Here is a 51,771-nt window from a genome sequence, read left to right as displayed (position 1 = left end):
ATCAGATCAAACGTTCTGGCATAAACGTATTTTGATGAACCAACTGCAGGGGCCATTGAGTTACATATATGAAATGATTAGATAATTTCATATACAGGTATTGTACCTACCTTTAGTACTGTGGGCAACCATTTTAAACAGGAAGTGAGTTGGCAATGGGGAAGGGGAAGTTTTTTGACCTACATGGAAAGATTCCCCTTAACTTTGTGATTTTTGTCTATCCAATAAATATAGTTTCCAATAAATAAAAATGTTCTCTACTTCTTCAATTTAAAGTGCAAGGCTCGTCGCCTTCATTTGTCAGCTGTGCTGTGTGTGTGTTGGGGTCAGAATTATTGGCACCCTTGGTAAATATGATAAAACAATGCATTGCTTATCTTTTTGATCTTTCATTTAATTTAATTTTTTTTAATTTTTTTTTAAATCTAACCTGTCACTGAATTAAAACAAAAAAGTTATAGTATATGTGTGAAGTATATTCCTTTTCATATTTACAATTTAGCACACCAGGGTGACTAGGAACATGAAATTATTCGGCCATGAATTCTTGTTTCAAAGGAGCATACGAGGAAACACAAAGGTCAAATTCCCTTAATCATTCATCACGATGGGTAAATCCAAAGAATATAGTTCTGATGTGCAGCAAAAGATTGAAAATAGAAAGTGGCTGTAAGAAAACAGCTGAAGAACACACTCAAGATGGGTTTGGTGCATGCAGGGATAAAAAAGTACCCCATGTGTACGATTAAATATTCTGCTGGATCTTTAATGTTGTGGGCCTATTTTTCTGCTGGAGGTCCTGGACTTCTTGTTCACATACATGGCATAATGGATTATATCAAAAACCAACAGATTAAAAAAAAAAAAAAAATCAAAACATGACTGCCTCTGCTAGAAATCTTATAGTGGGCCATTGTTGCAAACATCAAAATCAACACAAAATGGGTCACTGAGCAAGAAATGAAGGTCCCTCCTATTTTCTGATCAAATAAAGACAGCCTTGGTGAGAATAAGAGACTTCGGTCAAACTTTAGTTTAGGGTCCAATTCTCACTATTAACTAACTATTAACTATGACTTTTGCCTCAATAAACTCTCATTATTGATTAATAATAGTTAGTAAGGTAGTTGTTACATTTAAGTATTGGGTTGGATTAAGGGATGTATGGTCATGCAGAATATGGCATTATTATGTGCTTTATAAGTACTAATAAACAGCCAATATCCTACTAATATGCATGCTAATAAGCGACTAGTTAATAGTTATAATTGGACCCTAAACTTAAGTGTTACAGAGACTTCTTTAAAAAAAACAAAACAAAACACATAATGAGCTATACATTGTGGCAATAAGCACTTCAAACCTTCACCTTAAAAGCATAAAGTAATGTGGCAGCACCTCAAGTCAGGTCTGAATATTTTTTTAAAAAGGGGAAAAAAAACCCAAGGAAGGATTATACTGACTTTATTAGAAATAAAATAGACTTAGTGAAATGTCCTATTCCTAAAGCATGGTAAATTAAAAAACGACACTACCATAAATTTTACCCAAAACATTGAACAGGACTAACTGTATTCAGAAGGCCTATTAATGTCTTAAGCTAATTAAATATGAGTATAATCAGAAGAAAAAAAAATGACATACAAACCAAACATCTAATTAACCCAAACATACATAAACGGCTATAAGGGCAGCATAAAAGTACATTAAAGGTTCTGTCATAAGTCTTTCGCCCCTCATTCAGATTAATGAAACAATTAGCCATGTTGACTCAAGTCCAGAGAGAGGGACGGACAAAACCCATCACCATCCCGAGAGATTAGACTCCATCCATTACAGACTGACAGGACAGCAGTGAGCAAAGCCGCAAACACAACTGCACTCTGTGCGTCCAGCATATTTGTCCCACATATTAAGGGTGAAGACTAGATTGTACAGGAGGCTCTAATATGTTTGTGTGTGCAAGTGTCAACCTATTTACAATAGACCGAAGACTGCAATAAAAGGCACAGATGGTATTGGAAAAAATAAACTCACTTGCTGCAATTCATTGCTGTGAAGCAGAAAGTTTGTGTGTAAGTGTGTGGTAAGATCAAACAATCAGGCTCCTGAAAGATGCTGGAAGTGTCCATTCTCTACAGAAGTTTGTTGGCTCGCTGGTTGGCTTCATCAATGCGAGCTTTATTCATATCAGCCTGGGCAACACAATTAATAATATATTTTTATATAAAAATTAATTAAAAATTTATATATAAAATTAAATATAAAATTATACAATCATATTATATAATAAATAAATAAATACATACATATATAAATAAATAAATATATTCTGAACTACCGTCATTTAGGAGTTCAATAGTGTGGCTTTACCTTATCAGTTATGCGGTCAATGGTCTTGTTCTGTTTTTCGATCTCATTGCCCATGTCCAAGGCCAGATTCTTGAGATTCCCGATGATGCCGCCCACCTGCTCCAGATTCTCCTCCATCTCATCTTCTCGTGCATCATTCGTTACTCTTTTGGGAATGATAACGCATACAGTACATCTTATTATAGTCAAGTCAAGTCAAGTCAAGTATATTTGTATAGCGCTTTTCACAATACAGATTGTATCAAAGCAGCTTAATATACACAGAATAATTCAAAAAGTGACTAATCTAAATTAATTATCAGGAGAATGAATCAGCTGTAAAGATCTTAAAATAAAAAAAAGACATGCGGCATTGAAGAAAGACATTATAGCTTATTCTAGGTCAAGCGCTGCCTGCTTAGACAGGAAGGCAACAAATGACCATTGTTCATTTGTTAGCAACATTTAAGGGTAGGTAAATCTGAAACCGATGCTTCCACAATAACACATTAGCATGCAACAAAATGGAAGCTTATTCAAATGATGGCACAACAGTTTAGCTCTACAAAAATAAAGGTAAATTAGGAGAAAATGTGGCTTTAATGTTGGAATTTTTAATCAGCCCAAATGTCATAAGGACTGACTATTTCAAGGACATAAAACAGGCACATGACAAAAAATAAGCAACAGTATTAACAGTATTAAATACTGTTTTTTTGTTGTTGTTTGTTTTTTACAGTGGGGGGCCATTGAGAAAAAAAAAACAGTATTTAATAATAATCATAATAATATATTATAATACAATATGTTACAATAAAAGCTTTAATAGAATTGTTATTATTAATATTGTTAATAATTGGTATTATCATTATTTTATTATATTTTATTTTACAGAACAGTCAAATTCAAATACTAACATGGTTATGCTTGTCCTGATTTCAGTGGCGTAACTTTGTTTTAAAAAGTGGGTGGGACAGGTGGGGTGGGGGTTGCTAATACAATGCTAAATCAGATATATGTTCAATAACATTACGATGTCCAGCAATCGATTTAAATAGTAGGCTACATGGGGTTTAATTTGTCGTAAATGAGATGTAGCCTAATATATGTTGTCAGTGCCGAGAATCTTCGTGTGAATAAATACATAGATCCGCCTTAAAGGCAGGGTAGGTAGGATTTATTAAAAATTAAAGATTCAAATTTGTTAAAACTTTCTATATATATCAATACATAATTAAAATGTAAGAACTCTGAAAAAAAGAGTATAAAAATCAAGTGACTCTAGACCGTTTAATCTGTATTAAACACAGCTCATTATTTCGATTCGGGACGAATCAAAGGATTGGCTTAGGCGACTGTCACTCTCTCGCAACCATGGCAACCACCCTTTTGCCACACAGCACCTGCCCACTTGCGCGCGACCGTTTGATTTGAGGAGTGCGAGAGGCACGGAACCTGATCACACCTCCGTCCAGTAGATGGCGGTAATGCACTATGTTTGCAAGCTGCCAATAAAATCTATCGAAGAAGAAGAAGAAGGCACTGAACCTAGGAATACCAAAACAATGGCAGAGAAAGAGCAATCTAAATTTACAGTACCGGCATATGCAGTTAGTGAAGGCAAACCAGGCAAAAAAATGCCCCTTCCCCTCTGCTTGTCTCAGGTAAATAATGCGTCCTCTAGCTCAGCGGTCGGAGTCGCGCGTTCATGCGTTTTGGGGGCGTGGCTTTGGAAGAAGCACAGAAATGAGGGGGTGGAGTGAATGGAAATAATGAGATGTCTTTAAAACAGTCGTGAGAGGTCTACAGACACTCGATTTTGATACTTTCTTTTTCAGAGTACTTACATTTTAATTATGTATTGATATGTACATAAAGTTTAAACAAATTTGAAAAATAAAATTTTTAGACCATTTCTACCTACCCTGCCTTTAATGGTCCAGTGGTAGAACTTTCGCCAACCGTGTCAGAGGTTCTGGGTTCTAATCCGCACTCGTACATTTTTTTTTTTTCTCGTATAGTTTTTTTTTCCTCATCAAAACCGATTATGTTCATCAGTGGTTGTATATCAAAGCAGGGACACGTTTGTGTGCATTATGTTTTGTGATTTCACCAGAACGAATAGAGAGTATCCGCAACGGATTTAAGCGCGCGTCCGAGTGAAGACAGTGCGGCGTGTGCGCGAGCCACTTGAGAAAACACTGTATCCGCGCCACTGATCGCAGCGGCAACGAGCACTTTGATCACTTGATTTAAAAAACACATTTCAGCTCTAGATCGTCTCTTATTTAAAAAACGAACGAAATGAATGCTCTGCCAGTTAACTGGAGATGTTTTATTTATTTGTAGAATTGGTACATTCTGAGATGTTTTAAAAAGTGGTGGGGACAATATCGACCCTGGCAAAAAGTGGTGGGGACATGTCCCACCCGTCCCACCCACAAATTATGCCTATGCCTGATTTGTTTGCATTCAAAAGTTAAACCATTATTTTACTTTAGCGGAAAACAGCAGGGAGACCTTAACGCTTCTCTTTGTTGACAACAACAGATTTCTAAACGATTCTCATTACGAATTTGGGAAGATGGTTGGCACAGGTTGCGTTCCCAAATGCAAATTATAAGTGTCTCAAACACTCAGCACTTGCAAAGTAGCATTTACTCTTTTATATTCTCTTTTATTTACAAAATTCACATGGGTCATACTTTTCAAGTGGGAAATTATGGAAAAATCACATCCCTGATATAGCCCAACATATATTCTTGTTTACTTTCTATTAGCCAAGTCTGACACTGGATCAATGTCCATCGTTCTCAGTGTATGTCGCCCTCACCTCTTGACGTAGGGGCCAGAAGCGGCTGCTGATCCACCTGAAACAGCCTGCCCATTGCGAACGGCGTTCGGTTGGCTGGATACCACACCGTCCTCTTTTCCCTGCACGCTGGTGTTGTCACCGCCTGTGCCCCAAGTCCGCTTATATCTCCCATCATTCTCAATGGAAGACACTCTGAAAGACAGGTTTTAATACTCTCATTTACCCCAGAAAGATGAATGCATAATACAACGTAATGCATAATATTTTAAATCCAGCAGCAGGAAGTTGAGTTATAATAGCGAACCTGTCACATGGGCACACACACAGGCCACAGCATTTGGACAGATCAGTCAGGTTCTTCTCAGCCTGCCTCATGTCCTGATTGATCTGATCCATTCCTTGATCAACTCGCCTCAGTTGCTCTGATCAAGACACAATAGAGCACATTTCAATCAATAAACAATGTCTTAATTAGTCAGCATCTCCTAATGGTGCAGTCACTCACCTCCCTGCTCATCCAGCATGGTCATTGTTTTGACCCCCGTCTCCCGGCTCTGAAAATATACGCATGCTTATATCAGGTTATATATAACTCTAATGAGCAAATACGGGTAGTTCTAAGCATTATGTACTTCAGGTAACAGCAAACATGCTTCTGAAGCCTCCAGGTTTCACTGGAGCTCTTACCTCCTCCGCCATCTGTAGCATCCGCCTAGTGCTTTCAAGTGACTGAAAGAAAAAGAAACATATATTCAAAAGGTAATCAAATCATTATTGTAATAAGAAAACAGCAGATATTCTATATTTCAGGTATGCATGCAAACATCAAATAAAACAAAGCACAATGAATAAATGTAAATTTAACACTTTCAGCTCATAAGTCTTTGGCTCATAAAGCCACAATGTGTAGACCTTTATGAGTTTACTTTAATTCGAACACACTGATAAATTCTGAAATATGTATGAAGAAATGTGAAAATCCTAGATAATGCTATGAAGCCATGCAAAGAACACACAACATACACAGTAACACAATAGAGAGGCATACATAAAACATTTCCAGCTTGGCTATTAAAAAATAATTGTATCTTCACATTTATTTTTTTTGATATTTGACAACATTATACACTGATGAGCCAAAACATTATTACCAGTCACAGCCAGGTGAAACAAATATCGTTGATTATCTCCTAACAAAGGCCACATATTTAAGATCTGGGTAGATTAGATGGTGAGCAAACAATCAGTTCTCATAATCAACATGTTGGATGCAGGAGAAATGGGCAGGAATAAAGATCTGACTGACTTTGACAATGACCATATTGTTATGGCAAGGCGACTGGTTCAGAGTATCTCTGAAATGGCAAGGCTTGTGGGTTCCTCCTGGTCAGCAGTGTAGGGCTGGGCGATTTAAATCGTGAGATTGTTATGCGCATCTCGTCAGTAAAGCCAGTTCCTTGATTAGTAGTAAATCGCCATCACCTGCTTTCAGATGGAGCGGCATTTACTACAAAGAGCTGTAGTTAACTGACAAGCTGAGCCATATCGCATTAAAATCGCGGACGTATCGCCAGCGATTATTAATGCAATATGGCTCAGCTTGTCAGTTAACTACAGCTCTTTGCTCTTTAAAACAGTGACAGGGTGTTGGCCACCCAAGGCTCATCAATGCATGAGTTAATGAAGGCTATCCCGTCTTTTCCGAAATGCATCACAACACACAGTGCATCATATTCTGCTGCGTATGGGGCTGCATAGTCACAGACCAATCAGAGTGCCTTACAATGGGAACGCAAGCGTCGGAACTGGACCTTGGAGCAGTGGAAGGTGGTCCCCTGGTCTGATGAGTCCTGTTTTCTTTTACACAAGTGGACGGCCGTGGACTTGTGAGCCGTTTACCTGGGGAAGTGATGGCAGCAGGATGCACTGTGGGACAATGTCAAGCCGCTGGAGGGAGTGTGATGATCTGGGCAATGTTCTGCTGGGAAACCCTGAGTCTGCCCATTCATGTGGAAGTAAATTTGACACATGCCACCTACCTAAACATAGTTGCAGACCAAGTACTCTTCTTAAGATCCTTATCCTCTTTCAGCAGGATAATGCACCCTGCCACACTTCACACATTGTTCAGGAATGGTTTGAGGAGCGTGGTGAAGAGTTCAAGGTGTTACCCTGGCCTCCAAACTCCCCAGATCTCAGGCCAACTGAGTTGTATATACCCAGATATACCACAGGACACCTTCAGGGGTCTTATAAAAGTCCATGCCTCGGTGGGGCGGCACTGTTTTGGCGCATCGCAGAGGACCAATAGCATATAGGCAGGTTATCATAATGTTTTGGCTCATCTGTGTATTTTTCAATATTTATGCATTTGCTTTAAACCTATTTAAAAGTGTGATTTTTTCCCCCCAACCAAATAGCCATTCATTTATGTTTAATGCTAGAACTAAAACAGTAAAAAAAATACTTCTCTCTCTCTCACACAAACTATAGCAATATATAACTAATATTTAGTAATAGTATTAGTAAATATTCAATATATCACCCTAAATTCAGCCATCATTAATCTACTTCTGACCTGGGAAATTACATTGTGAGGGTACTTAAACACTAACGGTAAAATCACAGTTAAAAAAAACAAAAACAAACTGATGTTAGAATAGAAAGGTGGGTAGGGAATGTTTCATGGATTTGTAGTTTACCCCCAGTCACCCATGCTGAGCATGAGCACAGAGGCCGCTTCATGCTATTAGTCTTTATTACAGCACACAGGCTCATGTGAGTCCCTTCAGAGGCAGCAAGAAGGAGAAAGAGAGAAAGAAACAAAGTTGTGGGTAAAGAAAGAAAGAAGTGCGTTTAAGTTATCGAAGATTTAGTAGCACAGAGAGTCACTTATTTGGAAATTCAATGACATTACGATTTTTTTTTTTACAACTGTTAGTGCAAGAAATGTATTATAAGGTTGCGAAATAGAGCAGTATAACAGTGAGTAAGAGAAAACTTTGAGTGCTGTCACAAACAATGAGTCTGTACGTATACAGGAACTTGAAAACATTGCATCTAATAACAAAGAAATGAATCCTTTCATCCTGTTACAGTATATCGCTACTGTAACAGATGATCAGCATACCTCATCTGTAACTTGATTGGCTCTCATTGTGATGTCCTCCACTGACATGTCTGCCATCTTGCTGGTGTCCAAGTTTGGTGCCCCTCCGGTGGCCTTAAGCTCTACGCTCTGGGGTCTGAAGGACAGAAACGAGAGGTCAAGGTTCAGAGGCTATTTTCATACACACACACACAAACAAAGATGCCCAAAGCAAAAGCTTTCCCATGGAAATCTACCACCTTGAATTTGAATTTGAAGGAATTCTATCATCATAATTCAGCCTCATGTTGCTCAAATTATTATTTTTTTTGGGTGAAACTACAAGTCTCTGAAAGTCTTACAAATCAAAATGTCAGTTTTAACTTTTGTATTACATAGAATTATGCAACATGAGGCTAAGTAGATGACAAAATATCGGGTGAAAAGATCAAATATCTATAATGCAAATAAAAAAAAGCATGAAAGTGATTAACAATGTTGTGTGTTGTCAAATGTTTTAAAATGAATAGTAAAGTTAATAAAATATTATCTTAAAAAGGGTTACAATTCAGAGAACACAAACAGTACAGACACGACACATTTTTTCAATGCCCATTACACGCCTTAATGTCAAAAGTGAAAATGCGTATGATGTCTGTGCTGTCGAAAGCACTGTTAACAATGGCGTGAGATGGGTGTGAGAGATATACAAGAGAAGCGTGATGTTTTTCTATGAAGATTTTGTGACCAATGTGGTCAACATAAGACACACCATTTTGCGGTGTGTTTCATTGCAAAGAACCCTGAAGCTTAAACAAAAGAGCAGAAATACACATAAAACATTAATGAATAAACAGACACTGAGGTCAATTATCGACTAACATAAAACTGTCACAGCTTACAGTAAAAATCTCACATGCACTGTAGTAAAACTAAACTGCAGTAAAAAGATGAAAAAAGTGCTTATAGGCCTAAGTGTTTATGGTGTGACAAAGTGTGTAATAGGCCTGTCTTTGTACACAGGAAACAGATTTCTTATGTCTTTCCTTCGTTTCTGCAGCTTTTTCCTGTTTCAAATGCCAGCAAGGTAGAGGAAAAATCCACAAGAACTAACTTTAAAGAAAAGTTCACACTATATCATCTAACCCTGGATCCAGCCATCACAAATCCACTTCTGATCTGGGAAATTACATTCTGAACATGTTCACTAACAGGTAACACAAAAAGAGACAAAATTAAAGCCTCAGTCACCATTCACTTTTGTTATACATAAATAAAAAAGACGCAATGAAAGTTGACAGTGACTGAGGCAAATTCTGCTTCACATCTCCTTTTGTGAAAGTCATTCAGGTTTGGAACAACATGAGGGTGAATAAATGTTGAAAGAATTCTAATTTTCTCTTTCAATGCACTTCTCTGAGTGTTAAAGGGACAGTTTACCCAAAAATTAAATGAAAATTGTCATAATTTACTCTCCCTCATGTTGTACCAAACCTGTATGAGGTTCTTTCTTCTGTTGAACACAAAATTCATTTTTAAGAATGTATGTAACCAAACAGTTGACTTCCATAGTATTTCTTTTTTCCATACTATGGAATTCAATGAGGTCCATCCACTGTTTAGTTACCATATTGTTTAAAATATCTTATTTTGTGTTCAGCAGAAGAAGAAAAAAAAACTTAAACAGGGTTGGAACAACTTGAAGGTGAGTAAGTGACAGAATTTGACTATCCCTTAAACTTCCTTATCCAAGGTTCTTTTCAAAACAGTTAGACAAGTGTTTTTAAGGGGGGCTAACATGACCCAGAGAGTCATAGGCTACTCACTCTCCTCCATTGAACAGTCCAGCCATGAGAAACACCTCCTTAGGAATTGTACATTTCCAGTTTGTCAACAAAAACCGGTTTCTCGAGGGAAGGTCATTACATCATGTCTCTTACACTATTTTCTGTATCAGATACACTAATCATCATCATCTGGACTTGCATTAAGATCAAATTCGGACTAAACTACAACATGCTTCCTCTATATATGATGCTTGGGATCTGACAAATCCTCTACTACACCAACATTCAGGAAACCATACACAGAAACCATTCAAGAAAATCCGATCTTATCAGAGAGTGTAAACAGCGATGTTTAATGCTGCTGATTCCAAGATTTACCTTTTACACCCAACTCCAGAAGGACAGAGCACAATTTTGCCAGGTAACGTTAAATAAATGACCGCGTTTAGAAAGTTAGTAAGTTAACGTTACTTTGAAAGTGGAGAAAGTCCTTGTGATCTTCCCAATTGATCCGGGATCCCAACACCACTATTTACGGTCAGGTTTTATACTTACGGTTTACTCATGGTGTTTCACGATGTTCTTTATCGCTAACTTACTGGTAAAGTGTGTTTGTTTATTTAAGGCAGTAGTTGGTCAGTTGGTCTCGTACTCAGTTCCGCTTTGGGGAAGTAGAAACGCTTTATCATCCTCTTTTTTAAAAATGCTGGACGGAACCTGGAGCACAACGTTTCACTCGCTACTTACTGAGGTTGATTCCTGGGCAGGAGAAGGATAAGACTGAGGATCGATCGGTCTAAGTGTTTAGAAAGTGTTAATTTCCCGTGCTGGTCCAAACTCTTTCCGAAATTCCTTCAGTTCAGACAGATTATGACAGTGGTGCGCATGTGCGGTCATATGACAGGTGACTTAGTGCGCATGCGTCAAAGAGAAGCGAGTATAAATAGAAAAGATAATTATTAATAACAACAGAAAAGATGCTGAGTGGGGTGAAGCGTTTAATAGAGGTAGTTAACATTCTGAAATATCATGTTATAAATAGAAAAAATAAAATTTGGCCATTATTATTATTTAGTTTATGTGCAATAAAAATGTGTTCCTGTGCAAAAGGTGGCTACTTTCGGTACACCATTATTTTTATTTTTTTTAAACAATGAAAAAGACCACTGTAGCACATTTTAGCACATTCTTAAAGCGTCTCTCTGTTCCTGGTTTCTTATACAATATTTGAATAGACTCAGGCAGTTATCCATTTAGTATTGGAACAAAAATGTTTCTCTTGGTCAAATTTGACTTTGTTTTTGAGTAACAGTTGTTTAGTTGAATTACAGGACAGTGCGTGTTGATATCACCGTGATGACGTGTATATCCCGGAAGTGCCTTAATGTAAACTTGCAGCCAGGTCAGCTGTACCAACTTTAGAGCCGTCTAATCTCATCGAGAATGTCTTTCAGACGGGATAATATTTCCTTCTAAAAAGTGGAGTCTTCCTTTATGCGGTAAAAACATACGTATATGTTGTCGAATAATATTTTGTATGCGCTACTACAGTGGTTCCGTGATTAGGCATGTTGTACACGACTAACGCCACACCTTGACTCGGTCGCATATTATTTACATGTTACGTGTTATTGTAAAACAGGATTAGACGCGCTTGCTAATGCGCGTGATAACACGGTTTAATATCATCTGACAATGTTTATGTTATGTTTCTTTACCAGTGTGAAATATTTTGTCGCCTGTTCAACATTCTACTGTAATCGCGGATTAGTTGTTCTCAACCAACCTGGGTCGGTCGAGACGCACTAGGGGGCCTCAGCAAACTTTATATAACATTTTATTATAAGAATCTGACTTAATTACTAAGCTATATACTGGGGAAAAAAATATGTACAACAACATTTCTGTACAGCTGTTGTTTTATAGCAAAACAGTTTATGAAATGTCTGATGTCAGGAAACTAATTGTGGTTCATTGTGTTAATCTATTTACACTCCCCGTTTCTAGTAATTAAATGTTTGCAAGTATATTGGCATACATGGGGGGCCTTTGACCTGAAACCACTTAATTTTTCAGGCTCTTTTGCTCATGTCTTTTACTTTATTCTGTAGATAATTTGGATGACACAATGGAGGAAAAGAGTAAGAAACGTAAAAGCCCAAAACCGTCTTCCAACCAGCCGCCTCCCCCAGTCACTGCTCGAAAAACAACATCCAGCAGATCGTTCGGTGTTGGTGGTATGGTCACGCACAGTCAGAGGTCAAAGTATCGCAGGTGAGCATCATCTGTCATCATTAAAACTGCGTAAATATTAACATTTTCATATTTCTATCGTCATATTTTGCCATCATTTTGTTTTGGGGTGTTAGGGGAGTGAGAGACAAACCAAGGCCTCAGAGTCAGTCGGGTAAGAGCAGCCAGTCGGGCCACATCCAGCACTCGTTTCTCACAGACGTGTCTGATGTTCAGGAGATGGAGAAGGGTCTGCTCAGCCTTCTCAATGACTTCCACTCTGGAAAATTGCAAGCCTTTGGTAAGCTCTTACAGTATGGTAAAAAATAAATTACAGCGTGTTTACAGTCTTGATTGAAGTCTAAATCTTCTCTGAATCAGGCAACGAGTGCTCAATCGATCAGATGGAGCATGTGCGGGAAATGCAGGAAACGCTGGCTCGCCTGCACTTTGACCTTTATGGAGAAGTGGATGAGCTGCCAGAAGACCAGAGGAAGTCTGCTTATGACACTAACATGGATAAACTGTTATCGAATGTAAGCAACATTAGATATGTGGTCCCATTTTATGTTAAGTGTCTTTAACTATACTATGTACTAACATTTAAATTAATCAAATGATACATTGCACTTGTACTTACATTGTACTTGTATTTAAAGAATGCATGCATGCAATCAACATTGAACTGACCTGAGCTGAATAATGAGGTGGTTTACAACAGAATTGAACTCATTTCATAATTGATTTACACAGTTATTAAACTGAACTAAATCTCAAGCTGAAAAATGACACTATTGATTTCTGTAGAGGTGCTTAACAGCAGAATTTAAATTCGTCTCATATTTGATGAAGTTTGCATCATTGAATGCTTTGAAACAATCTGTATTGCCACCCTTAAAACTAACTGTACCCTGAAACCTGTCCCTAACCTTACCCGTAACCCACCTCAATGAGCAAAACATTGTATCTAACTTTTTTTTTAATGTAAGTACATAGTGGTTAAAGACACCTAATATAAAGTGTGACCAAATATTTAGTCATAAACCAGAAATCTATGAGTTCTTTCATGCATTTGTCTAGTCAGTCTAATGAAGTTCACTTTTTGTTTCCCCCTTCAGCTGGAAGAGTTGAGCTCCTCAATGTATCCTTTCATGGTTTCACCAATTATGTTGATGAATCAACTAGATGATATTGTAGTGTTTAGTTAAAATGATATCACCCAAAAATGAAATTTCTTTCATCACTTACCCTCAAGTTGTTCCAAACCTGCTGAAAACAAAAGAAAATATTTGTAAGAATATGGGTAACCAATGCCATATGTTAAAAGTGGGTAAACCATATGGGTAAACTTCCATAATATGAAAAATAAAATTCTGTGAAAGTCAATGGTGCCCCACAACTGTTTGGTTACAAACATTCTCCAAAATATCTTCCCTTGTGTTCAACAAAAGAAAGAAACTCGTACAGTTTTGGAACAACTTGAGGGTGAGTAAATGATGACAGAATTTAATTTTTTAGGTGAATATCCCTTTAAGATTGATCAGGTAACTTTATTACGTAATCTTGAAATTCGTCTGCATACGCATTGTGTAGTAAAACAGCAACATGCTACATCCTTAAAATCAATAGTTCTTTTAAAGGTTTTTCTAACACAAGTCATTTCTTTTATGCCTTAAAAACTGAGTTTGAAATCTTAACTATAATTCCTTAGACAAAAGCTTAACATTGCTGACAGTCAAGATGTCCCCAGAACTTCCAGCATATGAACCACAAAGGCTCTACCATGCAGAATACTGTGGGCATATTTAGCACAACACTGCTATGGAGAAACACCAGTATTACAGTCATATCGGTGACACTGTGGTCTTAAACGTGTAGAATTGGTCAGCTTGGGTTGTTTGCACTCTATAGATGTGATATCACAGAACAAATCCAAACAGTTGTGATGAACTGCCCACTTGTCTTTCTCATCGGATCATTTCACATGTTACCACAAGAAATAAATGTGCATAAGATGATGTTCGATTACATTATGACATCTAATCTTATGTCTTAAATGTTGCCTTGGAGTTGTACAATAGCAGCACCTTTGCATTATCACTAATTCACTTTAACAAGGAACTGATTGGCTCAGTTTGTATTTATTTACGCCCGTCTTAAAGTGATTAATAGAAAGATAATGGCAGGTTATTTTCATGTCAGTTTCCTGAGACTACTAAGACTGCAGAATAAAATTAAAATGGCATTGTATATTTTTGGTTATAGACTATAGTTCTATTTACATATTTTATTTTGATTTAAAACATTGGAAATGTAAAGTGTAACCTACTGGCTGATTGTTGATTAAACTTTTTATTCATGCTTCTATCAATAAAGTTCCAAGTTTTAATGTCAAGTTTTATGACCCACATATGAATTTCGTAGATAAACAACATGTTTATGTAAAAAATAAAATAAAATGTATGTTGAAATAACTGTCTGCGACCGTGAATCCAGGAGCTGCTGAAAGAAACACTATTCGTGTGAAGGAATTTCGCAGAGGCAGAGCTTCATTTGTTATGTGGTCTCTAGGGAAACGAGCTGGGAATGGCGCTGGTTCCTGATGTTGACTAGAGGTTTGTTTAGAACTAATCTGCAATCGATAATAAATGGATATTCGCGCAGAATTTATAATAATTAGCGCATTTGCAAATTAAGCAAATACGTCTCCGTCTGCAATTTTATTTATAAACAGGGAAAGTGATAGTTTTGGACTATTTTAACTACTGTAACTGTAAGAATGACGTCTGTGGAATTTAGAACCTATTATAAGTCAAAAAACGCGGGAATCCGGATTTTGTGAATCCCTGGCAGATGAATGGAAGTGACTACAGACAGCCTCAGTCCGACGGCACAGAAACCAGATTCAGTTCATGGACGCCTGTAACAAATAAAGCATGTAACCAACAGGTCAGGAAAAAAATAAAACTTATGGTAACACTTTACTTTTAGTGTCATTGTTAAATAAGTTACATGCATTTACTATAGTAATAACTATAAAGTATGCTTAATTGCATGCAACTAACCCCAAATCAAACCCTAATCCCAACCCTATAGTAAGTAGGCTATTACTCAAACTCAGTAGGCTTAGGCTACTTAAATGTATAATTATAGTGTAACAAAGACACCTTAAAATGAAGTGTAACTAATGATATATTTTTTACTTTTACATTATTTTAAGATGAGACAACATTTAATCTAACTAAATAAACGTGCAGCTTTTTCAGGAAAGAACAACTCTCATCCTCCATTGGTTTGACCTGTGGACAGACCGTCAAAGAAAAGAATTTATTTGTCGGCTGCTGAGGAGATGCTCCAAAACTCAGCTCAAGTAAATTCTCAGTGCACAATATCTGATATCTCACCACGCACAGGAATTCCACTTTCTCATACAAATTACAATGACTTTGTTTGGTTATGATTTTAGGTTCACCAGTGATTGTTTGGCAGAATCAGTCCCCATCACCCGAATGGACTTTACGGCGGTGCTGCCTCGCTTTCTGTCTCTCTACATCATGTCCTTCCTCAGTCCTCGAGACATCTGCGCCGCAGCACAGGTGTGCTGGCACTGGAGATTCCTGGCAGAGCAGGTAAGAAATGAACTGGTACAAACGTGCATTTCATTTATTAGATACCGAGCTTCTATCACATTTCTCTCTTCACTCAAACATTGTTACTGAGAATGCTGCCAGAAGTGTCAAAGACATGTTTACTCACTCACAGTGTAATCTCTATACGATTCTAGGACTGTCTGTGGTCTCCGAAGTGCATCCGTCTGGGATGGTTTCTTCCCTACAGCCCATCAGATCATGAGTACGGAGCGTGGAAAAGACATTATGTGGCCTGCACTGCCAGTTTAGACATCCTGACTGCACGGGAAGCAGCAGATATCTATGGTACCTTGAATGAGAGTTTGACAGCACCAGAGGAGCAAGAGGATAGATGGAGAGAGCACAAGATAAGACAAACTATCAGAGAGAAGATAGCAGAGCATAAAAGTAAGTACCAGGGATTCCAGCATTGCTTGTAAATGCCCTCATGAAATTATCTGATTGAGGTTAAAGAGTTTTATGTAATGGAAATGATCTGAGGCTAATAATGTCATATTTTCAATAATGGCAGATGTTCTGGTCCTCATATTCCCTTCTGCTTTCTCCACAGAGGCTGCATTGAAGACCAGGAGGGCATGGTTAAACACGAGTAAATTGGGCACATCATCTATCCATAAGCCACTGAGTCTTACTGCTGCTCTTGTTCAGCTTGGGGTGAGACACTGATATAATTATAGCGAAAAAGATTTTATAAACTAGCAAAGTGATGAAAATTAAATCACTGATCATTTTGATCACGATTATGTTAATTTTATCTTCATCTTAGATGCGTTTATGTAACACAATATTAGTCTTGTATTACATGCACAGAAATATACACATTATGGTAATTTCTCATGTTTTTTTCCATAGGAAAAGTGTCGATTGGAAAATTCACTCTGTAGTGTGGAAATAAGAGAACCGTGGCTTGATTTGAGGATGAATAATACTCTTGAGAGCACATGTGCCACCAGTGTAGTGAAAACTATGAGGTCAGTAATAGGATTTAATAGATGGAAATCTCTGCATTATGTTTTTTTTTCATGCATCATATTTAGTACCTTTTTTTTATTTGTCAAACAACAATAATGGAAAACTATTCCTGAAAATGCTGTCACCTTACAGTTCACTGTTCTGCAAACCAGTCAAGTCTTCCTACTGTCCTCTTCCTCATTTCCTGCTTGTGTCATCCAAAGTTCCTGGATATGAAGTAAGACGTTCAGTTACATCTCTGAATGATAGACAGTTGTTTATGAACTGAAGGATCTCCACTTCATATTTCTAGCTGCTTCTGGCCGCGGCGCAAGTGTCTGTGGTGGTTTTGCCATATGACTCACAAGGAATGACCTTGGAGGCTTTGCTCTCTCTGGCGGAAAGGGTGATCCAAGGCAGGATGATGCAAAGTCTCGGCATTCTGGTGGCAGGAAGCACAGATGAGTTGACTCTCACAGATGGTAATTTCCCTGATTAATTCAACATAATTTCATTAACATGGAATATTCGCCTGCTGGAATAGATTTTCTGGAATATTCTCTAACTTAATGATGGCAGATGTTTTTTTATAACCTTAAAACAAAGAGCTACTGTCAAATTCATGCCAAATATTTCAATTGCTGCAATGTAGCTGTAAATGATGAACAAGTGATCACAAGTCAAGTCACCTTTATATATATAGCGCTTTTTACAATACAGATTGTTTCAAAGCAGCTTTAAAGAGAAAACAGGAAAATAATGCAACAAAGTTTGTTTCTAGAAGAAAATAGCATCACAGTCCAGCTTAAGTAAGTTCAGTGATGGTTCATTTTTGTTTAAAAAAAGTTATTAATTAAATATTTCATTTATATAGCCACACACAAACCTCGATGTCATCGTCCAGCTCGGTTCAGTTCTCATATAATGGTGTCAATGCCGGCAGATCAATAATATTGTTGAATATTAAATTTAATGTCCCCAACTAAGCAAGCCAAAGGCGAAAAAAGGCGACAAAACCAACATTATGTTTTGTCATAACACAACAAAACACCCTGCATAACATAGCATTATATATATATATTGTGTTTTATCCCCAGGACTGAGCATTACTGAGAAGACAGTGCTGAAGCCGTGTGTGAGGGAGTTCTGGGAGAAACTGTGTGGCTGGGTGGTTCCTGCTTCAGATGGAGGGAGTCTGAACATCTTTGTTCCGCTGGCAGCTTCTGGTAAAGTTTGTCTGTTTTGTCCCAGTTCAGTACTGGCTTCACACAAGTTGTAGCCATTGAGATGCCATTCCATGTGACATTTACTGTATATGTTTTATTCAGATGTTGTTCTGTATTGCTCGTTCAGTTGCAGGGATGGATCTCATGAGGAAGTTGTCTGTTTTGACTGGTCTGAATGTCAGAGCTCCCACAGGAATCTGCACGGGCTCCTACCAGCACAGTGAGTTTCAGATATGTCTTTAGAGTGGGTTCATTTGTGATCTACTGTATTATACTTTCAGTTGAAAGTTTGGACACATTATTATTGCCACATTTTAGAACAGTACATTCATAAAACCTGTGAAACAACAAATGGAAGTCAAATTATGTTGTGACCAAAAAAGTTTAAATCAAGAATATCTAAGACCTTTAGAGATTAAAGCTCTGCAAGCTCTGTTCATTCAACCAACTTCATGAGGTGCATCATGGGATACTTTTTAATCAATATTGAATGTGTTCCCTGGTATAATGTGTACTTGTTAGCTGCTTTTAATTCCTTATTCAGCCCAACTGAATTACATTACATTCGTTAATTAATCTCAAAATCATGTTTCATTAAATAATTACAATTATTATTCATTATTAATAAAAAATATTATATAAATTATGATGTAATTTATTTTAGATTTTTGTTGTGCATGTTAAGATTATGAAATATATTAATTATTATTTTTAAATCTATATTTAATTATAGCATTGTTTATTATTTAGCATTAATTATAGAATTATTCTATATATTTATACAATATATATATATATAATATATATATATATATATATTATAAAATAATATAGATTTTAATACCAATACTATTACTGATAATAATTACAATAATTATTATATTCAAATGTGTTTTATTTTATATATTTTTTCTTGTTTAATTTGGCTTAAAAATAAAAAGATAACTAGAAACATGAATTCAGTCAAGTATCATCATAGTGTTTTAAAGAAGCGGTCTCAATGTTTCTGTTAGTTCTCAGTGAGTGGTCCGGGTCTGGTGAGTTTCCTCCATTGGTGTATCTGCATGAGACCCTCCTCCTGAGCTGGTGCAGACAGGCTGAATGGATAGAAGAAGCCTGTAAGGAACTACGGAAACAGCTGGGCCCACAGCTGCACTTTATATGTCAAGAGATCAGAGGCCGCATCCTGGGTAAGTCAAAAAATTAAAACACACTTTCGTCATTTACTTCCTGTGTGTGTATTCAAACCGTTTTCTTTGTTTGCGTGGCTATTACAGGTCTATTCCTCTGGGATCACATAAAGATGCCTGTCATTTCCCTTAAATCCGAGGTCATGCAGTGTTTGGTTCGTGGGCTCGTGGCTCTGATGAACGAGACTCCAGTAAGCAACAAAAAAAAACATTCTGTTCCAGTAAATCTCATCTTATCACTGCATTATATTGAATTCACTGATTTACTGTTTTACTGTCATGCTGTAGGATGATCCCTTAGACTTCTTGGGACACTTTCTACTAAGGTCATCAGTCAACAGTGGTGTGAAGAACATCGATCCATTCCCCAGTCCAGAATCTCTAAAGGTTAGTGCTAATCTTTCTATAACTTAAAACATTTGGTTCACCAAATGCCTTAAAAACGTGTCTTTTTTTAGGGTTTGTTAAGTGATGCAGATAGACGCAGTGCCGTGTGCAAAGAGCTTTTGAATAGTGAGAAAACATACGTGAGGCATCTTCAAGCGGTGGCCACGGTGTTCTACACACCTCTCAGAGCGGCACTGGACTCCAATCGAGCCATCATCAGCTCAGTCAATCTCATCACCCTCTTCTGCCCTCTGCTGGACATTTTGGAGGCAAACAAGTAAAATACAGTCCATTCTTCCTCGCAGAACCTGATTTCAACAAGTGCAACATGTTCTTGGATCAACATCTTTGTTAGTCCTGGAACAATATTCCAATCAACCAATCAGATCTGAGGGACAAGTTTAGAGTTTATGTCAAGTTTAGGCTTACAACCAAGGTTAGGTGCTTCTACATCAGTGTTATTCACTTATCATTTCCCTCTGATTTTAGTGATAACTTAGGGGTGGGGATATAGATGGGATTACATTTTCAGACAGGAATGTTGTTTCAGGATCAACAAAATACAGGAACGCGCCTAACTCGGAAAAATCTGGACGTGCTGTTTCCACATACATTTCTCTTTCTCTTTCTGTTTCTATCTCATTCTCTGGCCTTCACAAATGGTCTTGCAGTGTTTTTCTGAAGGAGCTTACTGAGAGATGGGAGGAGTGGGCTCCGCTGCAGTGTGTGGGGGATGTTTGTGTCAAGTTTTGCACCAAGTTAAGAGTCTACACTAACTTTTTCAACAACTATTCTACCATTCTGAGAACTATAGACAAGGTATGTTAATGTTGAATATTCTCTTTAAACATAAAAAAACCTAATAAATGTATACAATGACTTGAATAAACCTCTTAATTTTTTTAATTTCTAAATTAAAATGCATTTTGATAGATTTTTTAATAAAGGGGGGGTATAAATATATGTATAAATATTTGGAAAACTTTTCTGCCAAATCAGTCATGTGGTACAAGCAATGTACGGAAACAAAACAGGAAATTACATCATAGAGATCCCTGCAGACCCTCGTGACTAAGTGTCAATGTTGATAAGGGTCTCTTATATACTTTTACATTGTTACAAAAATATATTTAAAATAAATAATATTCTTTTGACCTTTCTATTCATCAAAGAATCCTGAAAAAATTATTAGGCAGCATATAATATTAGGCAAGGTATTTTCAACATTTGATAATAATAAGAAACATCTCTTGAGCATCAAATCAGCATATTAGAATGATTTCAGTGAATGATCATGTGACACTGAAGACTGGAGTAATGCTGCTGAAAATTCAGCTTTGCTACCACAGGAATAAATTAGTTGTTTTTATTGTAAATATAAAATAACTGTTCTGTAATATTGTATATGTTTTGTAGTGTCGTGAGATGCTTCCTGCATTCCGCACCTTTCTGAAGAGACACGACCGGACCGTTGCTACCAGAATGCTGAGGTACAGTAGAGTTACAGATCTGGTAGTTTTCTGGCCAAATAAAAGTTGTACAAGAGCGACTTAGCAACACTGCTATTGCATGTCCAGTCTCCAGGAGCTGTTTCTCACACCATCCGCACGGGTGGAGGAGTATGTGACTTTGCTTCAGGCATTAACGCTACACACACCACCTGAGCACCCAGACTACACACAGTTATCATCTGCCCTCAACTCGCTGATGACTTACAGAGACTTCATACACAAGGTGTGATAAAAAAAAAAAAAGTGCTCATTGAATAAATATGAACATGTATGTTTTCACCTCAAAGAGGATCTATTATGCTTGTTTACATTTGCAACTTTCTTTAGTGTGTAATATTGCTGTTTGAGTATAAAAAAAGGTTTACAAAGCACAAAGTCTACTCAAAAGGGAGTCTCTATATCAGTAAGCACTGTTTCGGAAGTCCCTGAAACGCCTCGTTTGTAGTCTTGAGTTTTCTTTTATGTACAGCTGTCCATCATGATGTTAAAATCAAACTTCCTGGACATCAGCGTGATAACTATATAAAATGACAGAAACCATCTTCGGAAAAAAATGATTTGAAGTATTGGATTTTTTAATTTGCCTTACATCCCATTTGATTACATAGAGAGTGCGGGGCTTATATACTCCAGCGAGCCACCATAGGGCGATCGACATGTTGTGGCTTAAATTTTCAGGATGTGCAGCACACTTGAGTGTTACTGACAGACTGGGGAGAGAGGTGCCGCAACAATGTAAGATATGTGAAAAAATAATGTTTTTTTTTTTACATTGAAGCATGAAAACATATTCTAGTTGACCCCAAAAACAAAATCAAGACTTTGTAAAAGGGCATAATATGGCCTCTCTAATTTTTAATTGAGAAGAGTCAGAGTCAGAGTCAGACTGGTAACCTGAAGGTTGTGGGTTCGATTCTCAATACCGACAGGAAATGACTGAGGTCTGTGCCCTTGAGCAAGGCACCTAATCCCCAATCGCTCCCTGGGCGCCACAGCAAAATGGCTGCCCACTGCTCCAGGTGTGTGTGTCCATGGTTTGCAGAGTGTATGTGTGTGTGTGTTCACTACTCACTGCTCCTAATGTGTGTGCACTAACCTGGATGGGTTAAATGCAGAGGACAAATTCCGAGCATGGGTATTCTGAGTAAAGTCACTTTGTTTTTAAAACAGTGCTTTGTTTTCCACTCCCAGTTGAAAAAGAGTCTGGATCGAGACTTGAGAATCATGGAGGCACAGAGCACAATTCAAAGCTGCCCAGTAAGTTGCACAGTCATTGCACCAGTCATTTAAGCACAGAGATCAGGTTCTCACAGGCCATTAAAGGTCACGAGGCAAGGTTTCTGTATTTAAAACAACAAAAGTCTGTGATAGACAGCCATACTCAATTGCAGTGCACTGTATGCTCATACACACAGTATAACACTATTTTTGTACTTTATTTAGAATTTGTTGGAGGGGAGCAGATACTTGATAACCACACAGGATGTGGCATTACTGAGCTGCCTTAATGGAGACATTGCTTCCTCTCTCAGGTAGTACCTGACCTGAGATCAAATGACAGAAACAAAAGCCTCTCTGTCTACTTGAAGCCAACTTCAACGTCTACTTTTTTTTGTTCTTTTTTTTTTTGTAAATGAATAGTAACAGCATAGTTTCAAATCAAACTCAATATATTGGAGTCTGTAATAAAGAAATATTCTTTTTATCAAGGGAACGGATTTCCTCAAGTAAACCCTACTGACCTGTGATGTATTTATTCTCATTTTTTCTCAGGATGTATGAGCATGTGAGTGACCTGGGAATGTTTCTGTTCAATGATGCTCTCGTGCTCACAGAGAGGAGTGTGTCAAACGTGCCGTTTTGTCTGGCAAAGAACACGACTCACACCTTTCTCGCCTCTGTGGCTCTGCACTGTCTAAATCTCACGGAAATCACAGATACAAAGTGTATGTGCTATTATTAGTACTGTAATGCAGTGTTCAGGAGGTTAACGCAGGAAGTTATAACACAACACACATATATATATCACTTTAAATTATAATATTATATTATAACATATATTTAAGTGTACACTTTTTAACTTCTTCATTATCTTTTCAGATGTCCGAAACGCTTTTCAGCTGGAGAGCCCAAAGCGGCAGTGGATCTGTGCTACAGATAGAGAAGAGGACAAGATCAGGCTGCTGTGTGCTTTACGCAGTGCTATGAGTGCTGCTATAACACGTAACTAAAGATGAACATCACATTTACTCCTGCAAGCTAAATGATGAAACTATGATGGACATATTTAATTCCTAACTTGCTATTTTTTCATTTGTTTTATTACCGAGCAAATTGAATTGGTATGATTACTACATCTGATTATAATTGATTACAGTATGAATGAATGTATAAATATAAAAATCTGTATTTTTATGCATACTGGATGTCCTTGACCTTGTGATTTTGAATGTATAATTTTTACTTTATTGCTGGAACAATGCAGAAAAATGGGATAATCATACACAGGGCTAAATAATCATTTTCATTATAATTTAAAATATTCTTCATATTTTACATGCACACTTATGTCGGGTATAAAAGCATTTATTTCACAAAAAATAGTGTTCTCACAGTGTTAAAGATTTTGATTGCGTTGTGGGACTTCCCACATCAGTACACTTGCAGATATCATTAGGACAAATTTTATTATCCTATTTATACAAAAAAGACAAAAATCCCTCACCACGTGACATGGTTACACCTAGCTGCCACTTATAATTCTTGAAGAATTAAATGACATTTTTTAAAACAATTATCTGAACTGATAGTCCAAAGTATTTAGAGTCTTTTTACCTCTTCATCTGTGTCTACACACAATATCTCTCCATCTTTGTAGTGTGCAATATTGTGTGCATAGTTTCATATGCTTCAGTATCATCAGGATAGACATGTATGCTTAAGATAAGCAAATACACAAAATATAGTAATATGAACCCTTACTAGAAAGCCAAACAAAGTCGTTAAGAACTAGACATTTCGGAGTCTAGTTGTAGTAGTAGTAGTCCTAGTTCTTGACTTGATTTTATGCACAAGTGCACATTGTGTGCAAACATAGAGACATAACAGTCATTTAACTTTCAAGAGGTCAATAACATCCTAACCTCCAGTTTCAATTAACACATAAACGGAAAAGAATAATGTTTACGATTAGGCCTTAATATAAAAAGTAAAAATTATTATATTATCTAATGCTTGATCTATTTAACAACCCACAAAACAATATAAAAAGAAAAACAATCCTACACACCAAAGAAATACAGTAGTGGCCGAAAGTGATTGGTTTGGGGATTTGTTTTTAATGACCCTACAAGTTTGATTAAACCATCAAAATATGAGAAAAATATTTTAGATTTGTATATATTTTAAATATGAGGGAAGAATAAAGCACTAACCTTGAGGCATTTATCTAACAAAATTATTTGGCAAAAAAGGTGTTAACTATAGCTACATGGTTTATTTTACTATGCAAATAATGCACAGAATAACAAAAAGCTCATAGGAAAACATTCATTGACTACAACATAATCAGTTATTAATATTTAGTTTCTCTCGGTTTAGGATGCGTTTATAATTTCTTTGTATGGCAGCCACGCCAAAAATTATGTCTGCATAATTTGGCATGTTTAATTGCATTATCACTTAACTGCATTATTGCATTGCTTTCGAGCACAACTACGCAATATACTTACAAAATCTTTAAGAATTTTTTTATAATTTGAATAAAAGGTGAAGATATAAATTTTCTTAGTCCAGACATCACTTTTGGCCACTACTGTATAAGGTGAAATATCACCTGTTTTAGGATTCATAAATGATTTTTCAAACTTTAAAGTGCTTGAATCACATCAATTAAAAAATATATGTATACACCACTCCTTCACTGATTCAACATAATAAACATAAGATTTTGGTTTTCTTGCATGGAAAAAATATATACATTACTAAAGAACAGGACTTCCTTTTGATCATGACACCAAAAGCAGGATTCATGTATCTTTCAGTAGAAAAGAAAACGACATATTTCTTTTATTTCAACAGCACAATACTGTTGCCTCTGTTGAATCAAGACTCGCTCGATATTCTCAAAGGTAGAGATAGTGTATGCAGCACCTGGTCTGGTGATATTTATCTAGTGTAATAAACTCTGTAATAGACAACCTTTGGCCTCCAGAGGGAGTAGGAATTGTCAAATTTCAGAAGATGAACTCCCTCACCAGGATATTGGTGGCTGCCTGCATAAACTTCCTCGTGGCTGTCACGACGGGAAACAGGAACCACCTCATTTACCAGCGGACGTCTGCCCTGTTCTGTCAGTTTCTCTTTTTCAGCTTGTGCTGTGCCTTTAATTAGGATAGAATTGAATTAACCATAAATATGATTTTTTTTTTAACATGTCTATGAAATCCACCTTCTTACCTTCATTAGCGTCAGTAGTAGATTCTCCTTCATTTTTGCTGTCTGTTGGAATGGTCAAGTCCTTCCACTCAAAGTACAGCCCAAAACCAATATCGTAGTGATCGGTGGCAAATTCCCAAAACAGGTGTGAGCCATTCTGATGAGTGGGCACCCGTACTGTCAGCACCTCCCCTCGGCCCACCGTGATCACAGAGTCTTCATCGTGCAACACCTTTTCCTTAAACTCCTTAACCTGAGGCCGTGTCCACATAGAGGGAGCAATGATAGGTACTTCTGCATTCAAGAAAGAAAAATTAATTAATGTAAGGGGACATGTAATGTGACGACTATATGTGTGAATAAACGTAGTGTTTCCAACTTTAAAAAACAAATTAGTAATATTATATATACAGTATATACTACAGTTAAAAAAAATTTGGGTCATTTTTTATGTATCTTATGATCAGCAAGGCTGCATTTATTTAAACAAAACATAGTAACAGTAATAAACAGTAATATTGTAATTTTTTTCTGTGATGGTAAAGCTGAATTTTCAGCATCATTACTCCAGGCTTCAGTGTCACCAGGTGAAATCTTAATCATTTTAATATGCTGATTTGCTGCATGTTTTAAAAATGTTTAAAAACAGTTGTGCTTCTTAATGTGTTTTTGTAAACCACATATTTTTTGATAGAATTTGGATGAATAGAAAGTTCAAAAGAACAGCATTTATTTGAAACAGAGATCTTTACTCTCATACTCTCAAATATTAATTTCAGACAATCTTACTGAACCTAAACTAAAAGCAAATTGTTTTATTTTTATTTTACAAATATATTTTACAAATATATTGTATTATTGTATGTAAAAAAATAATATATATATTTTATTAATGTACATAAATAAAAACTATTTCATTATGTATTTGAAATATGAAAAAACTAATCATAATAATATATTGTGCAGCATTAAATCAACATATTAGAATGTTTTCTGAAGGATCATGTGACACTGAAGACTAATGTGTAATGTGAAATGAGTAATGATGCTGAAAATTCAGCTTTGCCATCACAGTAATAAATTACATTAAATATATTAAAATAGAAAACAAACCATAAATATTGTTTTACTGTTAACTTTTAATCAAATAAATGCAGCCTTGATAGGCATAAGAGACTTCTTTCCAAAACATAAAAAAAAAAATCAAACTTAGCTGCAAATAGAAAATGAAAATAGACAAGAACATGCATAGTTTGATAAAACATACCGCCTGTTTTCCCTTCTACACACAAATGGAAGGCTTTTGAGTCTGACTGCTGTTCGTGATTCTCTAATGAATTCGATTGGTTGTTGGGGTTGCAGGTGGGCACTGCTTCATTTAAGACAGGAGCGGGAAGAGCATTCGAGTCTTCCTGCTGCTTCTGCGAGGCCATCTGAAATCATAAAGAAGCAACCTAAGACCAGGATCCTGATGAGAAGTTTCCTTGAGTCAACTCAAGTCACAGACTTTCCGTAAATGTCTCCAGGTGTGTTTGTACCTGCTGCAGGTGGAGGGCCTGGTGGATGTATTGCTGGTAGTGCTGTTCCTGCAGCTGTCTGATGAGTAACTGCTGCTGGTCTGGGTTGTCTGGATACTGCACATTGGCATATTGCTGAAACTGCACTGCCGTCTGTGCATTCAGAACAGCCATGATCTGCTCTCTGTGCACACAGATGTTATATACTAGATTAGAAGTTATCAACACATTTTAAAGCAGCAGTCATCCCCAACTCTCTCACTGATTCATTGGTTCAAAATACTCTATTCATCAAAGAATCCTGGGGGGAAAAGTATCCCGCAGCACATCAGTATTCAACGTTGATAATAATAAGAAGTGTTTCTTGAACCAAAATCAGCATATTAGAGTAATAACGGATTATGAGACACTGATACTGAAAAGACAGCTTTGTCATTATCTATAGATTACCAGCACTTACTTTTGTTGCTCTATCTGTAACCTCTCTGCCTCTTCTTTTCTTCTCTGTTCCTCCTCTTTTATCCTCATCTCCTCTTCTTCTCTGCGTCGTGCTTCTTCTTCCAGCCGCCGTCGCTCCTGCTCTTCTCTCTCCAGTCTGAGACGTTCTTCCTCTTCTCTTCTAAACACACGCACATACAGAATAAAAAGGGCTTCCTACAATTCTTATTAGACTACATTATGAGAAGCTTCAGGCACTTTAACTAATACAGAACCTACTGTCTCTTTTCTTGTTCTTCTTTCTCAATCTTATGTGACGTCACATATGGTGCAAACAGAGTACAACAGGAGTTCAGAAGCTTCACAAAGTCCTCCATGGCATCCTCTTTGGCCATGCTGCCAAGCCGTAGCCATTCTTTCCTGAGAAATGCAGTGATAAATGAAGCGTCTATAGACATTGTAGGGGTGTGCAATATGGCATTAAAGTCATCATGAAATCAAAATGGACAATTCTTGTTTTTTTATGGAATATAACATTTATTATATATATATATATATAAATACAATATAGTATTTATTATAACTGATTTATCTACGCACACCATTATTATTATTTTAAATTCTTATGCCCTCATAATCCTCTAATCAAAATAACGTTCCCTCCCCTTGCAGCCACATCTCTTCTCTTTGATGATGTGTTTACTGGTGGGAGGGCGGGATTAACCTGTCACTCACATGACATCACAGCAATAGCAAACCACAACCATCCAATCAATTCCCCATGGACAAAAGCAAGTCCCACCCAAAATTCTTTCTTGTTGGGAAGCCATTTTTGTTTATTTTATGTTATTTTGATGATTTATTTTGATCGAGCACCTGCCAAAAAGTGTCTGGATGTGCACACTATCTCTTTACTGAAGCCACTTCTCTTGGACATAAATCAAAAACTATTGCAACTTCCGTTTCATGCTGAATTTAATGTATGCGTGTTAAATTAATATGTATCATGGAATGCTACCAAATATATGTGTGTATGTATATCATGCTACCAAATTTCATGGAATTTGCTCCAAGGTACAAAGAATACCAGGGTAATGCCATTTTTATTGTACTGTGATAATTATACTGGCCTTATACAGTAATCACATACATAATCCTCTGTTACCTTCTGTCGTTTCCCAGCCAGTCAAAAAACCCAATTTCTGGACATGCTTCTGGGTTATAAGGGCCAAGAGTGATTTGCTTATGTAGTGCAACCAAACGGAGGTTTTCTTCATATGTTGGATTAAAGGCTTTCCCATTCATCTCTGTGTGGGACAAAACATGTAGAAATCATCATGAAATAATGACTCTTTGACAACATCTGGGAGATCCTGAATCACTATTATTAACAGTTGCATTTCCAGTTTCTGAATGGGTGGAGTTAATATTACAATGTATCTAGACGATGAGTCACAGTAAAGGGACTTTAATTCTGTTTTGCTACCAATAAAGAAACAGTACACGACTGTAGGTTGTGACGGTACAGAATAAAGTTGTAAACATTTACTGGACAAACAAAAAAGGGAAAGGGAAAGTGAAAGTATAGGCTAATTCATTATATGTACCTTTAAAGAATTTCAGCGCAAGTCCGAAGAGCTCCTGTAAAGTAAAACCCCAGTTTCTCTCCAAACTCCAAGTCTTCTGATTTTCTTCATTATCCTCACATGATTTATGGTCTTCCTCAGTGCCGGGCGCGTGAGTCTCGGTGTTAATAATACCGTTCTCGCAGTTTTTATCGGTCCTCTCGCTGCCATGTTCTTCTCTGTCAAACTCCATCATGTCAGACAAACTGTCACTACGAGCTGTTGCTGCTGCTGCTGTCACAGGTGGCCACGTAGCGCAGAAAACACTTCTCTTCCGTATATTCCCACCGGAAATCCCGGATATTTGTGTTAATTTCAGCTCACAGACACCGCGTTCACTTTTTAGTTAGCCTACGTATGCGCATATAAAACCCAAAATTTTCTCCGACGAATTTTCGCTTTGGTTTAAGGCTAAAATGTCACTTGGACATGAACATTACCTGAGCATACGTTAGCTGACCCGACTCAACTAGTCGTAATGCAGCTAGTAAACTGAACCACATTTCACTGTATTATGACTCTATTTAATTCATTTATATATAGTTTTCTGGTCACGCAGTTTTATTATATATTAAGATATATTATAGGCTAGATATTAACTGCAGACATATATTTCATACATAAAACTAATTTTTGCATAAATGTTTTAATGTTAGCCTAATATTTAACTGAATTTGCTTTGTTATTGTAATTTGTTAAACAGTGTGAAGTTTTCTTCTGTAACTTACATTCACATGTGTTTTTATTGTTCTTCAATAAGCAAATAAATAGCAGCATTTTGGCATGGAAAAATATCATTTCAAAACCCTGAACCATCAAGAAACTTTGGGTTGATACAGTCTTTAAAATGTATTTAAAGCATTTAAAAAACTCTTTTTTCCCCCACTTTTATTTCACAGACTTTTTACCAAACTGTGCAGATTAAACTAAATCTCACCTGAGAAATCCATTAAGCATGTTTATAGGGACAGTTCATCCAAAAATGAAAAGTTTACTCACCCTCAAGTTGTTCTAAACCTGTATGAATATCTTTCTTCTGCTGAACATAAGATATTTTGAAGAAAGTCTGTAACCAAACAGTTGATGGGCCCCATTCACTTAGTATGGGGGAATTAATAATATGGAAGTCAATGGTGCCCATCAACTGTTTGATTACCAACATTTTTCAAAATATCTCCTTTTGTGTTCAGCAGAAGAAATAGATTTATACAGGCTTGGAATGATGACAAAATGTTCATTTTTGGGTGAACTATCCCTTTAAATACATGCAAACAATTATCCAAATGCCAGCAGACCTCATGAAAAACTGGAAAGCCCAGAATTTTAACAGAAACAAGCGTTTCCAGTCTGTTATGTTTTAAAGTGGATCTGGCAAGCTTTTGTCCTGTGATTTTGCCAACAACCATTCTCTTCCATGCAAATTGAGTGTTTAATCCTCTCCTTTACACTTACAGATTGAAGTCATTGCATCAGGCTTTCAAAAGCACCCCATTCTGCCATCACAGACCTCCACAGCTGATGGAGGGATTGGAATGAGGTTATAGGGAACACAAAGAATGTCCAGAATCTCTCAAGATTGTACCGAATACATGGTCACTCTCAGAGGAGACTGGAGAGAGCTTTTCATTGACAAACACCATTATACAAAACTTAATAAGGTATCAGCCTTAACAAGAACTGTATGTCAGAACAGGCTTTTATTTAATATTGTGAGGTGTTTTACATTTTACATACATGTATTTCAAATACATAAATCATTTATCAACAATCCGAATTATGACTATTTAAATTAAATGAATATGGCAACAGTCTAACCTGTATCATACATAAAATGTACTATTTATATTTTAACAAACCATAATTGAGTTCAATTTTCATAAGAACATTCAAATTCTATATCATATTGGTATTTACCCAGCTAACAGGGAGCATTCTTAGAACTTTAGCTAACGTTTTGGCAAGGTTCTCTTAGTTCCTTCAGTAACATTAATAGAATGTTTGTTTAAACGTATCTGGTCTTTAATAATGTTCTCAAAACCTTAGCAGATAAACGTTATTTATACATTGGTCATGGAGTATTTTTCTGAAATGTTTTAGTCGGAAACCTTTTTAAATGCTTCCACTTATTTCAGAAAGATTAAAAAAGAAAATTTTCATAATGTGTGAAGAACGTTCACATAACCAAGAAAAAAACTTTTTAAATACATTTTAAAAACTGGTCATTTTGTTTTAAAGTTTTATTTCTGGGAACTTAATGGGAACATTAGCAAAACGTTCTTAGAACATATTTTTGTTAGATGGGTGGTAGTATTAGTATTTAAAGTGGCACTAAGCATTTTTTTGTGCTGTACTGTACACGCCAGTGTATTAGAAAAGCTGTTTGATTCTACATGAGTGTGGTTTCCATTTTCTATCATATTGAGATCACATGACCAGACCACTCACTTTATCTTGTTATCCCACTATTCAATAACATTTTTTTTTAATATATATATATATATATATATATATATATATTAATAATAATGGGTGACAAATGTGTATTTCTACAATGAGATTACATGAAAAAAATGATTAATGCACACTTTTAGTATATTCTTATAATGCTAGCTAAGCTTCGCTTAGAGCACAGAGAGCTGATAAAAACACAAATGCCTTTTTTCGCAGTATAATCTGCTCAGTACAACATCCTCAATCGTTCCGTTTCCTTGGCAGTTATCGTTAATCACTTAATGTCTGTGTTCACACTATTGTGCATTTTGAATGCTGAGAGCTTTTAAAGTCAACATCAATTTCCGTTTGCAACCCCTGTGTGAATGGGACTTGAAGTTATCCATCAGGAATTAAGTGGATTGTGAAAAGTCGACCGAATGTGCAATGCTTAAATAGTTATTTGGCAAATGGTTAACGTTATTCAATAGCCTATATATGCCAGCAGAAAAGGAAAGTTGTTTCAGGGGAACAGTAAGCTATAACAATTTGATTTGAAGATTACAAAGACAAACTAAATTTTTGCACCGATGATTCATTCCACAAGACAAAGAATGTGGATTAAGATTGTACATAGGGTCCATTTTGATTTCATGTTGACTTTAAATTGAGTTTGCTGTGTCTTACACATGCACTGCCCATGGAGTAAAGGTGCCAGGATCCGCAGGAGGACACTAAAACAAACACACACACACGTATTTAACGGTCAACAACACTTCATTAGGCCCTATCAGAAGCATTTGATATGATATCAACCATTAAACCACCTCAAATTTTATTTGAAATATATTTTATATATACACTACTATTCAAAAGTTTGGTGTCCACAAGATTTAAGTGTTTGAAATAAGTCTCTTATGCTCATAAAATATTATTACTTATAAATAAATGTTATTTATTCCTGTGATAGAAAAGCACAATTTTCAGCATTACTCTATTCTTCAGTGTCACATGATCCTTCAGAAATCATTCTAATATGCTGATCTGCTGCTCATTATCAACTTTGAAAACGGTTGCGCTTTTTGGGGAAACCGTGATAGTTTTTTCAGTGTTCGTTGATGAATAGAAGGCTCAAAAGAACAGTATTTATTTGAGACAGAAATGTTTTGTAACAGTGTAAATGTCTGTACTGTCACTTTTGATCAATTAAATGCATCCTTTCTGAATGCACATTTTAATTTCTGTCAAAAAAGAAATCATACTGAGCCCAAACTTTTGAAGAGTAGTGTCTGACTTGATTTGAGAAGGTCTGAAATGATCCTTGTTCAGATTTGATGCAATGTTTAATTTGCAGCTCTGTGAGCATTAAAAAGTTACTACATACCAGTTTAGTAAACTTGTCCTCACAGGCATTTCGTATCCGCTCAGGCGTGGCGGGGCTGTCCAGTCTGAAGGGTCCAGTCAGGCCAGACTCAGCCCTGGCAGCAGTGATGGCATCTTTAATGGCATAAAACACTGAGGCCGCCAGAAAAAGAGGAGGCTCGCCCACAGCCTGAGCACAAGCACACAGCCTTAAAGGTTAACAGACACAAACTATGATCTCACCGTGTGAAGTCGGTTGTTGTGGTGCGACCAACCTTTGAGGAGAAGATGGCCCTCTCGTTGGGAGCGTCTCTGAGCAGTGAGACCTTTAATTCAATTGGAATATCCCCAAATGCGGGAATCTTGTACATGCCAGGTCCGCGAGTATATAGGTAACCATCAGGAGAGTAGCGTAGTTCCTCTAGCGTGAACATACCTAAACCTTGCATGAACCCGCCCTCCACCTGCACACGCAGCCATAAATCAGATAATATTTATAATGAAATGACAATTGAGTGATCTGCTTTATTCATTTTAGATGAAATACCTGTCCAATGTCCAATGCTGGATTTAAACTCTTGCCCACATCCATGACTATGGACGTATGAAGATTCTGACAGGAGAGATTTAACTTTTTAGCTTGCTTCTCAAATATGTAATTTGTTATGTAGACCAGATGTCCTGTGGTCAGTAAAACTGGCATTTGAACATAATAAAGACACAATTAACATTGGCATTACCTTCTGTGTGCCAGTCAGACAATCTATCTCCACCTCTGAGACGGCCACGCCATAAGAAAAGTAGTTAAATGCCCTTCCTGAATTTGTGTCAAAGTCATAGCCAATATCTGGAGTCCTATAAAATATAATCGGATTAATTATAACTCTCATTTCTATGTGGACCAACATGATTAGCACTATAAAATGTGACAATGATCAAATTTATTGAAATGTATTAGAATTTGATGAGTTTATTAGTTGAAGAAAATATTAAGAAATGAACATACTTGTAAAATCCATTGATAGACAGGCTTACTCTGTCAAAATAGGCTGCTTTCACCTGCAATAGACATAATGTCAAATATATATATATACACACACATATACAGTATATATATTCAAACATTTACATTAAAAATTACATGAACAAAAAAGATACTGACCCAATCCTCCCAGCAGCCTTTGGGGTTTTTGTCTTTGTAAGGCTGAAGTCTTTGAAGTAAAGTCTTGCAAGCATTCTATGGGAAATTACAGGTTTGCGTGAAATTACTGATTATGACAAATGTTGATTTGAATTTTTTTTTATGTTTCTTGCTCACCAAGGTTGAATTTATTTGATCAAAAATACAGTAATACTATGAAATATTATCACAATTGAATATAATTGCTTTGTATTTTAATATACTTTAAAATGACTGTGGTAGCAAAGTTGAATTTTCAGCATCATTACTCCAGTCTTCAGTGTCACATGATCCTTCAGAAATTTTTTTTTTATATGATTCTTCGATGAATAGAAAGTAGTTTTGACTGTTACTTTTAATAAATTTAATGTAGATTTAAAAAAAAAATCTTACTGACCCCAAACTTTTGAAAGGCAGTGCACATAAAACGCATCATAAATTTGGCCTTACATAGACGGCCATGCCGTTAAGGTCTGAGGAGGCAGAGGCGGCCGTAGGGCTGGTGTTGGGAACTGTGTTAGTGCTGGTCTCTGAGATGTGTATCTTTGTGCAGGGGATTCCAAGAGTTTTACTGGCCACCTGCACAAAACAAAGATTAATATAAAAAGCTCTGATCAACATTATATATATATATAGATAGATAGATAGATAGATAGATAGATAGATAGATAGATAGATAGATAGATAGATAGATAGATAGATAGATAGATAGTGTGTGTGTGTGTGTGTGTGTGTGTGTGTGTGTGTGTGTGTGTGTGTGTGTGTGTGTGTGTGTGTGTGTGTGTGTGTGTGTGTGTGTGTGTGTGTGTGTGTGTGTGTGTGTATTACCTGGACCATTTTAGTATGCAGGCCCTGCCCCATCTCTGTTCCACCATGAGTTAGTAGAACAGAACCATCTGAATACACAAGTACTAATGCTCCTGCCTGAATCAGAAATGTACATCACAAACTTATATACCCAATCACCTCTTTCTAAGAATTATTTAGAGCCTGAGAGGAAGAGGACTGACCTGGTTGAGGAAGACAGCAGTGAAGCTGATACCAAACTTGGTGGGAATGATGGACAACCCTCTCTTGGTCCAACGGTGCTGCCTGGAATGAAAGGATTACAGCAGTTCTTACCCAACAAGCTTTGCAGTACCTGAACTAAACATATTTACAGTAACATCCAAATAAAATCCCTTCATAAAAATTACATCATTTGCTGCTCTGTGTCAGTTTAGTATTATTACTATACTGTAATAATATTTATATAAAAAAAAAATTCTAGTTTTCATTTTAGTTTTAGTAATTTTTACAAGTGCTTTTTGTCATTGTTAGTTTTTTCATAACTCTATTTAGCTTTAATTTATTTTTATTTCAGTTTTATTTCTTCAACTCAAACTTATTCATTTCAGTTAGATGCCAACACATTCCTATCATTCTTTTAATTTTGTTAAGTTTGTCATCTAATATAACAGTAGTTTTATTTTAGCTTTATTTCAAGTAACGAACATGATCTTACTTTTAAAAAATGTATTTTAACTTTAGTTAACAACTCTGACGCTGCTCTATTGACACTGAAGTGTATTGAATATGATCAACATCAAAATGTATTTAATCTGTTTATTTTTCATTAGTTATTTATAGATTTTATTTGATAGGTTTTACATCATAATTTGTATTATTTGTACATTTTGAGTGTTTTTTTTTTTCTATTTATTTACATTTTTATTAATTTATTTTTTAATAAGGCACCAAAAACTGTTTAATTTAATTTCCACTACACTTATCTCAAAATATCAAAGAAAACATGTCTCGTTAAACAGCACAAACTCTCAGCTTAATATATATAAGTATTTCAGACCTGTTGTATTGTTCCACCGCATCCTTGCGCTTGTTGAAGTCTGAGATCTGCATGCACTCCTCCCAGCAGCGATTAATGGTAAACTGGTCCAGACATTGATTAAAGGGCGTGATATCTCCCTCCTTGTACATGTTCAACTTCCTCACCTGGAATTAGTAAAGGATCCCGTTACAAGTGATCTGTGTGGACTATGAGAGAGAGAGAGAATTGCAGTATGAACCTCTTCTGCCGGCAGACCACAGCTCAAAGCCACATCACTCATCCAGCTCTCTGCGATCATCATGCCCTGCGGCCCACCGAAGCCTCTGAACGCAGTGTTAGACGGCAGGTTGGTTTTACACAAGTAGCCTGTGCCACGAATGTTAGGAATGTTGTAGGAGTTTTCCATGTGGAACAGTGCCCTCTCCATGATCTGTGGATTGAGACACAATTTTAGGCTTGGAGGGTAAGAATTTCTTGTAATGCGTCTCGTTGACCACCAGGGGGAACAGATGTTCAAAACTTTGGGATGCCTACTCACTGACAATGACAGGTCCTGTGAATTGCCTGCATTGTTGTAGAGTGTCACATCAAGTGCCATCACTCTTCCACTGTTCATGTAACCAACCTAGACATGTGATTACAGAGAGATCGTGTCTGAGAAAAGTCTAACAAGGTCAAGGACAATATTTGGCTAATTTGCAACATTTCTCACCTTGTAACGACCAAAGAATGGATGCCGACCACCTGTGACCAGCATGTCCTCATCGCGATCTAACATGCAGCGAACCGGTCGCTTGACCCTGGAAGAAAAAGACGAAACAAAATCTTCAACTTCCACAATGTGACATATAGCCTACCTTTATATGTACTCGATGTACTCGTTACATCATTCCGATGTACTCGTTACATCATAAGAAGAATGGCATCTACGCTAATGTTAGTCTTTCCGTTTATTCCGAGGTTTACTGAAGTCAGCCGGACCCGGGCCGTATCCAGATCAGACGGTGGACCTGCGCCTGGACACGACCACAACGCATCCCTGAGGTGCCAGCCTCATCAGCCCTGTGAAGGCCTCATGGACACCTCAACAAACCCGTCTCCATACCGGCGTGATGACTCCGACCTCCAACCAGATGGAACTGGATAAATATTGTGAATGTTCTGATCCAATCTGACTTCTGACCTGTAATGCTGCCTGAATCATAATCCTACACTGTTCGTTTGTTGGCCAGAGGTGAACTGGCCCCTGACTGAGCCTGGTTTCTCCCAAGGTTTTTTTTTCTCCATTCTGTCACTGATGGAGTTTTGGTTCCTTGCCACTGTTGGCTTGGCTTTTGGCTAGCTTAGTTGGGGGACATTTAATATTCAACAATATTATTGATCTGCCTTACTTAGGGTGGACGATGACAAAATTTTCTTCTAGAAACAAACTTTGTTGTATTGTTATTATATTGAGTTTTCATACGTATGCGCAGCAACAGCAACCACTGTGGAGAGAATGGTGCTCCGACTCTCTTTCCCTCCAAATCCTCCTCCCATCCTCTTTACACGACACATGATCCGGTTGGCAGGCACTCCTAGAGCTTTAGCCACAAGGGCCTGAGCCAAACACAGCAAATCATTTCCATAAGGACAGTACAATGAACATTATATTTTGCAACATTAATAATCCAGTCACATTTTTGTTACTAATCAATTAACCATCCATCCATCCATCTGTCTGTCCGTCCGTCTATCTGTCTGTCTGTCTATGTATCTATCTATCTGTCTGTTTAATGATCTGTCTGTCTATCTACTGTATCTGCTTCTCCGTCTGTCTGTCTGTCTGTCTGTCTGTCTACTGCATGTGCTTGTCTGTCTGTCTGTCTGTCTGTCTATCTGTTTATCTATTTAATTAACTGTCTGTCTGTCTGTCTATCTATCTAATTATCTGCTTGTCTCTCTATCCATCCATCCATCTATTATTTATTATTTAACTAAGTTTTATTTTATGATTATTATTAAACTATAACAATATCAATCATTTTAATTTTTTATTATAATTAAATAAGTATATTATTTATTCATTATTTTTATATGATTATTATTAGATAAAATGTACATTAATCAAATATTGTTTATTCATTTTAATTTTTTTAAATAAAAAAACTCAGACAATATTTTGTCAAGCTTCCATCACCATTTTTATGTCTTATGCCATCATATAAATTCAGTTTAGATTGAGAATGTCATTTAGATTGAGAATCCCCTACAGAAAGTAATTCTTTTTATATGTTTACTTGAGTCTTGGTGGGCGCCTGTGTGGAAACAAACAGCTCCATTTCTCCATCCTCTCCACGAGGGACAGCCAGCGTGCAATTAGTCTCCAGATAAAAGTGTTCCTGTCCTCCAATGTGCATCTCACCTGCAGAATCACATATTTGGAGTCAGCTCATCAAATTAAAGAGAATTTATAATCAGGTACAGACTTCCTGTTTCATTAATAAACATATGCTTTTAAATAATACGACTCTTTTATTAGATACTTTTTTTATTCAGAAAGAGGCTTGATGCAGTGTATCACAAGCTATGTTTCCATCCAAAGTTGTGAATGCGCAAATATTGGAATATCGCATTAGTGAATAAAGCATCGTTTCCAACTTTTTTCTTCCTTGGAAATTGGCCCAAAATATCTGTAATAAAAACGGAAGTTGCTGCAATCAAGGACGCCTTTGACTCTTTTTTCCTACATTATAAAGGAGTTTCATCTCAAAACGCACAGACAAAACGCAATAAATGCTGTCGTGTTATTTTGCGTTTAGATGATGGTGTTTGGGAACACAATCATGTGAGGCGTTTCTGGCTGGGAATTAAACCAAATTATTTTGATGACAGACTTTGGCTCAGGCATTTCAGAAGAAATAAAACTACATTCGAGATGCTGTGATGTGATTAGTCTGCTGGTTAGTCCAGATATCCAATCACATCCACTTGTGAACAAAAAAAAAAAAAGACAAAAAAATGTGCATTAAAAATAGAAAAAATATTATCAAAATGAAATGGAATAAGCTTTCTGGACCAAAAAAAAAGAAGATTTTTTTTTTTTTTAGGGCTTTGGGTTATTTTGACCCGTGACGTGAGGAACTCTTTTGTTACAATTACAGGAGATTTAGGGTTAAATAGAAACATGGTTATACCATTCAGTGTGTGATCAGAGTCTTTGAATCCTTGTGCAACATCTCCTCTCTCTATACTTCTCACCGGCTGATAGAAGGACTTGTTGGTAATAGCATCCTGTTTGAAAGAGTGAACGCAAACATGTTAGCAAACCAGTCAAGCTTATCTTTATGCGCTGTGTGTAAAAAAAAAACTTTTACAAGCTTGTTGCTCTGAAAACCTTGAAAAATCCTGTTATGTAATGATGACAGCAGGAGTAATGGTGAGAGGTTAGATCACATAACTAAATGTTTTGCAATAATATTGTAGATCAGTGGTACTGGGTCGAAAACCAAAAGTGATTTGTAGGTCTGTAGCCATTATCAGAATTAAATTTTAAACATTTACTTTTGTTCAATATGCAACTTTAAAGGGATTATTCACCCAAAAATGAAAATTAGCCCATGATTTACTCACCCTCAAGTCATCCTAGGTGTATATGACAGTATATGGCAATACATTTCCTGGCTCTTCCAAGTTTTATAATGGCAGTGAATGGCTGTTTCTGTTTTAAAGTACATAAAAGTGCATCCATCCATCATAAAAGTGCTCCACACGGCTCCAGGGGGTTAATAAAGGCCTTCTGAAGCGAAGCGATGCGTTTGTGTAAGAAAAATATTCATATTTAACATGTTCCAAAGTAAAATTCTAGCTTCCGGCCAAATGGCTATACGCAGTCTACTTACGCCTAATGTGCAACTTAAGACGTCAGAAGTAGCGTAGTGCGTCATGGCGTAGCGTAAATAGCAGCAGTACGTCGCATTACTCGCATAAGTTACGCTTAGACTTAAGTCGAATCCGTATGTTCGTTTGGCCGGAAGCTAGTTATTTTACGCATCGCTTCACTTCATAAGGCCTTTATTAACCCCCTGGAGCAGTGTGGAGAACTTTTATGATGGATGGATGCACTTTTATGTACTTTAAAACAGAAACAGCCATTCACTGCCATTATAAAGCTTGGAAGAGCTTATATAATTAAATATAACTCCGATTGTATTCGTATGAAAGAAGAATGTGATATACACCTAGGATGACTTGGGCTAACTTGGGCTAACCTAGGGTGAGTCATGGGCTAATTTAAATTTTTGGGTGAACTATCCCTTTAAGTCACCACTTTAAGTCTATTGTGTGTATGTGCGCACATAAATACAAACCTGAATAGTGACAATCACAGGCTGCAGTTCCTCATAGCTGATCTTCACAGCTTTGGCTGCTCTTTGAGCATGAGCCTGTGTGTCTGCCACAATGGCCCCCACTATATGTCCAACACATGTGACCTAGCATGAAAGATCAATGTGGGGAAGAAAACCATGAACTCTTCATGAATGAATAATAGTGACAAATAATTTGTAAGACGTATCAAACACACACTAAGTATAAAAAGTTTGAGGCAGGTATGATTTTTTTAATGTTTTTAGACAGAAAGCTATGCTCATCAAGGCTGCATTTGATATATTTTAAAATGTCATTTATTCCTGTGATGACAAAACTGAATTTTCAGCATTATTACTCATTACAGTCTTCAGAAATCATTCTAATATTGCTGATTTGCTGCTCAAGAAACATTGCTGCTTAATATTTTTGTGGAAACCGTGATACCTCTATACAGAAACGTCAAAAGAAGTTATTTGAAATAGAAATGTGTTTAAAAAGTCTTTCCTTTCACTTTTGATCAATTTAATGTGTCCTTATAAAAAGTAAAACTAACAACTTTAGTTTTTCACTATAAGCCAATAAAGGTCTTTGCTGCAAATGCCTGGCATTTTTTACTGTACCACGTCCAAGATGCTTAACCATTAAAGAACATGTCAAAGTGTAACTGCAAATATAAATGATTATGCCGTTAAAAGATGCTTGATCATACAATAGCCAAGCCAGTCTGCAGTCAAATGAGATGCATGTGAGAAACATTTTGCACGGGGATCCATCTACTATACTGTACGTCTGTCACATGTGCATGACGTCATTTGCTACAACTTCTGAACGATACACTCAGTTTTGCAAGGGAAATGTAAAAGCCATTGTCTTATGGTGGCCTAATCCCCGATTTACTCTGCATCAACAGTCTTCTATATAAGAGGCAAACAATACATCATTAGAAATATTGCACAGAAAATGCACTAAAATATAGATTAATCCACCTTGTCATCTGCAAAAACGGTCTCGTCACAGAAGACAGGTCCTGTCATGTTACTTCCAGGAATGTCTTTGGCAGAGATAAATGCAACCACTCCAGGAACCACTATTGCATCAGAGGTGTCAATTGACCTACATTAAAAACAGGAATACACGTAGTTAACAATATTGGATAAACATTGTCTCAGATCACAACAATCTAGTTCAGAACTGAACCTTTTTATGACATGAGGTTCATAAAAACAAAGTAGGCTCTCTTTAACATCATCACTGTGCATGTGATAAGTCATATAGATGGTTTTAACCCAATATTAAATCATTCCAAAACATGACGTGTGTCCTTTTTCAACTAACTTTATGAGGGCATGAGCTTTAGTGCTTGTGACCAAAGTCAAATGGAGCTCATTTTCATAACAGGGTATGTCGTCACAGTAGATCGCTTCTCCTGTGGCCTGCTTAAGAGCGGAGAGGTGCATGATCGGCTGCCCCACTACATCACCACTATTAAGACCAGGGGGAACTGCCTGCAAACAAAGAAATAAAGTTAAGCAATCTGCCAAAACAATACACAGATAAAGCAAAGCTTTATTTATATGTACCTGGTAGAGCTGTACACTGGATGGTGAGTCCAACTGGAAGAGCTCAGTAGCTGTAGCATACTCAGGCCGGATGTCTTCCACATTCACACCCTGTGGAGACACAGATTACAATTAAAGTCACCGTGAAATCAAAATCGACAATTCTTGGGTTTTATGGAATATTACAGAATTTATTATAAATGATTTATCTATGCACATCATTATTATTATTTTTAATTAATGTGCCCTCCTATTCTTTAATCAAAATAACTTCCCCTCCCTCTTGCAGCTTCTTAAATAACCGCAAAGAGTTGTGAGAACATCAGATCCGCGTCAGATCCGGGTAATTTGCGTCAGCTCTTAAAGTGACGTCAGCCTAATATTCCTGCTGCTGTCTGTCATTAATGTTAATCAAACAACAAAAGACAAAAATAAAATAACTCACAGCTCTTGACTGATTCACTTTTGTAGCTTTAATAAGGATTAATATATATATATATATATATATATATATATATAGATAGATAGAGGCACAGCAGGTAAAAATCAGATTAAATTAAAAGTTGTTATATATTTTAAAGCATATTAAATGTTAAAATGAAGGCTCTCACTCATACGGTAATGCTGAATGGCTATAATTACTCATTTCATCCACAGAAATTGAGAAAGATCCATTTCATCAGTAGCTTTATTGTGATACTGGCCTTCATTCATATTCAGTAAAGAGATGCCATTAAGTAAACATTTAAACTATACCATCTTTATGTTGTTTCCACATTTCAATATGAAATTATACAAAAAATATAATTATAATTAACACTTGAATGTTGGGTGCGATTAATTGTAGAAAAATGTGAGATTAATTTGTTGTTGTTGTTTTTTTGTCGATTGACAGCACTAATTTGTATTTAAATGATTGATTTATTTAGTAATTTATTAAAATTACGTCGGAGCCAATAGCCTTGTGGGCAGCGCACCGACTTATATACAGTAATGTACGACCCGGGTTTGTTTCCGGGCTTGGGGTCCTTTGCCGATCATATTCCCCTCTCTCCACCCCTTGCTTTCCTGTCTGATCTCTACACTGTCCTATCCAATGAAGGCATAAAAAGGCCCAAAAATATAAATTTTAATTACTTCTGTTTTGAAATTTGTCTTGAATGTGTAAGTGTGCAAAAAACAAACAAACAAAAAAACCTCCATCTCCAGGTTCAGAGCCAGTTTGTGCTGAACAGTGAGGAAGAACTTGTAGAAGAGGCTGATAGTCAGTGTGCGCCTGTATGTCACCATCCCACCAGGAGCTGAGGGAGACAGACTCATCTCCTCAGCCAATGAGGTGCAGGCTTCCTCTAGAAGCTCCTCGTTCCATTGCCTGCAATCAAATAACAATTCTGTGAAACTGATGCAGTCATTCTGCTCACGATTCAGGAATGAGGCTGAATGTCAATTTTTTTTAATAAAATTTGCCGGCTATCATCTTCTACCTGTTGAGCAACTTGTTGCATGTGGCCGTGGCAAGGACAGTCACAGCAGCCATTCCTCCATAGCTTATCCGGATACTCTCCACTATATTGGATTTCTCCTTGAAGAATACATTCATCCCGCATGTGACAATGGAGATGTCATCCTCCTTGCGAGGGGACTGTTTGAAGGCTGAGAAGTACTGGCCCTAAAAATGATTTGAAAGAACGACTGATTCATCACACTGAGATACCGACATCAATATCAAACCAGTATAACTTTCTCTTTTTTCAGCTGAACACAAAAGGAGAAGGGTTAAAGAAAAAACAAGAATTATGGAAAGATTCTAAACGTAAATGGCTTTCCACACACAAAGCCTTCAGAAAACTTCCAATATAGCAAACAAGTCATATGGACCAATTTTGGAGCTCGACAGTCCAGATCACCATTCATTTTCATTATATGTGAAAGAGTAGCCATGATTCTTCAAAATCTCTTTTGTATTACACAGAGGATAGAACATCATATGGGTTTGGAACAACATTAGGGTGAGTAATAGATGACAAAATGATCATACTTTCAATTAAAACATTTATTTTGAAAATAATCTGCAGACCTTTTTTGTGTATGGAATCACAATGGACAACAGAATCTCCTCTGGCTTCAAAGCGGTCTTCCTATAACCAGGAAAGAACTTGTCATCCATTTCAAGAACACGTTTCTCCCCTTAAAATATCAGAAAAAGATTTTTGTAGAATTTTTAAAACATACATTAAAAGTTAAATTCATACAAAAATGTATTTTTGCTGTCATAAAATCTGTAGAACAAAGAACATGGAGACTATGTCAAGAAAACATACAAGGTCAACACCCTACAGTACATGTTGACTGTACTGTGAAAGTCCTATTTAGCTTCCAGTATCCTTAACCGCTGCCCTATGTACCACAATCATTCAATCGGATGCCAAACACTGGGAAACTGTACATTTTTGACAGTATCTCTAATTTCCTACAGAATTGCAATTGACTACTACAGTAATTACCACCATAACATTCAGACTCCAGCCAGAATGCATGTAAAATGAGTGGCATAGAATATTTTCATAGAATGTTTTCTCTGTTCTCTGTATTCTGTATCAGATCTAGAACTTTTACAACCTTTGATCCTTGATCAGGGGGTGGGGGGTGGGGGCTGGGGGCGGGGTGCTGTACCTTTGGCCATCACCGTGAGTTTGCAGCCAGCTGCCATAAACACAGGGTTGAGGTCTGAAATGGGACTCGCTGTCATAATATTGCCACCAACAGCCTGAAAGCATTAAAATGATATTTAAGTAACTGAAATGAATCAGTGATATCTTTAAATCACAGGTTGGATGATTAAAGCATGATTCACCAACCATGTGACTTATAAATTCATTCATAATCATTTATGTTTTATTGTTCAAGTTAGGCATTTCATTAAGTTAAACAGTCATAAAACACCTTGTCAACACTTTGTTTTGATGTATTAGTAGAGTATCAGTAGACTGTATGCTTAATATCTGCACACTTTATTTTGATGGTTCCCGAACAGACATTCTACTGACTATAAGTAACTTTGCAAGTACATTTCACCTTATTCTACTAACCCTAACCCCACACCCACCCCTGACAGTCAACTAATAATCAAGTAATACTCTAATCAGTTATTTGACATGAAGGTGCAATGTTACTTACAGTCAACAGAATGTCTAAAGGAGACCATCAAAATAAAGTGTAACCAACGCTGTGTCACTTTTTGTTTTCAGGAACATGACATACCGCAACATTTCGGATCTGCTGTCCTGCAAACCAGCGCAACTGCTCAAGAACAGCCTTAAAGATCTCCGTCTTTTGAGCGGGCAAATTCTTCACCGCTGCATGCAACACATCCCCCAACACAGTCAACGTCACTGATGCGCCAACCTGGATGCCTGTGAACCACATGCTTGTTACAGCCGAGATTAACCGTCAACTATCAATTAACCTAAGCAGTGAAATGCCACTGAAAGACTGAAGACAGATGAATGCACATACAGTTCTGACTCTATAATGTCTTATATGTCTCATAATGTATTGTATTGACAAATAATATTTGCTTCAAATTATCGAACAACAGTCATTAGGTATATGACTCTTACCATCCTGAGTGTGTTGGATGATGTTCAGTTCTGGGATGTAAGCTGGTGCCAGAATCACAGGGTAAAGAAGGTTTTTGAACTTCATCTCAATGCCTAGAACAGAGACTCAAAACAATTAAAAACTTGATCCCATAATGTTTTGCATTGAGTTCTTTAAGTACTGCACAAAGAAATAATGTGTGTATTTTTGCCTTGCCTTGCGGTTGAGTGAATAATTAAGTCACTTGTTTTATTCCTGAATGAATCAACATTTTGAACAAAACAGTTGAGTGAATGATTAAATGACTCCCTATTAAATACAGTCACTTGTCGCAACCTACTGGCATAACAATGTAACATGCAGAAAGAATGGTTTCTGGACATATTTCTGGCGAGATTTTGAAGCACGCATCTGATGGACACTTGAGGCTACGCAACTGACACTGTAGGTCACGTGCCAATGATAACATGACGAATGTAGTACATCCAGATTACATTCTTACTATTATAAAATCAAATTCAAGGACCGGAACTAACTGTATAATTTATACTATTTTCATCTTAATGTATGTGGGCCTCACCAACTTCTGTGTTCCCAACCACTAGTTTAGCGTTCGGAAAGGTCGCCTTCAGCTCCAGGAGTTCCTTGAGGGAGCTGGGTTGAATCCAAGCGACTCTTTCCCCTATAAACCTCAACTCTCTTTGGGGCTGTTTACTCAGACTCTGTAGAGCACAAATATAACTTAAACTGTTGATGCATCCATTTAATGCAGTAATCAGCCATTTTACTATGATGGTCATTCAAACTTATTTTATACACACCATGAGCTCAGGCGGGAAAATTATCTCTTGTGTCGGGTCCAGTGGCATAAACTCTGATTGGTCATACAATTTTTCAGCTGAAAGTGTTGAATTGTCCTAAAAATAGAGAAAGAAATGTAAAAAATATTTGTGAAAGTACAAACGGGCAACTGGTGCCACTCAGATCCCTAACAGAGATATACCTTGCAGATGAAAAGTCCTTAGATAACATTTAACACTGATAGGCAGTACTGTGATTGTGAAACAGTGATCTTGAAGTGTCTGTTTGTTTCATGGTTGTAGATTTTACCTCACATGCTTGTTCAAACATGTGACTGGTTTCTTATGAGAATGCAATGGCTGCCATGTCATTGATTTCATATCCAACTATGCTAAATGTTTATCATGAATGGAAAGACTTAAGGACAAAAACGTGCTTGTGCTCAGAGAAAATAGAGCATAGTGTCTGGATGTCTGTTCTACTCACATCGACATTCTCTTGTGTGTTTCCATTAGTCATACAGCAGCCATTCGTTTGTCCTTTCCCACCACAACATCCTCCGTCCTGAAATTAAAAGAGGCAGATATTAAACAAAAGATATTGCCTATGGTAATTCTGATTATTTTACAGCAATATTCCTTATATCAGCTCAGACTACCTGGAAATATTAATCTTGTACTTGAAATAAGCCAAGATGATGGCTGTCAACTGTTTGTCAACTGTCAACTGTCTACCGTCAACTGTTTGGTTACCAACATTCTTTAAAAAATCTTCTTTTGTGTTCAACAGAAGAAAGAAACTCATTCAGGTTTGGAAAAACTTGAGGGTGAGTGAATTATGACAGAATGTTCATTTTTGGGTGAATTATCCCTTTAAGCACTTTTTAGCTGCACTTTGGGGCAAATTATCATTTGGATATATGTCAAAATAGATAGTTCTTAAAAAAAGAAAAAAGAAAGTACAATCAACATGGATGTTTAAGTCATATCAACTTATTGATCATATATTTTTTTAGTGTACACCCATAAACTCCCACTTACTCTCACAAACTATTATATATATAATTTTACCTTCGTGAATGTCCTGTAGCCTTCCAGAATAGGTCTGTACCCAGTACAGCGACATAAATTGCCTGTGTGCAACCAATTTTAAAAACCAAAAGATTTATTTAAAAAAAATAAAAATTACCTTAAGGGATAAAAGTTAACAAAATGCAGAAGTTATGACTATTAATATACCTTGAAAGGCCTCCTGAATGTCATGCATGGTGGGTTGAGGGTTGTTTCTTAAAAGAGCGTACATAGACATCACAATTCCTGGCGTGCAGAACCCACACTGTGACCCATGAGTCTTTGCAATTCGCTCCTGGATTAAAAGATTATTGTCGTCAGAGATATTACACCACAAGTGAGCAGAACAGCAATATATCAAGTTATGCAGATAATGTTGAAACTGTAATGAATGGAGGAAGGAAAAGTGGTTATAAATGTTATGTAATCTGACATCCTTCTCTCATTATTATCTGAGAAAATAAGATAAAATTGAGACCTGTACAGGATGGAGTTTGCTTGCCACACTGCCGATGCCCTCCACGGTTGTTATTGCACAGTGATGCACAGAGCATAGAGGAGCCAAACAGGCATTGACCGCATAGTGACTTAAAGAGTGTCATTAAGGACTTAAGTCTGGCATAAGTTTCAGAATCCTTTAACAATTATATTTAAATCGTTAACAGTTATCATCATGAATCTGGTACAGATTCCAACTTATTGCAAGATGGGAGTTGTGACAGATTTTTTAACTAATCATAATTGTAACATCTAAACTTACTTCTCTTTTCTAAACTCTTACTTCTCTCATTTTACTCAGAAAAATATTTTTGTCGATGCAAAATTCTGAGATGCTGATCAGACAGTATCAAAAATATACTAGTCTCATGACATATTGAGTAATCAACTGAACTATTTTTATGATCTGAGATCCAAGTTTGCTCCTTCCTAGTAACAGAAGGGTTTGCATATGAAGAACCAATCAAACTGTAGGGAAATTATGTAATGTATCATGTCATTTTTGCCATTCTCCTATTCTATAAAAACTGTTGTATTCTTTTTGCTGGTGGGATTCTCTCTGATCCTCCAGCCGTGATTAAAGCACATTCAAAGGCATTGTCTGGAGTCTGTCTAGTTAATGCTGCGCAGCAAGTTAGTTAGTGGAACAAGCTATTTAGCGAAACACTAGACCTTATTCCCAAGTGATAGTGTTCGACGTCGTTCGACTCTTAGTCGGGGTTAGAATTCGGTCAGGTAACTATAATTCTTAGGCATTTTATGAGGTCAGAATAGCTACACTTAGGCGTCAACCCGAGTGGTCAGAGGTGAACTCAACTGAATATAATATTTTCAGGTGTCAGGGACACTCGGTTCAACTTAAGTCAGGTGCATAGGGGAAAAATCTACCACAGAGAACATAAAAAGATACATAATCCGGTTTTGATGTGGATGATATTTGGACACCATTACAGTGCAGGCTCCACAACCTCCTTCAGCACATCCCAGTTTGGTTCCTGTCAGACCCACTGCAAGCATCAACACTAAGGAAAACAGTCACACTGAAAAAACAACAGTCTTACAAAACCAGTGTAGGCCTAAATAAGTAATACAAAATTACTACAATGTACAAAATGTTGGTAATGTACAATTTCAAGGTCAATCTCTTTAGTCCAAAATGACATATTTGGATCAATAAATCTCACTTGTATCAGTAGTGGTGTAATGTAAATGATTGATGAAGTTAACAAAAATTAACCAATGGTTAATGCTGAAAAAAAATGCTGTTACAGATTATTTCTACACTGTAAAAACTTATGATCCATAAGTTATGACAACATTTGTTTTAAAATTGCTTAAATAAGTAATTTGCAACTTTTTTTATGTTATACAAGATACATTTTTTTAAAGTCAGTTAAAGACAATTTAAGTTTAAATGACTTACACATTCAAGTTGCTTGTACTTAAAATAAAAAAAAGGCAGGAATTTTTTTTTTTTTTTTTTTTTTTTTTTTACAGTGTACCTGGTTTGACTTTTACTAAGTACTTTTGTTGGTGTAAAATCTAATTGATTCATATTCTGTAATATTAATCAAATTTAGGAGTTTTTACCAAAATGCAGGGGGAATAAAATCAACAAAATTCTCCAAAACTGTTAATTTATTAAATTTCTCTCAAAAAGTTCTATCATTTAAGTATTTTATACAATCATACTGTATAGATACAAGAATAAGGGACAGGCTTGATCACATATAGAAACAAATCAGCACTTTTCATGAGCAAAGACAACAAAATGAAAGTGATGCAATGAAATAAACTGACCGACAGTGATGTGAGCAAACCTCATGAATAGTCAAAGGGACCATATCCCAAGCAGGTAGCAAACAATTCAGTTTAACCAAAAACATAACTTCAGAAGATAGAAATATGCTGTGGTTATTATGGTCTAATAATGTAAAAAAAAAAAAAAAAAAAAAAAAAAAAAAAATTTGAGGACAAAAAGCTTTCAGTTTCAACACAGAGACTACGCAGAACAATAGATCAAAAGGATACAGCTTCTCCTTAGATATGTCAAGAGGGTTACCTCAGGCTCTGCATTCTTCTCAGTGATCTGCACAGAATTAATTATGGAAAATACATGTTTGGCCGTGGTTACTGGCTAACAACTTTAACCCAGGGGAAAAAGCAGAAGCAAAAAAGTTGAAACACGTAGTGAAACTCATAAAACAATGTAACCTATTCATTTCTCAAATTACCTTTTTTCCATTGACGAAGAAAACGAGGTCATCCCCTGAAGAATGAAATTTATTCTTAATCTCGTCCGCTGTGATCGACATTTTAATTCCCAGTGTTTCCCACAGTATCCTGAGATCAAATCCGTGAGAGGAGCGCTACTGTCACTGTTATAAGTGAGCTGACGAACTATGAGCGCTGCGTCACGTGACCAGATTCTTATCGATACAGGATTCTCATGTATGGAGAATCACATTTGGGAAGGTTGGTTAAAAAATAAAACAATAAAAATGTGTTGTTTCAGCTCACAAGTAGTCAAGAGAATTGATTACGTTTAATTTCTGAAACCCTGAATAAGTTCAATAGAAATGACAGGCGGTACTGCACTGAATTTTCTGTCTGTAATTGTGTAACACTTTTTGACACTTTATGAACTTTCTAAAGTAATAACATAAATTATACTTAATTGCAAGCAAAGCAAGTAACCCTACACATGTTATATATATATATATATAGGCTATGTATGTTGATAATTAATGTTAGCCTACTCAGTAATAGGATATTTGTATAAGTGTAACCCAAAATTGTCTTTGTGTAAATTAGCTAATCAAGCTTCAACTAACTTTAACACGATTTAAATTTGTATTTGCATTATATTACATTTATGCGAATCTATAAATGAGGTGATGATGGTTTCCTCTGTATTAAACAAGCAGTTACTGTCCTTATAGTGTAACAAACGTTGCCAGCTTGTTTTTTTAAAATAGTATTTATTTGAAATTTTTTATAAAAAGGTGATGTTTTGATTCAAAGATACATTACAATTATTTTTTACAATGATTTTACTGTTTTCTAGAACTGTTTTCAACCTTAAAGTAACAAGAAAAGTTCAATCCATACCACCACACAATTGTTTGAGATATTTTTGTTCATTTCTTCCAGAGTCGCTTATGGCCAAAGCAAACAGAACAAGCATACTGAGGTATGCCTTATTTTCACATTCCTATAACATACACCTTTCATAAACATTAATATATAGACAGAAACATATTCACTATGCCGATAACAAAGAATTGTTTTCATGTTGGCCAAAAACTAATATGATTTAGTTTTATGTTTATAATTTTTCAATATGTACCTGTCACCAATATATTAATATATATATATATACATTCCAAAATTATAAACAATGTTGAATATTTAGAAACACTGCAACATCATTTGGTGGCCTACATGTTGTAGTGTGTCCCAGAAATACCTAAGTGTAGTGAGAAAAAAAAGGAGAGAGAGAAAGAGAGAGAGACAAAGAATTTTGGCATTCTCATTTTATCACCATGTAAACATTTTACAAACTGTTGAAATATAATGCGTTACCTGCTTTTCATAGAAAATCAGATATGTCGGAACAATAATCCTGGGATTTATAACTTTTCCAGAGTGTTAATGAGTAATACAAATGTATCAGGCAATTAAGTTAGCTAAGCTACAACACCACAAAATGAATGACAACACAACGGAAATGAGCCACAACACAACGGAAAATGTACAACACAACGGAAATGAGCCGCAACACAATGGAAATGCTCCCGACCACTAGAGGGCTCTCGGAGTGCGATAAAGTTAGTTTTCCATTCCACTGTTCTATAGAGTCAGCAGTCTAAAAAATAAATCAACAC

At 36.5% G+C, this 51,771-nt stretch overlaps 5 protein-coding genes across 7 annotated transcripts; 2 read left to right on the top strand and 3 right to left on the bottom strand.

The window, feature by feature from the left end:
• Positions 1–1,447: 1,447 nt before the first annotated feature.
• snap23.1 (synaptosome associated protein 23.1) lies at positions 1,448–10,936 on the bottom strand. Of its 3 annotated transcripts, none has more exons than XM_084393407.1 (8): positions 10,790–10,936; positions 8,298–8,412; positions 5,855–5,896; positions 5,673–5,721; positions 5,472–5,589; positions 5,186–5,359; positions 2,374–2,518; positions 1,448–2,195 (listed from the first exon to the last, which is right to left on the bottom strand). In XM_084393407.1, the coding sequence occupies exons 2-8, from the start codon at positions 8,352–8,354 to the stop codon at positions 2,136–2,138; spliced, it is 645 nt and encodes a 214-aa protein (XP_084249533.1). In that variant the 5' UTR covers positions 8,355–8,412; positions 10,790–10,936; the 3' UTR covers positions 1,448–2,135. The 3 variants fall into 3 exon arrangements, with proteins under 3 accessions (XP_084249533.1, XP_084249532.1, XP_084249534.1); XM_084393406.1 differs by having other exon boundaries at positions 10,598–10,903; XM_084393408.1 differs by lacking the exon at positions 10,790–10,936 and adding an exon at positions 10,514–10,702.
• Positions 10,937–11,227: 291 nt separating this feature from the next.
• ccdc28a (coiled-coil domain containing 28A) lies at positions 11,228–14,669 on the top strand. The gene is made up of 6 exons (XM_084393405.1): positions 11,228–11,541; positions 12,154–12,316; positions 12,412–12,575; positions 12,656–12,810; positions 13,393–13,415; positions 13,986–14,669. Exons 2-6 carry the CDS (start codon positions 12,171–12,173, stop codon positions 14,038–14,040), a joined length of 543 nt encoding a protein of 180 aa, XP_084249531.1. The 5' UTR covers positions 11,228–11,541; positions 12,154–12,170; the 3' UTR covers positions 14,041–14,669.
• Positions 14,670–15,053: 384 nt separating this feature from the next.
• Positions 15,054–23,608, top strand: ect2l (epithelial cell transforming 2 like; the record flags this gene model as incomplete). The annotated part of the gene is given in 22 exon segments (XM_084393403.1): positions 15,054–15,084; positions 15,087–15,223; positions 15,532–15,644; positions 15,741–15,903; positions 16,059–16,311; positions 16,475–16,578; positions 16,777–16,895; positions 17,029–17,113; positions 17,189–17,357; positions 17,973–18,101; positions 18,229–18,321; positions 19,115–19,291; positions 19,379–19,482; positions 19,580–19,678; positions 19,750–19,955; positions 20,350–20,497; positions 21,095–21,168; positions 21,256–21,412; positions 22,381–22,446; positions 22,633–22,721; positions 22,963–23,135; positions 23,290–23,608. Coding segments are annotated over 22 exon segments (2,820 nt in total). The 3' UTR covers positions 23,421–23,608.
• Positions 23,609–23,687: 79 nt separating this feature from the next.
• On the bottom strand, positions 23,688–29,695 carry LOC311280893 (Golgi resident protein GCP60). Its single transcript, XM_084393404.1, has 8 exons — positions 29,189–29,695; positions 28,747–28,888; positions 27,861–28,001; positions 27,604–27,762; positions 27,165–27,327; positions 26,894–27,059; positions 25,648–25,920; positions 23,688–25,571 (listed from the first exon to the last, which is right to left on the bottom strand). Exons 1-8 carry the CDS (start codon positions 29,400–29,402, stop codon positions 25,357–25,359), a joined length of 1,473 nt encoding a protein of 490 aa, XP_084249530.1. The 5' UTR covers positions 29,403–29,695; the 3' UTR covers positions 23,688–25,356.
• Positions 29,696–31,710: 2,015 nt separating this feature from the next.
• On the bottom strand, positions 31,711–50,276 carry xdh (xanthine dehydrogenase). Its single transcript, XM_084393324.1, has 36 exons — positions 50,119–50,276; positions 49,916–49,973; positions 48,795–48,891; positions 47,865–47,973; positions 47,555–47,681; positions 47,387–47,448; positions 46,803–46,880; positions 46,337–46,432; positions 46,096–46,237; positions 45,536–45,628; positions 45,177–45,328; positions 44,589–44,682; positions 43,993–44,102; positions 43,400–43,584; positions 43,113–43,287; positions 41,937–42,026; positions 41,692–41,861; positions 41,343–41,469; positions 40,356–40,478; positions 39,183–39,279; positions 38,286–38,410; positions 37,472–37,605; positions 36,719–36,806; positions 36,545–36,631; positions 36,245–36,436; positions 36,025–36,170; positions 35,189–35,270; positions 35,007–35,102; positions 34,629–34,757; positions 34,161–34,235; positions 34,005–34,057; positions 33,739–33,853; positions 33,546–33,611; positions 33,274–33,462; positions 33,021–33,188; positions 31,711–32,370 (listed from the first exon to the last, which is right to left on the bottom strand). The coding sequence occupies exons 1-36, from the start codon at positions 50,197–50,199 to the stop codon at positions 32,320–32,322; spliced, it is 4,062 nt and encodes a 1,353-aa protein (XP_084249450.1). The 5' UTR covers positions 50,200–50,276; the 3' UTR covers positions 31,711–32,319.
• Between the last annotated feature and the right edge of the window lie 1,495 nt (positions 50,277–51,771).

This window comes from Rutilus rutilus (genome assembly GCF_951802725.1).
Source record: "Rutilus rutilus genome assembly, chromosome: 21".
Lineage (NCBI taxonomy): Eukaryota > Metazoa > Chordata > Actinopteri > Cypriniformes > Leuciscidae > Rutilus > Rutilus rutilus.
Note: the sequence above shows the minus strand (reverse complement) of the source record. Positions and strands in the feature narration are given on the sequence as shown.

What these genes read in the sequence shown, in the direction of transcription:
- snap23.1 (XM_084393406.1), bottom strand. An exon ending in CCAATCAAGTTACAGATGAG is followed by an intron (nt 5,897 to 8,297) that starts GTATGCTGATCA and finishes TTTTTCTTTCAG; the next exon opens with TCACTTGAAAGCACTAGGCG. An exon ending in CATGCTGGATGAGCAGGGAG is followed by an intron (nt 5,590 to 5,672) that starts GTGAGTGACTGC and finishes TGTCTTGATCAG; the next exon opens with AGCAACTGAGGCGAGTTGAT.
- ccdc28a (XM_084393405.1), top strand. Translation starts at nt 12,171, where the DNA reads ATGGAGGAAAAGAGTAAGAAACGTAAAAGCCCAAAACCGTCTTCCAAC. An exon ending in TGGATAAACTGTTATCGAAT is followed by an intron (nt 12,811 to 13,392) that starts GTAAGCAACATT and finishes TTCCCCCTTCAG; the next exon opens with CTGGAAGAGTTGAGCTCCTC. An exon ending in GAAGAGTTGAGCTCCTCAAT is followed by an intron (nt 13,416 to 13,985) that starts GTATCCTTTCAT and finishes ATAATTCCTTAG; the next exon opens with ACAAAAGCTTAACATTGCTG.
- LOC311280893 (XM_084393404.1), bottom strand. Translation starts at nt 29,402, where the DNA reads ATGATGGAGTTTGACAGAGAAGAACATGGCAGCGAGAGGACCGATAAA. An exon ending in TGCGCTGAAATTCTTTAAAG is followed by an intron (nt 28,889 to 29,188) that starts GTACATATAATG and finishes TGTCCCACACAG; the next exon opens with AGATGAATGGGAAAGCCTTT. An exon ending in TTACAGATAGAGCAACAAAA is followed by an intron (nt 27,328 to 27,603) that starts GTAAGTGCTGGT and finishes CTGTGTGCACAG; the next exon opens with AGAGCAGATCATGGCTGTTC.
- xdh (XM_084393324.1), bottom strand. Translation starts at nt 50,199, where the DNA reads ATGTCGATCACAGCGGACGAGATTAAGAATAAATTTCATTCTTCAGGG. An exon ending in TGATTCCATACACAAAAAAG is followed by an intron (nt 43,585 to 43,992) that starts GTCTGCAGATTA and finishes AATCATTTTTAG; the next exon opens with GGCCAGTACTTCTCAGCCTT. An exon ending in GTTGCTGTTGCTGCGCATAC is followed by an intron (nt 36,807 to 37,471) that starts GTATGAAAACTC and finishes TTTTTCTTCCAG; the next exon opens with GGTCAAGCGACCGGTTCGCT.